Below are 69,519 nucleotides of genomic sequence, written 5' to 3'. Positions count from 1 at the left end.
TACGAAGAGAGTTTCAACAAGGACTGACGTATGCTTTGATGAGAAAGTAAAATGAAAATTAAGAAGTTTGCCTTACAAATGTGAACAATTTTTTCTCTTGATCTTTATGAAAGCCATTTTTATTGCTTGCTCATGTCCTCCAAGCTTCAAATTTGAAAAGAAATACGATTGATTTTATAAGTTTTAATTTAGTGTTTTTTTTAACATTTAATATACTTTTTCTAATTTTAGTCTTAATTTTTTTTTTTTTGTTATAATCTCTCTTATCACATTTTTTCATTTTTTCTTATTTATTACAAAGACATGTTTAGAAAGAAAAATATATTTCTCACTTATTTATTATTTTTAATTAATTTTATCTAATTGTTTATTATTTATAAATTAGTTATTTAAAACTTATAATAAAAACCAAAAAAAGTAATCCCTTGTAGTTAATGTGACTATAGATATAATAAATATCTTAAATTTATATATATATATATATATATATATTTTTCACAAACATAGCATTGATGAAATCTAATAAAATTATAGGAGCTCAATAAGAAATTAAAAAGAAAACAAAAAACAGGAACTCTAAAATAAGCAAGAGAAGAGCTTGAAACGATACAACTCGAACCATGAATCTACTAAATAGAAAGTGATCAGGAGCAAAGGGTGAGGCGACCGCATGCAAAGGAAGCACCAAGGGCACTTGCAAACCATCTTGAAGGCTTGAACGACCATAAAGGCCTTGAAAATCCTGAAGGATGAGAAGCCAACTACAAGAGCATAACTCTAGAACTGGGAAAATGGTACAACGACCATAGGAAGCGAGTGATGCATCTGTTTTCGCAGCAACACAATCCAAGAACCATCCCAAAAGCTTCTTGAAGATACTCATAATCGGAAGTCCTTACACCAACCAAAAATTAGCAGCACTATAAGATGGACCTCTCGGTGGCCGCAAAAAAAATAGAAGCTCCGCACGAACCCAGTACAAGCCAAGCAGCCCTAACATCCCTGTTCTTGTTAGACTGTTCTAAGAGTAAATGAGCATCCCCTAAAAAGCAAAACTTGCACTTTCGCTTGAAGGCTTAAATAGACTTTTCATGAAGAACGGCAAATTAAAAAATAACAAAATAAGGGAATGAAAAAATCGGCATGAATCGTTTCCCGTCGCAAACTATTCAATAATTCAGTAAATTTAAAATGATACAAAGAAAAACACACCTCTCTATAAACAAGTGTTTTCTTTTTTGATAAAAAATTTAGGTTTTAAATCATCTAAGCATTAGTTCTTGACTTGTCAAAGCCTACCAAATAGTATAGGTTGCACCGCAAAAACATGGCCACTCTAAATAGACATTAGCCAATACTTCCTTTTTGTTTTGAAGGGTAATGCATTGTTAGAGATATTCCGGGGAACTAGTATCAAAGTAAACATAATCTACGCAATTTATGAGTATTAGCATATATATATATATATATATATTCATATGTTTGTGTATGTGTGCACACGTCGGTCGAAACTGGGAGCTTAGTATCTTACCCAAATGGCAAAGACGCTCCTCAAGTATAGGGGAGGTAACTAGCCCTCTAATTCTAATTTAAAAAAAAAACGAAAAATAATATGTAGAGGATTGATAATAATTAATAATACTGATATATTGACATTAAATAAAATTTTGGAATCCTTAAATACACAATGTCAATAAAATTTTGGAATCCTTAAATACACAATGGGACACGTGAGAAGCCTTTACAATAAATTTGTAACTTTGAGAAAGTAAAAAACCCTGTCCATTTAAAAATGATCAACGGTGAACCAATCATTTGATTCATCTTCTGAATCCTTCCCCTTCAAATGCACAGCCTTCTGCTGGCGTCCTCCTCCTCCTCTCTCAGAATTCTCAGATAACTTATCCCAATCACTGCATACATCACGTGATGAAACCCTTATTAGGTCACGTGCCTCCCTAGAGCCTGATAATCTCTCACAATCAGAAATAACACTTTTATCATCATCTTCATCTTGTAGGTCACTGAATGACACATCCTCTTCCTCTTGCTTGAATTTTGCAAGGGAATTGCCAATATCTGTATCTTCAAACCATCTTGCAGAACTACTCATCGTGTCATCATCAATTTCTAAACATTTCGTTGCACTTGTGATCTCACCCAAAATCAGGTTTTCATCAGACGAAATATTGTCTCTTTCTGTGAAAGAGTCGTTCCCAACGTCTTGATGTGGACTCAGATTCCTCAGGTTTTCGGAGTTTTCCGCCTGTAAAGTAGTCTTGTCTGCAAGTCTCTTCAGAAGCACACTTCGTGCTTCAAGAATCTGCACCAAAAAAAGAAGTGAGAGAGATGCAAATTAGTTAACTTAAAAAAGAACCTTTCTGCTGACAAATTTGAGAACCCTAAACACCAAGCGCAAGATAGTTATGCAAGAAATTATTTTCTCACGCTAGCCAGGTTGAACAGCATGGAAGTCTTAATCCACACAAAGTAGCTGGAGAGAACGCCAAAGGAAAATCAATAACATTCATTTAAACTGGAGGTGAATCTGATCGTAATCCAAGATATACAATTACAAAGATTCAAGAGTCAGAGATTCACTTCAAAAAGGCACAGAATAAATGAAATGCTTCACCGTTTCTCATTAGTCAATATAGTAACATTATGTTATCACCTCAGGTCCACTTAATAGTGCTTTGCATTCCAGTGGCACGGCAAGTATAAGCGTTATTAATGCCAACATTTAGAATAAGATATTTTTAAAGTAAAAATAAATATAACTATGTAATATAAAAATAATTGCATGCAAGTGGCATGGCTTAAAAAAAATTGCAAGAACAAAAGCCAGATTCTGGAAGCCAATTATCTAGACACAAATGAACAAAAATGCTAGACAAGCATATATCCAGACCTAGTGGTCCATGTAAACCAAAACGGATAGAGACATTATGTTGAGAAATGCTGCTTGCCTTGGCAGTTGATAGCAGCTCAAAATCACGCTGATTAAGTCTTGGAAGTAACAACAGAAAGTAGATCAACCAGAATTTCTCCACATTCATGTAGCTACAAAGTTTCAGTCTAAGTGCCACAAATTCAGGCACCAGTTGTTCTATAGTTAATGCATGTTGCCTCTGAGGATGGGACATACTGAAATCAGCTGGAACAAGTCAAATTTCCCATATCAGTGCCTATCAATGTCAATGCATTAAGTTGGAATAAAAAGGGCATTAACTTCTTTGCAGACTTTATATCATGAAGAAGCATACTGGCTTTTCTAACATGTTGAGGCAACTAAGGACACCCGCTCATTGGCTTGCCCTTTCAACACTAAAGAAAAGGCATTGTGCCTTGAGCTGCTACAAAAAGTACCTGACCTCTTGAATCAGGCATTTATAGTGCAATTGTCCATACTTTCAACAACAGGAGTCTTTCCTAATATATTATTTCCAGCATCAGTAAACGACAGCTCACTTTTTTTGTTTAAACCAGGCCTTTTTAAAGCAAGTTCTAGGCAACGAACCAAACTAAATACTCCACACTGTAGGTACTGGTTACCACATCGTCTGGTCGCTAGCATTTAACATTACCATCCATTTTGATCACCAGTTTCTTTACCAGTGAAAGGAGAGTTCAGTATAAATTTTCAGAGAGGAAAAAGGTACAAAGGATTTTGTTACCTATTCCTAACAAGTTGGATCAAATAACTTGTGTCCAAGTGAAACACTAATCCAGGGCAGTAAACTTCTTACCAAACAACATAGTACCATAAGCTGTGCCGATATTGTCTATTTGTAATTTCAATATTTGCATTCTGTAGGAGCAAAGAAGAACTTATCGTAGAAACAATCATAATGAAATAAGCCAATTAGCCGCATGATCAAAATAGTGACAGGGGGGCAATATGGGAAGAACTAAGAACAGCTTATGAAGTGTCGTAATATACAAAGAGTTCATGTTTAAGACTCGGGAACTACGAATTGAGGATAATAATCCAACCCAGTAATAGGAACGATCTTGCGAGGATATCAAATCATCAATTCACTGACAATCAAATAATATAAATCGTACTCTAATAGAATGATCATCTCGACTACAGTAACTCCCGCCGGTCAAAAGGAATCAATTGGAAAGGAAAACGAGAAATCGAAGTCAGTTTCAATTACCATAATCAAGTGGCAGTGGAAAATCCGTCCAACAATCGGGCCGCTTAGAAATTTCCTTCACAAAACGAACGACCTCATCGTTCGTCCCAGGCACGCCACGACCTCCGTCTTGATCATCATCAACGACTTGACTTTCGAACTGCAACAACTGGGAGGCGAACTTGGAGATTCCACTCACCGCTTTATTACTGGAGAGACGGGAAATCGAGCTCTTAAAACTCCCACCGATCTCTACAAGATCATTCCGTATCCCAACAAGACCGCGCGACTCCGACTCCGACGAGCGAGTGGGTGTAGAAGACGGAGATGGAGCAAAGAAGTTGGCAAAGCCGCGAAGAATAACAGACATATCATCCTTAACGCCGGAAGCACCACCTTGGATATCACCGGAGGGAACCCCTTCCGGCGTAGACGACCGCATAACGGTGCGTTGAAGACGGAGCTGAGGAGATTCTAGGTCGTTGGATTTGATCCTACGATATTATCTAATCAACAGAAAGTCACAAATTAAATTTTATTTTTGTTGTTTTGGAAAATATAATATAAAATTAAATTAAATTGGAGGATTCTGAAATACAGAATATGAGGAAGAATTATAGAACCGAACAGAGGATCTTGACTGAACCCAAAATTCGTACGTTTCAATCTAACCATATTTTACCGAACTCCGAACCCACGCGCGTGTGTAGCAGCAAACAAACTGAATATTGGATAAGGCGCAACAAAAAAAAAAGAAGAAGAAGAAGAAGCAAAAGGTACTACTTCCTACCTCCAGTACTAATTATAAAAGCTAATTAATTAATTTGAGAAGATTAAAAAAATAAGTTAATTTAGTTATTTGTAATAGATAAGTGTTATCTTTCCTAAAATATCCTTACTAATCAAGTGTATTGGTTAGAATTATCTTTATTAGAAGAACTATCTTGGAAAAAAATGGATAAATATGAGAGATAAAGTGGATTGGGATTTTATATTTAGAACCAAAATAAAAGTCAAATAAGACCTTATATTAAGGACCGAAGGTAGTATTTAATATTTATATTTCTTTTGCGCTGTGAAAAACAAAGCTTCAAAATATTTTTCAAATTTTGTATCAAATTTTTTTTAATTTTTTTCCTCTTTTTATTTATTTATTAATTTTTTGTGATAAATCAGTATACCATTGTAAACAATCACACTGCATTCATAAGGAAGAGGAAACAGATTTAATTCTGTTTATGATTTCAAGTTGTTCATATTTGCTCTTCTGATTAAAAAAAAATTTGACAAAAATTATTATGAGGGGTATTATTTATAAATCATAATGAGTATGTTGTAATATCTTAACATTCTATGTGAGTAGGAACATTATTTATTGAGAATAAGAGTATTAGACTAAGATTTACCTTTTTGTTATGAAAAATGAGAAAAGTACAAAGATTGAGATGAGGGAGATGGAGAAAATAAGAGGAAATTGGAGGAGAAATTAAGGGGGAGTTCTCATTCACTTCATTGTCTCAAATGTGTGTACATCATCTCCTATTTATAGGACCCCAATATTAAAGACTAACCTAAAGAGTTACAAGTACATAAAGAAAGGAATTAAGCAACATAATTGTACAATTGGAGGTTATAGGAAATCAATACTTGAAACCCTTCAATTTAGGAGTTATAAGGTATAATGCTATTAACCATGAGAAGGAATCCCAAGGGGCTAAGGAGTTATGAACATCTACACAACATAATATTTACAACACTCCCCCTTGGATGTTCATAAACAAATATTGTGCCTCATTAAAACCTTACTAGGAAAAATCCAGTGGGACAAAATCCTAGTGAAGGAAAAAGAGTACACAATATACATTGAAGCTGCTTCGTTAAAAAACCTTAATAGAAAAACCCCGTGGGACAAAATCTTGGCTAAGGAAAAGAGTACAACATGATCTTTACTCCCTCTAATGACAATATCACTTTTACTCCCCCAGTCAACAGCATTACTCTCTATCATTTTATCATAATAGAGTATATTAATTTCTTAAGTGTTCAATGCCTTTTCAAGCATATCTTCTTTTTAGTTGAACTATGCATAGTACGTCGTCATCAAATTATATTGAAATGTATTCCTCTAACATATCTTCTAGATATGTGGAATTATCAATATATTCTTTACTTGCACTGAGAAAACTGCAAAGAAAGTTTATTCTGAAAAATACTATAATATATCTTGTATCGACATAATTAATTTAATTTGAATAAAATGATATCATGTAATAGTTTCATAGAACTACATATCCAATCTCAGTTTCCTTATTCACATGCATACCGACAGAAACTTATCTTTACCATAATATTGACAATATATGTAAATATTATTATAGAATAAATATATGGGACTTCTAATCTATTTAGTTGAATATATTTTGCAAACAAAATTATCATAACAAAATTAATCATTTTGCAATCATTGATGCATTCAATAACTTGATCTTCGGGTCAAGTAAGATACGAAATTATTTATTTTCTAATACATTTTTCTAAGCCAAATATGTATACTCAGATTATCTTATTCAACATAATATTTTAAGCATTGGATGATTTTCTTCTATATAAATGCTTCTGACATTTTAAATCCCTCAAGAATTCTCATGTAAACTTCATTATTTAGTGAGCCACATGTATAGGCTATAACGATATCTGACAGATGCATATTTCATTTTTCATATACTGCCAAGCTAGTAATATATGCAAAAATTATTGCATCCATCACAAAATATTATGCCTAATCATAATCACTGGACCTTTGTGAAATTCTTTATTTTCACAAAAATATTCATATGTCACATAATAACCTTGTATTTGATGTGTTTGGACTGCAGGTCCATAATTTTCACATATTAAAATAATAATTATATTTTCATTGCATCTTTTCTCCTTTCCTTTTGCTTTTGGCCAAATTTCTACTTTCATATAAGATCCTCTTTAAAATCACGTGATATTATTATCAAAAACGTTGTCGACAACTTTATCTTTTTGGTTCCATTTTTTCTCTTATGACATAACTTATTGAGATCTCTTCATTACTTTTTAGGTACCTGAACCTCTTATGGGGCTCTTTTTTTTCAACTAGTTATGTCTCAGTACTCTTCTAGAGCACATGCCTCCTTAATATGACTTTTAAATTTCATGCTCCTTTTTGTTCAATACAATTATATTGGAACCGATTAATCTCTCATCCTTCAGGCATGTCTCACTTTTATTTATACTAATTGGAGCATTTTCAGCTGGAATATGAGATTTAGTAATACTCATTTAGGTCAGTAATAGCATCTGGCACATATTTTGTAATATTTCATGGATGCATTCTTTGATGAACTTCTGGTTCATACTATCATATATCTGAGGATCTATACTTGATAATAATAATGCATTCTATATTTTATCTTTTCCAGTTACTCAAGTTCTCCCCCTTATGTTGGGAAAATTTTGTCGAATGACAATCAATTAATCATGCAGTATGAGTCTCCTCAATTCATTTGCTTCTTTTAGAAACATCCCTTTTGTTTCTTTTAGATACAAATAAGAAGAAGGAGGTTCTTACCCAACATTCATTCCAATTTTTTATATCCATCTATATGTATATTGTGGTGGATCAATAGACATAAGCATTGCACATTCAAACTTTTAAGATGGAAAGTATTTGGCTCCTGACCAAAAGCCAATTTCATTGAGAGAATTTTATTGGCTTGATTTGCATAAATGTTGCAACATATCAAACTAAACAAGCCAACCCTGAGATGAAGATCTTGTTCTCAAAAGTATTGATCTAGCTATTCATGGAGGCTAATAATTCTGCCAGATCGTTCTGTTAAGTAGACTTTTTAATTATTTTTCTAACAAATGCATGTTGATCACTGAAATTCTAGGATATAAATTCACAATCTTTTTCAATAAAAATTTTCTGGATCTCATAGTCTGGAACTTGTGCACTCAACGTAATGATTACTGAAATAATTTTGCAAACTTCAGGTTGCAAAATTAATAATAATACATGTAACCATCTTATAGATGCATCTATCAAATTTATTAAATACTTGTATGGTTTGCATGCTATTGGTATGGGTTTATATATCTGAATTTGATATATTTCCAGAAATGTAGAGATCCATTTTACATCATAACTAGTGATATCAATGTAATCAATTTTTCATTGAGAATAAGCAGCATATGAATTCTTGGATCATATAATATGTTGGCTATTCATGAAGAATCTTCTGGTTCTTCAATGAATGTCGATATATAATCATCAATAATTTGTTACATCATATATATTATTTATGATAATCAGACAAGCCACCTCAACTATACATTAATTAGACGAGTAAACTTCTGGTTTACTATAACAAGTTTCAAGTAAAACTCTATCCAACATCAACTCACACTTATATTTCAACAGTCTCCCCCTCAAGTGCGAGCCATAAAACATGTTTTCCTTATTCATGTATTTCAAAAACATGACTAGCATATAATAGGCTAATAACCTCTATTACTTGGAAGTCCAAGTACTTCCTAGTTCATATATAATTATGGATTTTAATTCGATTAGGCTATTACTTTTCAGACTCTTTCGAAACCGAAGTTCTAATGTAGATCAATGGGTCATATTTTTTTACCATTAATTCTTTATCTGCCCATAAAGAAAAATATGTATTAGTTCTTCAGGAACTATATTAATATTTTTACACATAATTCTTCAGGAACTAAGTAATTTGAGAAGAATAAGGAGACAAATTCATCTTAATAATATCGTAATACATAATAATAAATAGTTATAAGTATCATAAGTTTAACTGGTAATATATATAGAATTTACCCATACTGCAAAGATGATTTTGTCCAACCAATCAAAATTAATATCAACTATTTATAATAAATTTTCTCATAAAGTTAAATAAATTTCTATTTTCTCAATTCAAATGTGACATAAATATATGATTTTTTCTCTCAAATGTCACAGCAAAAACTAATTTAATTGTAGATATACAATTTTCTTTTATACTTTTTCAAAATATATGAACTTAAAGAATTAAATAATGTTTGAATTAATCCAATAATCATAATTTTTTAAACTATAATTATCATCTGCACATGCTTAATTTATTCTCATAAACAAACTCATATAATTAAAGAGAACGCAAATATAGAATATCTTTTAAAATAAACTTTCTGAGAATAAAGTGTAAAATTGAACTTATCGTCAAAACTTCTTAACATTAATATATATTATTTATTTAATTTGTAATACTCAAAACATATCTTTTAAAAAATTACATACACATTGTATGAATACTTAACTTTTCTTTCTCACCGAATTTCTTATTTAGTTAAACTCAAAACAATTTCAAATGCTCACAATAAAATTTATTGTCAATAAATCACAATAAATCATTCAAATTAAGATCATACAAATAGCATATAAATAAACAAAATACGAACAATATATCATCTCTTTAATTTGTGCACGAATAGCACAATAAAGTACCAATATCATAATATGACCATTTTTTTGCTATTCTATTGATATGAAAATAAATTATATTCACAATTCATATTCATAAATATGCAAGTAAATTGGCACCATAAATTAACATTTCAAAGTGACCAATAACTACTTTTAATGTTTATCAATATCTTAATATCAAATACTTATAATAATATATTTCTACCAATAAATCACAAGAAATTTAAAATAATATTATATAACCTTCTGGATATAGCCTTCTGGGCTAATGATTATATTTTTCAACTTTGACTAATTTGAACATATTTCTCTATAAGATATTACCTTGGGCATTATAACTACATTTTTATACTTTTCATAATATCTCTTGATCTTTTGATTTCATAACCAATTTTAACATTTACTTTCAATAGATTGGTACATATATTTGTCTATATGACTTCTGATCATATTATGATATTTACTCATAATTGTTTTTTACTATAGAGGTATCAATATCTCCTCAATTATGGTTTAATAGCTAAAATCAAATATTATTGCCCTTTAATTATTAATTCCAACAGTACAATGTGGGCATGCTCTTTATCACTCTCATAGACATATTCCTTACTTTCAGTAGCACATAATCAATTTATTCAAATATTAGTCTTCAGGACTATAGTAAAAATCTTTCAAATAAACTCTTTTATGCCATTTGATGTTTGAACTATTAGCCTTCAGGGCTTTGATACTTGTCACAATGTAGCCTTCAGGGCTTCAATACTTGTCACCATGTAGCTTTTAGGGCTTTGATATTTGTCACTATCAAATCATCAAAGTGCCATAGATTTTTCTTGTCATTCCATTTAAAAGTATCCATAGTGTTCTTTCACAAAAGAACAATTGCAAAAGTGATATGACTTTGGTCATCTAATCACATATGGCTTCTAGCCATTTAATAAAATTAAATAAATAATATTGTAATGAAATAAATTAAATAAATTAAAATTCATAATCAAATATAAATAACATTATATAATCATATATATATAATACTGCGATAGATATAAAATGACATAATATAAACCAAACAGATATATGTAAACAAACAATAGAACAAGAAGTATGGAAAAATAAATAAAAGAAATAACACAATATCACAATGGGGAGATAATAGAATTAAAATGTATAAAAAGAATAAATTAATAAATAACATAAAAGAACAACATAATATATAGCAAATATATAGAAAATTAAAATTAGACGTGATAATAAGATAAAAAGAATAATTGGGTAAGGAGATGTTAGTAGAAAGTATTATCATATACTATAAGAATATATTAATTTACAAAAGGCTTATACCTCAAATCTTCAGAGCAAACTCGTGCTGATAACGTGTTATGAAAAATGAGAAAAGTACAAAGATTGAGATGAGGGAGATGGAGAGAATAAGAGGAAATTGGAGGAGAAATTAAGGGGGAGTTCTCATTCACTTCATTGTCTCAAATGTGTGTACATCATCTCCTATTTATAGGACCCCAATATTAAAGACTAACATAAAGAGTTACAAGTACATAAAGAAAGGAATTAAGCAACATAATTGTACAATTGGAGGTTATAGGAAATCAATACTTGAAACCCTTCAATTTAGGAGTTATAAGGTATAATGCCATTAACCATGAGAAGGAATCCCAAGGGGCTAAGGAGTTATGAACATCCACACAACATAATATTTACAACACTTTTTTTTTTTTTTTACCATTTTTCAAAGTAATTGTTAACGTTAATTAAACTACACTTCTCATCATTTTTAAAATGTTGCAGTTTATCTTAAACTAACTCATCCGAGTTCAATTGGATATGTGTTGGCTTATTCTTTAAGTTCTCTGATATGTAAGAGGTCCGCCTGATTTTTAGCAATTATATAATAAGTGTGGATTCCAATTAGGTAATCATACAATTACTAAAAATCATATATATAATATACTATCATTAGAGATTCAAAGATTTATCATATTTTATTTATTAAAGTTTAATCACAAAGTTATATAGAATGTTATATATACTTCTTTGTTTATAGTATCATGACTAATACTATCTCCGGTCCTTAATAGTTAAGACCTTATTTGATTTTTATTTTGGTTCTAAATATAAGACTCCAATATATTTTATCTCTTATATTTATTTATTTTTTTCCACCATAGTCTTTCTAATAATAATAATTGTAGCCAATAAACTTAGTTGGCAAGGATATTTTAAGAAAAACAATATATATTTATTACAAATAACTAACTTAAGTTATTTTCTTAATCTACTCAAATTAGTCAGTTAGCTTTTATATTTAGGACCAGAGGTAGTATATGCTTTTAAAGTATTTATATATTTATTGTTTGTATCTTTTATAGTTATAAATTTGAGTGATTATGTATTGATTTATATATAAGAAAGCCCACCTAAATCTATCCAATATATTCAGCTAAAAAAAAATCCATCCAATATATATGCATGGTTTGCTTTTGGGGAATTTTGTTTTTTCAAAAGAAATCCGAAGTAAATACAATATACATGAAACTATTAGAAGGAAAGTATAAAAAATGTTCATCACAAATCTTTTTTGGTTATTGAAAAATCATATTTGCTATTTATTTTTGAAATAATTAATTTGTCAATCATTATAATTTCACTTGATTTTTAACCGAGTCCTATAAGTCCCCTCCCCCTTTTTATTATATGAAGGGACCCATATTATAATTGAGGAAACCACAAAACCTAGTTAAAAAAGAAAAAAAGAAAACCATAAAAGCTTCATTTTTTGAAACTATAGAACTTTACATATTAATTTTTCTTTTATTTTTTGCAAGAATTTCTATAGTTTTTTAATACCATTATTTTTAGCAAAAGAATGTTGTTAGGTGAGATTAGTGCGGTTAACAGCTAAAAGCAGTTAGAACATAAGAGTTGTGGGGCAAATATCTAGCCTCACTTTTTCATTAAAGGGAATCACTTGGACAGTTGGACTTGGATAGAGCATTCTTTGCGATGGTCTTATTAGGTGGTAAAATAATTTCAAATCAAATCCAAATTAATACTCCCTCAGGTACTTTTTATAAAATTTTATTAAATAAATTATACGGTTTTAAAAAACAGTTAACATTAATTAAAAGTAATAAATATGTAAAAATTAGACCTCATTTTTTTTATTTGTGTTCTTATGTAATGAGGGAACAAATTAGAGAAGTAGCGAGGTCAACGATGAAAGGGAATAAAATGAGGAAAAAACGAGGAAAGAACATAGAAAAATTAATTAGAGATAAAATTAGTAAAAAAATATTTAATATTCAGACAATCATTAGTATTATCTTATAAAAAAACCAAATCAATTCAAATTTTAAAATCTTGTTAATAGTACCGAAGGGAGTAATATTGAACACCATATAGTTGTACTAAAAGAATGAGCAACAAAATAAAATTACATGTATAATTCATACCTTAAGATGACATTCATTAAATCTAGAAAAAGGTACGAGGTCTATAAAACAAGAAAAATCAACAAAAAGTTCCATTAGCGGACGAGCAACGTAAATGTTGTTGTCACTTACTCCTTAAACTTGTCATTAACTTGTTATGGAGCATTTTAATAATTACATTCTTTCTTGAAATCACCTAGCGATTTCCCTTTTGATCTCCATACAAACACACCATATCCATTCAGTTTGTTGAATAACGAGAATCCAAATTGTGCGCAGAGGCTTGAAAAAACTCCTGCTTTTCACTTGCAGCAAAGGAAGTAGGGACCGAGTAGGAAGAAGTCCATAAAAATAATTTATTTATTTCTTCTTCAAAAAAATATTACAATTTCAATATCACAAGTGAACCACAAAATTTGATTGAATGAACATTACTGACATTGGCTCCTAACACCCAGCCCCAGTAATCTTTCAAAATTGGTGGCATCTCTCTCTCTCTCTCATTCATCAAGATCTCTTCACAGTGGCTGTAGCAAAAAATGGATGGTGACTGAACTCAAAAGAAATCTTGAGTGATGGATCAATGGCTCCTAGCCTGCAAATGACATTTAAAGCCACACTGTTATGCTCTGCTACTTGCTCTACTCTGCGCAGCTCACTCATTTTATCAGGGTCATTGGAAAAACAGCTCTTGGCATCTTTGGAAATTTTCTGGGCTTCCTTGAAGTAATCGCACATGACTAGGTTCTGAAAAACAAGATTTATGAATATGACAATTGAGCCTCTTGTCCATGGGGACTTAAACATCTAATGATGATTACTGGTTAAGCACCTATGAATACTTACCGAGAAATTAACATGCATTGTTGATTCCTTAAAGGATCTGTATGAGACGTGATCAGGGAGACAAGCTTTCCGTAGAAGCTCAAATTGCTGAATGAATATCTGGACAAAAGGGTAACAAATGATTAAATTGTAAATGGCAGATGTAGCTTGAGACATGGGCCATTTAGGGTGAGTATCATTCGTAAGAGTTTACCCCAACAGAAACATGTTAGTTTTCCTTCTTTCTTTCTTTCTCTTGTTTTTTTTCTCCAGGTCGACAATCACATTGGGTTTGATTGAACTTGCCTCACATAGACCCGATAAATCACATAGACCCGATAAAAACTAGGACTACAACCCCAAATTAACATAAATGCATTTGCTTCTTTTTCCTTGTTTTTTTGAATAAATAAAATTTAGGTGAGTTGGTCCCAAAGACTTGCCAAGGTCAGGACAAGCCTCACAACTCAGAGAACACTTACAAAAATATTTACATATTGCCCACAAATGAAGTCTTCACATAGGTAGTGGGATTTCTACCCACATCCTCGTGAGATATTGGTCAAATTCTTCCCAACTGATCCAATCTTTGTTAAGGTTTGCTTGGTTTTTCAATAAAAGAATTTGGGTGAGTTAGATCCTACAGGTTAACTAAAATCATAACAAGCTTCACTGTTCAAATAGCATCTACAAAAGCATATAGGTATATTTGCGTTTAATTACACGCATGTTTATCAAATTATCCCAATAGATGTGGAACTTAGTCGATCCAACATATCTTCTAGCCACTTTATACACAGCGGCTAGACAACAGAGAAAATTATCTAAATGCAATTGGACGCATGATCATTTTAACTTTCTTCTAAAATCATAGTAATCTTGAGGAGAATGAATCCATAAATAAGCTTCAGATACATAGACTATGAAGTTTTACCAGTCCTAAAAAGGCTTGGCAAAGTTTAAACTAGGGTTGTTTAAACAACTGATCAGTGTCAATGGAAGAAATGAAAACCCTTACCTCATGTTCTGTATTAAAAGGGCTCTGTGGTACTGTCAAAATGCGCTCATTCTTCAAGGCAGCAAGCATCTAGGAAATAAACAAAAGAAACTACTTACAAAACTGGAGCCCAAAATAAAAGGGGGATTTTTTTTCGTTGTTTTGGTTTTTTTTTTTGGGGGGGGGGGGGTTCATACTGTTAAATGTATCTTCATGCCCACAAAGTAAATACAAGACGTTATCAGACCAAACGTCTCCCCCTGATGTTTAGGAAACGAATGAATGACTTTGAGGAAGTTAAGGAAATGAATGACTGAGACAAAAACATGTATAGGCTTCATTTTTGACAACCGAAAGAATGAGATTACCATGCATAATCCTTCAGCTAGATATATTTGGCCCTGAAGAAACAAGACAGCTCCTGGCATCTGATAATCCCGGCCTGCATCCTTGAAAGAATCCCTTTTCTTCTTAGCCTTCTTTTTGGCTGATCAAGACAAAGCATAACAGCATACGAAGTCAGAGCCTCGAGGGAATTCAATAGTTCTTACTTCTGTGTGCACAATTACAAGGACACTGAATTATACATTGCTAAACTTTTCAAGTTGGAAGCACACATGTTAATACAGCGTATTTTAATAACTTAGATGAAGTACATACCAGTACCACTATTCATCACGACCCTAAGATGTGTCTTCTCCGCAAGCTTGATCAGAACTGTATATATATACCAGTATACCATGCAATAATCATGTACAGAGTAGAGCTCCAATTCAAAACCCAAAATAAGAAAACGGTATGCTATCCAGTAAGTTTGCTCTTCAACCCACATGAGGATCTGTTGGAATATTTTGAAACATAACTGCAGGAGCAGAGCAATGCTATAAATTGGCAACTGAATAAATTATAGTTCAGCCATAGTAGCTAGTTAGACGATCAACAAATACTACTAAAAGAAAATAGTTTTGCGAAAAGGTTAAGGTGCAAATTTGTTCTAGAAGTTTTCACTCAGGAGCACGGGACGCCCAAAAGGATTTTGCAGTACAAATTTGCCTTGGAAGTTTAAAATCGCAGCAAAATTGCCCTCCAACCATTAAAAAACCAACATTGGCCGTTAATATTTTTAACGGTAGGGGTATTATTGCCACGATTTTAAGCTTTCCGAGCAAATTTACTCCAAAAAAAAACTTCTAGACGCCCAACACTTCTACGTGAAAACTTATAGGGCAAATTTATACCTTAAACCTTGTTGAAATGTTAGTGGAAACAAGTTAAGGTTGAGAGAGTTTGATATAACTTCTCAGGGCAACCAATAGCTATTTTTTCTATGGGCATTACTCCCACGTAGGTATTTGATAAACTCAAGAAAGTTCTTGTCACTCAGTAAAGAAACACACCTCATCATAGGAGGGGTTTGCAGCTTCTCCAAACTCCTTTTTAAAAGCCAACTCCAGCTGTAAAGGAGGAATGTAAGATGAGATGTGCTTAAATGGGCGTTCACAAAATCATAACATACGGAAATGTAGTATGGAAGTTCAATCCAGAGAATAAGCAGACATATCACTATATGATTATCTTTATATGCATTTTCTTTATCCTCGTGAAAGGAAATGGGATTCTGCAATCTCAAACTCACTATAGGTCAGCTAGGAAATAGATAAGATCAATTAAAAAGAATAAAAGATTCAGAATTCTATTTTCAATCCATTATCTGTACAGCTTGATCAATTAGAAATGTCAGAAGTAATTATGTGCAGAAAAGCTCTGTCGACCACTTTCAACGAACTATATCCATTTATACACCTTTAAAAAATAAGACAAATTCAAGGAGGTTTTACAGCATGCAGAAAACATGGGGCAGAGGGAAGCTTATCACAAAAGCCACATCTTTTCCTGAGGATGTACCTGAACATAGATGACACGCCAGTCTTGTAACATTTTCCCTAGCTTACGTCTTTGCCATGCAGCATTGGTACACAGGATTTTGAGCAAATTATTTACTAACTGCAAATGAGATATTGCATGGATTAGAGGAAAAGCTAAATGCAACAGGCTGTGAAAACACTAGCACCCTTTTTTAGTAGATATTCCAGATTGTTTACGTAACAAAGTAATAATACAAAGTGCTTTAGTCAACCCTTAATTGTGTTGGTTAATAACATGATATAAGCGTCTCATCCCCACGAGCATCATATCTATAGATTTTAGAACACATTTACCAAATAGAAGGGGTTAAAAAATTATTTTCAGGACAACATGCCAATTGGTTATGACTTCACTACCTGCCCAAGTTGTACCATGGATTCAGTTTTTTGAATGTCATGATCCTTCGTGACTTCAGGCAATCCAGCAGCTCTAGTAATCAAAGCAAACATTGGAATCCGTCCATAGAGCTTCCCATCTTGGACCAGCAGGAGCTGATGAAAAGTTAATCATTGCTTAAAGAACATACCAGATATCAAAATAAGAGTAGTAAGTGAAATCATTGTAACTTGCAAAATTTGTACCTTTACTAGCCTGTGCATAATGAAATGATAAACCAATAGAAAAGAACTCAAAAGAAGCTTGCATCAATATGCAAACCACAAGCACAAATTAGGTATAAAACAAAAACTGAGAGAACTTGGCGTCTCTAGCATCCCATATCAGGTTTTTTTAAAGCTACACATATTTTATTATGATTATATGTCACACAGTATCACATGGACTGTGGTGCTTTACCATGAAAAGTCAATTTTCCCTAATGCTCAGGTTAAGTCATGTAAGCTTCTGACAATGGTGATTCCAAAAATCAGGCTCCTCCAAAGCGTAGATGTCCTTTAATCATTATATTTTTTAAAACAGAATCGCATGAATAGCATATCTTATCCATGAAAAGTCAACTTCTTTAGTGTAATAACCACTGACGTAAGCTTCTACTGGGGATGATAACTTCAAAATATTCCATTTGACATGGTAAAAATAGTAATATTCTAATTGTTAAAGCATCTTATTCACATCTTATTCACTATAATGAAGGAAAGATACTTTTTTATCATTTTTTGTTCCTTTTAAGTACAGGGGGATAACTTCGATGTTCATCACAGACAACACACCCTTCCCTTCTTGAACATCTCGCAAAAGGCACAGATTGAAAAAAATTAGCTATATGGAAAAATATTTAAATAACTGGACTTCTTATCTAGACAGAAAATAAATGTTCTATAAGAATATAAGAAAAGAAACAATAATGAATTGAGGGGAACTTAAGAGCATTTAAATGGTCCACCTGAAGATGAGATCTAGCAACCAAATCAGGCTGAGACTTCTGGAATTTAATCACAAAGTGCAAAGCAGCCTCCAGTGACGGATCCAAAGAGTAGGAACATATAATGTCCAGATCTTGCAGAAGTTTCACAAAATACTGAACAGCCTGGCACAGAGAAACAAGAAGCATTACAGGAGAGACAGTCACATAGTAACAGTAAACTGTGAAGCAAATGTATGGTATGAATACTGGTATAAAACAAATTTTCGTGAAAAAATATAAGTACAGTACCATACTTTATCAAATTCATAAAGATTTTTTTTTTAATATCTAAAAACGTATTGCAATGTTTATTTCTAAATAATGTTTCACAATATAATATGTAATTTCAAAGTATATACTATACTATAGGCTTGACATTGCTCATGAATTTAGCATGTACATCCCATAATCCCAAGACAATAGTCCATTTTCACTGCTCATCTTCAGTGAATGGGAAGCAGTCTCACTTTATCCCATGAAAATTGGCTTCACTGAAAAGAATAGCAACAGAACTAAAGAAGAGGATGCCAGAGCCATTTGACCAGGAGCATCAAGAAATAGGACCAGTCAATTGGGCGAACATCAATCTCAGACATGACTTGAAATTTCAGAGGAGAAAAGGCCAGAAATTTCAAATCTAGACACTATAATGATGTGTTTTGCTCAGCAGAAAATGTCAATGTCCTAAATGATAGGTTTCAATAATTCAATCGGAGGTATCAGCTGAGTATCAAGCCATATATGTGGCTACGAGATCTGTATCTCTACCGTATTAATATTGGAATTTCTCTTGACAAAGCAATGACTTCAATACTCAAGGCTTTCTCAAGTATCAGTGCTTCTGACATAGTAACAACATAAGCACTCACCTTTTTCCAACTGAGAATTTTAATAGATCGGGGAGGAGTTGGGGCTGATGATCTGCAGTTTAAACTAGCATCAAATCCAATTGCTTGACAACCAGATGCAGTCGTGTCTTCTATGTTTTGTTCACACATTCCCTGAGCACTAGCCCTAAGAAACTCTGAGGATTTTAAAATGCACTCAAGCTCCGAAATGCATGAAGCTATGTGTTTCCTTGCCAACTCCAGTCCCCTCCCTTGTGGCCGTCTGATAGACATCAAAAGATGGTACAAATGCTGAAAGAAAATTAAACATTGCGGAAATTTCAGTCAAATAATGCTTGATTCATTGACAAGAAGATTGAAGGTGGATGAAAAAGATAGAAAATAAACAAATAACATCATTTAAGTCTAAGTCTAATATAGTTATGGTAATGTGACCACATTCTCAAGCCAGATGTGAACAACAAAGTTTATATATTAGCAGTATGTCAGCCTCAATTTTGACAGCTAATCTGTGCTAATAAAGATATATTTGAAGGGATGGATGCTGATTTTACATTTTTTTTTCCTCTTATCTTTGATGTGCACTAATGGACAAAATGGATACCAAAAATTATGTAAGCATAAAGACAACTCATTGCTGATGTGTTGACAAGTTTTCTGTGTGCTGATTGACCAAATGGATTGCAAAAATTGTGAGCATAAAGACAACTCATTTCTGATATGTGGACAAGTTATCACAAACAAAACGAGAATGTAGTTTTATATAATCTGCATGACTTATAAAAGAATATACATAGGATAAGACCTTACGAAAACGTAATCGGCATAACAATGCTTTGCAGTAGCCTTCTTCTAGATCAGGATTATTTTGAAGCGGCTCCGTATCTGCAATGGAATAGCTCAAAACTCAATTAAAAGCATAAATTTAACATAACATACGCCTACTTAAAAGAAGCAATAATAGAATAATCAAGGATTAAGGTAGATCCCGTACCCGGAAGTATTTTCTTACATGTATCTAACACCCCAAAGTATTTTGTGGTGCATCCAACACCGCGAAATATTTTTTAGACACGTCCAGCACCTTGAAATATTGTTTCTTTGTTTTCTTTTTTGCCTTGGTGCTAATGCACAAAAAACTATTTTTGGACGCTAGACACATCTGAAAAAAATACTTTGAGGTGCTAGACGCATCAAAAAATATTTCATGGTGCTAGACACACCTAAAAAATATTTCAGGATACTGGATGTACCAAAAAATAATTTAGGGTGTTGAATGCATCTGATAAAATACTTCAGGGTGGTGAATGCATTTTAACCCAATATAATCAATTAGTTGCAGGAGAGGAACTTCTGTGTTCCATCCATTTATAAACAACAGAGCAATCCTGTTATGTAATTATAATTATAAATAAGAAAACACTTAAATATGATATAAATAGGGTTTAAATAAATATTATTAGGAGTTACATAGTATTTAATTATATTAGTAGGATTTGGATAGATTAGGATATCTAGATAATATTCAGATGATATTAGGATATTTACTTAGATTTATATCTATTAGGGCTTTTGCTTATAAATAAGTATTACCCATTCCTTGTAACTCAGTTTTTTGTAATGTGATTAGAAATTATTCAGTTTCTCTTGATCCTCTACTCTTCTCTATTTCTATTACTCTTTTTCCTTTCTCTTTCCTCTCTCTCTCTCTGTCCCTTATTTCTTTACTTTTCATAACAAATCCTCAGAGCAAAGAGACAGAAAATGGAATAAGCATTCTGGGAATAAAGTAAGGAATAATATATCACTGTGTATAGTTATTTATAAGTACATTAGCATTATCAACAATCAAGGGTTATAGGTATCTGGTGATTCAGGTTAAGATTGCTTATTGCTTGTAATTTATCAGAATCAGCATCAAATTAATATTAAAAGGAGTTCCAGTGTTCCCCTTTCTCTCACTGAACAATAAAGAAAAAAAGGAAGGAGGGAAAAAATTGCTTTATAACCCTGAGTCAGTCACTAATCAATTACCATATTGCTTATAGAGGATGGAAACACCCTTTTTTGGATGATAGAGTATGGAAACACTTGAATCAACAGAAAAGATGAATAATGGAAGGAAAGAAACAACAGATTACAGTATTGCTAAAGATGTAAGCAAATCTCTGCCCCAAAAAACTCTGAAGGAGTATATTTATCTATCTAACCAAGCTCTTTCCTCTCTGTAACCGGCTCTGATACCATGTCAACAAAAGATGACAGAGTCCTTCTATTGTATTTAGAATGAAGCAATTATATGGATCTTTGGATAAGTAAGGCTACTCTTAGAAAATCAGAAAATCACAATAAAGGACATAAAAGACTAATAAAATGACTAAAAAGTTTAAATTTTCTACAATTCTAGCGCTTCCAATATTTCTAACGATTTACAGAAAAGATCATAAATATACAATATGACAGAGTATATGTTATGACCCTCTACTATAACAAGACTTCAACCAGAGATAGATAACAAAGACAGGGAATAATTGAATCAGAACACAATATTCCTGCATAATTAACTCGATTGCAAGGGGCAGGATGATTTAAGACATAACTCACTCTCTTACACAATGAACAAGTGACTAACAGTTACGAACTCACAAGAAACATAACACAGAACAAAACACAATGACATTACAGACTCTCTAAAACAGAATAGGGTTGCCAATCTTGCGAGAGGTTGGCACTCTCCAACCCAAGGGCTAAAACCACACTTCAAAATTCTCCAGACCTGCTGCTGAACCAAAAGGGACGATTTATAGACCCCAAAAAGTGACTTTCACACTCCCCAAATTAAACCTCTCAGAGCCTTTGACCATAGTCAACCAACAACTTCCCTATTTTTATATTTCTTTCTAAAAGTGAAAGTTCTGACCGACAAAAGCATTTTTTCCCTTTCTGTATTTTCCTAATTTTCTAAAAGTAATCCTAACAGTATATAGGGCATAACTTATAAGGCCTGCTACAACCAGTACTGAGAACTTTCAACAGAATAATGGTAGTTATGGGCTTCAACATGAAACTACCTTCTAATACTCTTCGTTTAGATGATGATTTACATGCACGCAGTTGGCGTGATATTGATTCCTCAACAGCATTTAGCATCGATAAGCACTTCTCATCTCCATCTACACTCAGAGGAAGGCCATATGCCATGGTAAATAGATCCTCTTCCTGAAACAGATAAATATCACCATTTTTTTATTTAGTGAGAGATTTTTGGTAGGAGCACAAAATTCTACTTAAAGGACTAAAGGAGATAAACAAATATTGACATATATCACCATACTTCCATCTGACACATAAAATATGACAAATATGCTGAAAAGACGCACAAATAGACCAATAAGCAACTGTGAATTTGATAAAGGAAAGCCACATGCATCGTAAATCCACATCATTACTACATAAACAAACTTAATCCATGATGTGATATTAATAATGACATCAACAGAATTCCAGCATTCTATTTACTCGTTTCATGCCATATTCTTCAGTTAATGGCAAATCAATAATGCATAATCACACACTTCAAAAGAACACAATTTTATTTAAATAATTACAACTACTAACAAAATTAAGGACGGAAAATCACACGGCATATTATAATGCATAACAGCATAAGAGATTGAAAAAAAAAAAAAGAAGATCTGCTGGAGTACTTTACTTCATGTGTGCGTGCATCTGAGACAACTGAAAGAACTGCTTTGCAGGTTGCACGAATGACTCTACAATATGAGTGCAACAGGGCATGCGATGATGTTCTGTCAGGCTGTAGGAGATAGAGGCAAGAATAAACAGTTTGAGCCAATGAATGACCCTTGTGCCATGTTGCCTGCCATGTGAAATAATCACTAAGATAATAAGAAAGGAAAGTGTAATGCATGTACTGAAACCAGAGACAACAAATGCACACAGTTTTGCATGTCACTTGAACATTTTTTATTGGTACAATTTTAGTTGAATTAATTTTAGTTCCCATACTCAACTAAAATTTTAAGCTTCATCACACAAATACTCTACAAGATTTATAAAATAGAAGTATCCTGGAAAGAGAGTATATTATTTACATACTCTATGCACTAAAGTGGTGCAAATGTGATTTATATAATAGAAGTATCCTGGACAAAGCGTATATTATTTCCATACTCTAAGCACTAAAGCAGCGCAAATGCCGTTATATGACCAGGAGGGGAAAACAGCATTTATACAGAGCAACAGATTATGATCACACTCATCAGCCATGCATGATATGTGAGTGTTTCTGTAAGTTATCATATGGAAGGCATGTGTATGAAAATTAAATTACCTCACATGCCAGAAGATGGTCCATAATGTCAATTGTGCATCGAATATCAGTTGTCTTATCAACATTAACAGGAACTGGAGCAGCTCCATTCTCGATGGCTTCCTCAAGAGAGTAGTATCTACAAACAATACCTGAATCCATCTTTGGGTCCATTATCTATCAAAAATAGAAAGTTTAAAAAAAAATGTAAGCAAGACTAATTGTATGAGTGACTACTGCTGAATAACCACTGAAAATGATTCTCATATTGGACAAATTCTCTGCATGTCGCTAGTGCATTGTTTGTGTGGCAAGGCATGCTCATTATCTCCATTTCAAAGTGGTAAAGCCAAATGATTTTTGTTTGTGACTAATTCATATAAGAAACCAGCGACATTCTACATTTCTATTATCATAAAAAGGGGCATAATACTGCTACCAGAGCCCACTGATATTGCAATCAGCAAGATGTAAAAATACCTCCAACGCTGACATTGCAGCAAATAGATTGAAATTATCCCCGTGAATCAGCTCTCCCTCCTGAAGATCTGTAGCCAACTACATGAAATAAAGTTCGAAAAGAAGAAACTAACATAGCCTCAAAGTATGGCGACCATTCAAATTAGGAAATCCAAGGCGGAAAATTATTCCAAAATTTACCAACCAACATATTAATAGGGAAGGAGGGAGTGAAGTTTAATCACCTTTTTTTTTTTTTGCCAACTAAGTTTAGTCACTTATTAAATAAACAAGACCTCATTGTTAAATAAACAATCTCTCGCCTTTTAGGAAAAAATGAAATGTTTAGTGTTAGTTTACAATTCATGTGCATGAAATGAGAAAGTGGGAAACTGCTTTAGAGAAGGGGAAAAAACAACAAAATTTTATAATGATCAAATAGTAAACTCATGATTGCATATTTCGCATTTGTATTGAGCAGCAACATATAAAAGACCGAGAAAATTAACCAAGTATTAGAATCTGTAAATCTATATACAATCTAAAAACTCCATCAACCCACACGTGACTCATTTTCAAACGCCATGTCTCACATAAAAAACCCTTCGATCAACTGATCCTACTATGTCTGAGATCAAAAGGGAAACAAACAAACTTGATCCTACTATGTCCACTTAATTTGACTAGATTTCTCCGCCAAAACCAAAGGCACCTGAAGCTAATTTTGATTTCCTTGTTCAAGCGGGAAGAGGAAAACCAGTCGATAAGACTCACAGGTAACAAGAACACAAACGGGGGGGGAAAAAAAAAAGGACCTTGGCAAGCGGCTTGAAGGAGGGGCGACACATCGGCCCAAACAGAGTTGTCGCCGGAGGGAATGGAGGTGCGACCAGGCATGGCAACACCGAAGGCTGCTTCGTCTGTAGGCTTCTGAGCCATACGTTGAAGCTTCCTCGGAGTTTATTATATTATGTTCTCCGCCACCTACGTTTCGAGGTCTTGTCAGTGTAACACAGACCTCCTGAGTCTCTTCAGGCTCGGGTCGCCAGGTCAAGTTCAGTGAGGAACATGGCAGAGCCAGCGCCTCAGTCTAAGGGGGTTTAGGGTACAACGGGGTCGGGTGATGGGTCGGGTCAATGGATCCACTTTTCTTTTTCCCTAATATAATTTTTTTGTCTTGAAATTTGAGTCTATTTTTATTTTAGTCCTCCAATTTCAACTTCATTACTTTAATCATTAAAATTTAGTATATTTTAAAATGTTAATCTATATGTATCAGTATTAAAATGTAATGAGGTACCATAAATGATATTAAAATGATAATATGAATTTACTAAATAATACCTAGATAAATCTTATGTGGATCACAAAACGATTATATAGAAAGAATAAATTCTCAAAACATAAAAAACTCCTCAATTAAATAACAAGGGAAAAAAAAAGGCTGCATAGCTGCATTTCGAGGACTAAATCTTTTTTTCTTTTCTCTATTATTCACACAAGACTTAGTTAACGCTATTTATAACACTTAAATAGATTTTAACTATGCTATGTTTTCAGTACTAACATTTTAGGATAGATTAAATTCTAAGAACTTAGATCATAGATTTGAAATTTGAAAGACGAATTCCAAAATAAACCAAAATTTTATGGACAAAAAATTATATTAACTTTTTTATTTTTTATTATTGAAATAGTTTTATTCCCAATTTTCGATGCATTCATTAAATTAAATATTGAAAAATATTGACTTAATAATTTTATATTAAATAGTAGTGTCTAGAATATGTAAAATAGAATTGTGTAATCGCTGGCAAAAAAAAATTGTATAATCAACTACAAATAATTATGATAATCAAAGTATAACTACTTATATTTTTATTTCTTACGTGATGCATGAAAATATTTTTATAGTTCTGAAAATATAAATAAATAATAACTGTTTGTATGAAAAATAGAAAGGAACTTCTTTATTTTAGATTTATTACTCATTTATAATAAAATGTAACAACAATTTATTTTATTCCATAAATGTTTATACCTACAATTTAAAAATCTAAAACACAAGTTTTATTTTATAACTTATTTTTATACTATGTGAACAATTTGTTTTACTTTTAAATTCGTTATATCGTTCATATATACTTAGTCTCGATTATTACTAATCTTAAAAAATAAAGAAAAATACATTATATTTTCTCTTATTTTTAATATAAAAACTACTTAATTAATTTGAACAAATTAAAAAAATTAAACAAATAAATTATTATAACATATGTGCGACATAATACTCCTAAAACACTCAAGTATAAGAAATAAGAAATAAAATTGATTCAAATTTTATATTTCTAAATAAATACAACATCTGACTAGCTCTTAGAAGCTAGAAGGAGCATTGTATTAGGTTTAAAATTTCAGAATATAAAATATAATAGATTGAGAACAGCAGCTATAGAAGCCAGACGTAACGATGGAATAGACCTGGGGGCAATTTATTCATTATGTAATTTTTTTCAAATGAGTCATTATGTGTTAGGTAAAATTAATGAATTTTTTTTCCAATTTTAATATTCAAAAGAGTGTAGCATCATACAACATTTTATCCATCAAATTTTTTTTTGGATAGAATCTAAAGTATTCTCAAACCATTTTGAACTTGAAACTACTCTTTTTTTGTCCCGAAACATCAAGCTTTAAGCCCTCCCACAAACTGTAGCAATCTATCTATCAATTTTAACAAAACTAAATAATCATCATTTAAAAAATGGGATCATCAATCATCAATATAAAATATAAAATTTCTAGCAACCTCCATTACATATGCCATGTGAAGTTTGTTCATTCTTCCATTGTATAAGACCCACATCTAGCTAGTTATGACACAATTTGGAATTCAATAAAATAATAAAATCAAATCAAATCTAAGTCGGTTTTATATAACTATGGCACATCAATTAATCCACGTCGAGTTCTGATCGTTACCTTAAAATCTTCCTTTTTGCCAAAAGGATATTCATTAAAAGAAAAGATTATTAAATAAAACGGATAACGTAACTAACCAAATTAAGTCACCTTGATCAGTCGTCCCTTGTCTACTAGAAACAAAATACTCTTCCGGTCCTTAATATAAGACCCATTTAACTAATTTGATTAGATTAGGGAAGTTAGTTAAGTTAGTTAATTATAAGAAACGTGACATGTTTTTTCTAAAATACCATAATCATCCTTCTTAATACCCCCTCTTCCTCTTCTACTTGATTATAGTTGAGGAAGTATCTATAAAGGTAATTTAGAGAAAATTGATAAATATGAGAAATGGATTTTATATTTAGGACCAAAATCAACTCAATAATTACATCCTATATTAAGGACCGGAGGAGTAGCTAGATATAAGTGACAAAAGAGGGAATTGACTAAATAATTCCCAGCAGTGCTATTAATTTATTGCCAATATATTTGATATATTACTCCTTCTAATCTTAAATACTATGTTCAATCCTTAATATAAAATCTAGTTGATTAATTTGAAACGATTAAGAAAATTAGTTAAATAAGTTAATTATTTGTAATATATAGGTTTTGTCTTTTCCAAAATACCCTTATTAATCATGTGTATTAGCTAAAACTATCATTTGATAAACTTTTAACATGTACAATTACTACAAGAACTAATTTGAAAAAAAATAGATAAATATGAAGACTAAGTGAACAAAAAGTCTTATATTTAGAATCAAATTGAATGTCAAACTAACTCTTATATTAAAGACAGGAGGTAGTATTACAGCTTAATAACTAAAGAAAATTAATAAATGTTCTAGATCTTACGAGCATCCAAATCGGATCCCAAGTTTGTGGGTAATGAAGGCTATTTTATTAGTTTCAATTAAAACAAAGAAACTAGTCAATTAGCTGATGATTTAGATAGGAGTTGTGGACATTTACAGGTACAGAACAATTCCTCAGGGGCAAGAGAAAACCCCTCAAGGCTATTCACAATTTGGTTAACAAAATGGATCTCATGAAATTCAATAATGATTCTCAAATATGATGATCAGCAACAGTTTGAAGTTTATACATATCCCATTTGAGAGGGGTTTTGGCTGGATTTTTTTTTCTTTTTTTGGGGAAAAAAAGGTAAGTTGGGGCCAAAGGTTCATCAAGGTTAAAACATATTTTCAGGTTCAAAAAATACTTACAAGGACACTTGCAACTAGTAAAATCCTTATATCAGCAGGTGATTTTAAACTCGTGACTTGATAGATCAAATCTTAACTAGCTGTGCCAATCTTTGCTAGTAAATTGGTTAACTTATTGGGATATGAAATGTGTTTAGTCAACGCTGGCTGCTATTGCCTTGTTGAGTGAATTCATCAAAAGCTATGTTCTGTAGTTTCTAAACTCGATCGAAATAGTCCAGAGTAGAATAGCTATCTTCTGGGCAAAATTTTCTGTTATATTGATAGGCATGTCTTTGGTATTTAGCAATTCTAAAAATCTCTCGTCACTTAATATATATACTATCTCGGGATCTTTAATATAAGACTTAGTTGATTAATCTGGAAATATTAAAAAAATTAGTTAAGTTAGTTATTTGTAATAAATAAATGTTGTCTTTTCTAGAATACCCTTACTAATAATGTATATTAGTTAAATCTACCATTTGATGAAACCTTTAATACGTGCAACTACTGTAATCACCACTTAAAAAAATGGATAAATATAAAAGATAAAATGAATTAGGATCATATATTTGGGACTAAATTAAAATTTAAATTAGCTATTATATTAAGGATTGAAGGCAATGTGTGTGTGTGTGTATAGAACCCTTGTTGAGGTTATGAAGAGGGTTAAAGTATAAATTTATCTCAAAAATTTTTATTCAGAAGCGCTGAGTACCTAAAAATTTTTTTGGATACAAATTCGTTTTAAAAACTTAAAATAATAGTAATGTTGCTCCTTAATATTAAAAAGCTAATGTTAACCGTTAAAATAGAAACATTGACCATAATATTTTTAATAATAGGAGGCAATGTTGTTACAATTTTAAATCTTTGGTGCTAATTTGCACCCAAAAGGACTTTTAGATGTCTAACAATCTTGAGTGAAAATTTTTAGGATAAACTTTTTTTTTACTAGCAATTTTTAGGATAAATTTACACTTTAACCCTTATAAAAACTATAATCATTTGCAGTTTATTGAGATGTGAATAGCATCGGCAACAGAAGGGATTCGGGGAAAATACAATGGAATTGTTTATTATAAGTTACTGACGAGCCGTACAATCATGCAACTTTTTTTTTCCGTCTAAAATAAAACTCCCAAACACTAAGTTAATGCCTAATTATTGCAAGAAAAGTAAATGTTAACACACATCAAAATATTGCATTGAATTGTACTAAAATAAATCCAAGGTAAATTGATTTTTCAAACTGAAACAGAACATATCTGTGTCAAATGTAAATCCACATTGAGCTAATACTATACAATCAATATCATTAGGTCCAAATCATATATGACTTCTTGTTAATTTGAACTTTTTTCCTAAGTCAAAGTTGAAGGATTAATTTGTTAATTTTAAAATCTATAAAACAAAATTTGTAACTAATTTTGATTTAAATTACGGCTGTCCTATTTTCATAAAAATGGCAATTTAATTAGCATTATTATATCAATATAACCTAGCAAATGTATGGAAATGTGTATTATTCATAAATCATGAATAATGTAACTTATTTTTAAAATTTATATATGCAAAGCACAAATGTTGAGATCCTCAAATAATATTAAAAATATGTTATTTAATTTCATTTAATAATCGTTGGCGAAAAAAAAAAAATCATGTCATAATCCCCTTCTCTATTGTACATGACAAGCAAGAAAATTATTTTTCTCAAAAAGCACGTCTCATGTCTCTTTATTTATCTTTTCTCATTTTACTCAATCATTTTGAAAAATCTTCATCAAAATAATAATTTAGCCCCAAAAAAAAAGTAATACACGTCACTCTCTTTTTTTTTTTGGCTATTACAAATGATTTGACCATACATTCTCGCAAATTGAACCCTCTATGCTGATAAGTGCATACATCTAAAAAGAAAGTAACATGAAATGACGCATCTTAAAATCTATCATTATATTTTTGAAAATATCTTTCTAGATGTACTATGAAGATACCTCCTTAATGAATATATAGAAGATTCATATATTGAATTTCTAGGCGCTCATCATGTCCAGCACGATGCCAGTAATGGCCCATGGCAAAGAAGTACAAGCATAATGCACAGCAGCATGATGAATACCAAGACAAGAATAGCCCTGCAAGAACACAAAGTTACAGTAATTAATCAGATAATGAAAAATGGACTGCATTAAATTATGAGAAAATTGTAATAAGGTCCCACCTAAGAGAATTAAATACAAAATGATATCTTAAAATCATCATCATCAAATTAATCTAAAATTTCAAGAGAACTCATTCTAAGAGATTCTATTTGTTTAATTACCAAATTGCTCTCATCTTTTTTTTTTTAAGTATGCATTGATAACTAAAAGTACAGTTATTAACAACTTAATGTGTGACGATTAACAACTATTACGACAGATATTGACAACTCATGCATTACTATTCTTTCAGTTATTAATATATATTTTTTTTAAAAAATAAGGATAATTTAGTAATTAAACAAATAAAATATTTTGCAATGAGGTCTTTTGAGACTTCAGAGTAATTTGATAATTACAAAAAAAAATTTATATTTATTTTTCTTGGGTGGAACTTTATTGCAATTTTCTGTTAAATTATTAACCGAAACACTAGTTTAAAAGAGTAATATTTAAATCAAAGAAGTAGTAACCCATTAGTAAATATAACATTCATGTATAAATCACATATATTGCAATTCTTCTAAGATTTTATCAGATCTAATAAAATCACAGATTTTTTTAATAAATTTTTTGTTTTATATTTTAAACCAATTGTACAACCAATTTAAAAAATACCAGACTTTTTAAACTGTTTTTTTTTACGCCAAACCTAACTCCCATTTAAAAGCCAAATTTCAATCTTTTTAAAAGACTTTTTTTTTCCTAATAGTAAAAATAGAGTTATCAATGTTGGCAATACCTGCAAAAATAATAAAAATATGGTTCGAGTTGTATCTAAGGACACTGTCCTTAAAATTATTCTGCCACATAGGTTAGAATGAAAGGCGGCACTCTTCAGAATTAAATGAACCTTTTCTGCATAGAGTAAGGTGATAGAACAACAGAAATTTAAAACTCACAGGAAGAGAGAGAAGATAAGAGCTCAGGAATAGAACTCAATACTCTTTGACCATGCACCACGTATTGCCTTTTATAGGCAGATAATGTGTGACCATTGGGTTGCCATATGGTGATTAAAGATGGTTTTAATGACAATTGAAAGGTTGGTTTTTAAACAATTAATTAAGTTGAATTAAAAGATTTTACCGCCATTGAATATGGTTTATGAAATGATAAAACCAACTAATTAAGACACATAAATGCTTCAACGGTCATCTCTAACAGTCAGTTTTTAAAACTCATCTTCTCAGTCATTTTATTAACTCAAGCTCACATCTTAATAAACACTAAGGTTTTCTCAATCTTAAGTAATATGGGACTTCTTTTGACACAATCACCCACTAAAACTCCAACAAATCAAAACACAAATATGACATGCTACTATTTTCTAAACTCAAATAAACATCATTTCAGATGCAACCAACTTGTCTAAAGCTTTTGACCAAACTCGTGAAGCGACCAGTTCCCTGGCATATAATTGGGCAACCCATGTTGAGTTTTAATACCATGGTTGTTAGCTAAGTCAAGGAACCCAATTTTTTTTTTTCCCGCAAAAGAAAAATGTCTAGACCGGCACACAAATTTAACTAATAATAAGCCATAATCCAAAATGGCATATAACTAAACTAGAATTTGGACCCTAATTAAGCTTTTCGCGAAGTTTGTTACAAAATTCTAGATAAATCATATTATCCATGACTAATGGTATAAAGATAAAGATTTAATTGGTGGGGAATGATTGAAAATCAAAGATAAATCAACAAGCAGGTGGAATAGTTGATGATGCAACTTCATTATATTGTTGGGCTAAATCAAAATATTATTATTTTTTTCATAGATATGAAGTAATTATAATATTAGAATTGCTTACTTAAGCCTGAAATTTCTCCACCAAAGAGTATTATTGTAACGACGAGACTGCCTTTTGAAACGAATGGCATTTCCTTGCATTGCTGAAGTTTTGTCAACAAGCAGAGCCAAACGGTCTCCTCTCTCCAATACTTTCTCTATGTTGTCGATCATAACACTTCGTACCTATATAGTGTAATCACTTACATCACATTAATTAACAACTTTATTATTTAATTTTCACAAACCATATATATATCATAGGCTAAAGCTCAAGTTTGAGATGAACTGTGATGAGAACTTAAGTCCCCTCTGCTTATTGAGAATCAAAAGTAAGAATTGTGATGGAGATTGAAAAAACCCATTAAAAACGTGTGGCATTCTCTAATCCCACATGTTGCAGGGGTTTGTTCAATTTTAAGTAACAATCAATCTCTCATGCTAAATATCTTTTAATGGCTTTTCTTATTTCAATTTTAAGCTTTACCTCTCATTTTTAATACTTCATACCAGACCCGCTTTTCACATGATATTAGTCAAGTGGGAGGAGAGTTCCGCCTGACAAGAGGGTCGGAAAGAGTAAGTGAGGTCCTACATGTTGTTCGACTTTCAAGTCGTCTGATGGGTCCATATCAAAATGTGTAATTTATTCGCAACTTATGAATAATGTGAAATGTTATAAGGCCAGTTTTAGTGGGAATTGAAGGGAAATACTTACTTGAGTCATCTCGCCCTTGAGACGATTTAACCTATCAGCATTAGGGTCAGTGGAATAGTAATCCATTCGCTGGGCGAGGGCTCTGCAGAATTCATCGTTCATGGCGTAAGCTGGAGCTGATAGAATGGCCCTCCCATATGTCTTCACAAACTTCTTGTGAATATCTTCCAGAAATGCAAATGGAATCCTTCCTGCTTCAAACGGATTTGTCAGTCAAAAGTTAAAAAAAGAAAAAGAAAAAAAAAGAAAGAACAAATATTCGTAAGAGTCCAATTTATAGTGTAGTTCATTAAAATTTCATCCGAGGCACAATACCCGCGTTATTTATACAAGAATAATACTATCTTCAGTACTAAATATAGAAGTTAGTTGAAGATTCAACTTGGTTCTAAATATAAGACCCTAATCTATTTTGCTTCCCATATTTATGATTTTCCTCAAAGTAGTGTGCATGATGATTACACATGTTAAAAGGTCTCCATTCCAATGCAAATGATCAATAAGAATATTTTAAGAAAAATAACACCTATCTATTATAAATAACTAATCAATAACACATATTTATTACAAATAATTAACTAAACTAATTTTCTTAATATTCTCCAATTATTATTTTTTTGGCCCAGAATTAATATTTACCAATTAGTTATTTTGGCCCAGAATTAATATTTACCAATTAGTTATTTAGGTTTTATAGGAAGTACAAGAGCTAGTATGAGGACAGTTGTTTTAAGCCAAAATCTAGGGAATAAACCATAATTGAAGAAAAGTTCAAAAAGTAAAAAAGTTATATTATCCCAAAACAAAAGGAAATCAAAGAAGGGGACATTAAGCTTACTTCCAAAAGCGTCATCGGCCATGCAAAGCACAACGAGGCCATCGGTTCTTTTAACATGAAAAACGTATCGATCATGCGAATACGAGACATTACTATCTTCATTATCATTATTTTTATTTTTATTATGAATCTTATCCAATATCTGTTTGGCTATGACGCTGGCATTGCTCTGAGGAGACGCACTGAACTCAGCCAAAACGACGAGACCCCTCGCCACCATTCCATACAGTATCCCCATCTGATAATTCCTCTTCTGCTGCTTTCTTCAACCGCGAGGGAGTCGTCGTCGTTCGTGAATTTCAACGAGCACGACGACGTCCTCCTCGACGAAGACAAAGGAATAATGATGATTGGGAGTCCCATTTTGATTTGGGTGTTCTGTTTTTGGGAAGTACGGCAGAGAAGGATTAACGAAACCCAATGATCTTTTTGGCTTCTTAGCTTGGTTCTTTCTTTTGTTAGGCTCTACGGATATAGAAAATCCCAGCAAAACCAACTATTATATAGCAAATGGAAAATGGATGGACAACATCTAGGATAAATTAACGATACTACGTCTGGTCCTTAATATAAAAAATAGTTTGACTTTTAATTTAATTCTAAATATAAGATCTCAATTCACTTTGTCTTTTATATTTATCTATTTTTTTTCAAAGTACTCTTTATAGTAGTTGTACATGTTAAAATATCATTTGCTAATACACATGATTAGCAAGGGTATTAATATCTATTGATTAAAAATAACTAACCCGACTAATTTTTTTAATCTATACATATTAGTTAATTAGCTCTTATATTGAGGATTGAAGGCATTATATATGATCACAATATATATAGTTATAATTTCAAAACTGTTGGGTTTTAGGTGAGCGCGCAATGGAACGATAATGAAAATTTTTGCCAAAACCTTCCAAAGGATCCATCAGCTTTTGCTTAAATTTGAGCGCAAGATCTATCCAATCTCTAAGTTTTCGTTTGGTGGCACAAATCATTGCTTTTTGAACAAACACCCTACCGGTATCCACACAAATGGATCCCAAACCACAACTAGATCTTGCTATCCAGGAAGGCAACACTAATTTTCCTAAATTAAATAATAAATTATATGCGAATTTTATATATTAAAGATATAAAATTCATCCACGACCACCATAGAAGAGAAATAGTATAATGTCTACATCACGTTTCACTATATATTAAAGAAACATGCAAACAATATAATAAATAAATATGCAATAAAACTCGTTTCATTATGTTTTTTTGATACAACTGGTTTCATTAAGTTAAATAGTATAATGTCTACATCCTATTATTAGTTCAGGGCACAATCTCCAACAAAAACAATTAACAAAGATGTGGAGTTAGTAAACCCTAGGGCTGTTCACAGGACGGAACGGGACCGGGACGGACCCGTCCAGGTCCCGTCCTGATGAATAGTAACGGGACAAGAAATTTGTCCCGTGTCCCGTCCCGTCCCGATATTGTCCCGGTCCCGACCGGGACGGGATGGAACCGGGACATCCCGGTACCTTTCTTTTTTTTTTGGAAAAACGCTGTGAGCTTCTGAGAAATATTGTGGGCCTTTTAAAAAAATGCTGTGGGCCTCTTAAAAATGCTGTGGGCCTTTTAATAGGAGGTTTTAAATGATCTGGGCCTTCAATAGGAGATATATTTCAGTAGTGTTTGTGACAGAGTTCATCTTTGTTCACAAAGAGAAGTTCTTCAAAATGATCATAAAGGTTCAATTAGCTTTCAAGAATTTATTGTAAAATTTTTGTACAGTTTTAATAGCATCATCTAGAAATCAAACACTGAATCTACAATTATATATATTAATATTACTACTTCACAAACCATCAACCGAATGATACATACAAATTATTAAAGAATTCAACAACCAGAAAAAATCAGAGAACTAGCGAATGAGGCAAATTAAATCGTGGGTTTTACTCATTTCACAAAAGATTTTCTTTTCTCTATGTCGTTTGTGAAGAATATCAGACAAATCCCAATCAGCCAAAGTCCATATTCATACAAAGAAAGCAGAAATCTCGTGCTGGATATTAAGATGAAATCAACAAGCATGGATGAAAACTCACAGGTATGAGAAACAGAGAAAGCAGCAATCGAATGGTTGGAGACGAGATGAGGCTAGTCTGCAATCTACCCGACGCCGACGATGGACTGGCGGCTGGAGAGAAGCTGCTAAGGTTGCGACTTCAATGGACTAGGGACCGTGACTCTGTGAGTGAAGAGCTGAAGCCGAGACAAGAGAGGCAGAGTGAGTATAGCCGAGTAGTTGACGGCCTCTTTCGCACTTCGCAGATCAGACAATAGCCGAGAGCGGAGACTGAGACTCTGAGAGGTGACTGCCGACTGGTGAGAGTGCGAGACACCGGACACGGTTCATTGCTCCATCGGCCGTCGCTGTCTGAAATCCGAAGGGAACGAAAGTGAAGGCAGAGACTGGAGAGACCGAGAGAGGCAGAGATGGTCGGGTTAGATACTCAGAAATCAGAATGACAGAATCTCAGATGGTTTGGGGGGGGCTTAGGGCTTCCGCCTTCCGGTTCATATTTTATTTTTTTTTAACTTTTTAACATATAATATATAAATATAATATAAGATATTTAAAAAAAAAAATATCGGGACGGGACCGGGACGGGACGACCCCGTCCCGGTCCTATTTTTGTCCCATCCCGGTTTGTCCCATTCCAAAAAATTTCGGGACGGATCCGTCCCGTTTCAATAAGACCGGGACCGGGACGGGTCAAGTATGAACACCCCTAGTAAACCCCAATATTTTTTTTCCCTTAATGCTAATTGCTCTGTGTGTGTGTGTGTGTGTGTGTTCGCATATTAAGATGTCCAAAATTTGTTCATTGTGATATTCTCTTGCCATATGAGCAAAGTGTGAAACACTGCCCACCCGGAATTGGTAGTGAAGGAGATTATTTTGGATCTCTTTCAATTCTCAACTATGGCTTAATTTCTCCTCGATCCACTTGGCAAGATGTGTCGTTTATGCTTAGGAATGGTTTCTAATGCGTTTTTCTTCTTGTAGCTCTCAATCCCTTAGTCTAACTTATGACTTTTATTGCCCCTCTCCGGGCAATTGGAACTCATTTTACGAGAAATTCCTCAACTAAACGAATTCGATTCCTATAACATGTGATAAAAGACATCTTATTAAGAGAAAAAACTCCTTGAACTTATAAATTCCACAACACTTATAAAATTCATCAGTGTGGGACACATAACAAGGTGGTTAATAATAGTTTCATGAGAAAAAAATTCAACAAAAAGTCAAAAACCGTGTTCTCTTTAGTGAACTGAGCTATGGAAACTGAGAGAGAATAACAATGATGTATAATTGGAGTAGTATCTTTTATGCCATAAATATATGTATTCACTTGTACATGTGCATATTGCCCCAAAACAAAAGATCTCTAAGTCCGTTGTTGATAACCCTCATTCCTCATGAATATAAATAAGTTAATTAAGGTGTAAATTTGCTCTAGAAAGTATGCTACAAATTTATGTGTGCCCTTGTATATGTGCGTGTTGCCTCAAAACAAAAGGATCTATGAGTCCGTTGTTGATGACACACATTCCTAGTAAATATAAATGAGTTAAGGTATAAATTTACTTCAAAAATTTTCATTTAGAAGTAAAATAATATTGGCCTAAAAGTTTTTTTGGGTTTACGGTTTTCCCGAAAGTGTTAATATTAATGGAGCAATGTTGTCCTTCACAGTTAAAAATGTCAATAGCCATCAATGTCAACATTTTAGGGCTAATTTTAATAACAGAGTGAGATAAGATTGCTATGTTTGAGGACTTTCTGAGTGACATTTGTAACACCTCACATAATTATATCAATATATTCGATAAAATATTTAATTTAAAAGTCCATACATATTTTTAATACTGCAAATAAGTCAAAATTTCAAAACATTTCTAACATAACTTAACAACATAAACTATTGAAGTCTTATAGTCATGGCAAATAAAAATATAACATAGCATGTGCTTGAGAAGCACAAAAGCCTTCACGGCTCACTCCGCTGGTGCCTTCCCTTGATTCCTACTAGATCCTTCGCCTGAAAATTGTTAATATAGGGGGTGAGATCAAACGTCTCAGTAACTACTGAAATTCTAACCTATACAAGCAAATCATATATGATAAACCAAAAATCTGTTTATTGGTCTGTATATATGTATACATTAAAAATCACAGATTTGATACATTCAATTCAATTTCATTTTTCTTTTTCAATATATCCAAAAATAATGCAATATGCTGCCTCCCTTATATCACCGTCCACCCTTATACCGCTGACTGGAGCCATAGGCTAACACATAGTCCGATAGGAACTAATCCATTTTACTGAATTATTCCAAGCTCACCGATACAAGAGATATATCCGGCCAAAGATATAGAGCTCAAGCTCGGACTATGGCTCCCCTCCTTTGTGAATAGGGAGGTGTCACATGTCCCACAGCTCCAATGAATTCCCGGCCAAAGGAAAACATGGAAGAAGGGGCCCTGACAAGTGCCATCCACTGTGCACCGAGTGATGGCATACCACGTGGTAATTTTATATCCATACAATCTCCTTCTATCCTTAGCCCAACAATGCATGTCAGATGCCAATAATATTACATCATAAATACGTCAGCAAATATATTAAAAATAAGATAGCAATAAAACTTATATACCACTTAATAACAACTCATGACAATTCCATAGCCATCAATATATTTAAATATTAATAATAATTAATAGCAATAAATCTTAACAAAATCAAATAACATTCCAAAACATTTATTTGAAAAATCACAATATTATATTTCAATATATAAAAATATAGTAAATTCATAATACAATCATACACAATTCACATGTACAAGAAAGAATTTTCAGAGTTACCTGGTATTCTTTAGCTTACAAATATTCACACAAAGATTACTCCAAAATTCTCAAGTCTACAAGATTGCACATAAATATTTATTAATATAAACTCAAAACTATTCCAAAGCTACTCTAAAATTCTAAGACTACCCTCTAAATCAAAATTACATAAATATATTAACTCTCCCAAATCTAGGCATTTATAATAGATATTATTTTGAAAAATAATTTACATATAAGGCTATTTAAATTTAACAAAAGTATATATATATTTTTAATTATAAACAAACTGTCGTTTTATTTAATTTCACAAAATTCTCAATTTATAATTTTTCAAGCCTTCAAAAATTATTTCAAAAATATATATTTAACTTATTCAATATTTAAACCGATTAAAACCTCAATAATATATTAAATAACTCAAATAAATTATTTAACTCAAATTTAATCGGTAAAAACATATTACAAGTCTAAATAACAAACTTTTCAACTAAAATCTTAGTTTAAAATTCTCAAAATAATCATTAAACAAAAATAAACCGATTAAAATTCCTTAATAATGGATCTTTAAATTTCTACGGTCATATATTGTCAAAACTCTATATTTACTCTATACCCAAACAGTAAAATTTTCTCTAAACATTATAATGATTAATAATTTAAAGTTCTAAATATATAGGAAATACTCATAAAGAAAATATGGTAAAAAGAAGTATATTTATGTACCTAAATGATCCCCAAAACTTGTCAGGTGCTCTGCAACTTAGCTTTCTCTCTCTTTCCCTCTTTGCTTCTCACTCTCTTCTCTCTTCCTTTGATCTCTCTTCCTCCTCCGTCTCCTCTCCCCCTCTTTTAAACTCACTCCTCCCAACTTCCAACTATCCCTCCTCCCATTTTCTTCATTCATTTATTGTTTTTCTCCAAATTCTTCCTTCATCCGTTCCTTTTCTTTCTTTTTCTTGCTCCATTTAATACTCCTCCCTTCTTTTCAACTTACATCACTCCCTTCCCCCATCTTTTCCCTTCTTAGTAAACCCCCCCCCAATTTTCAACTCTCCGTGGAAAAGGGGGGTTGTTTTTTTTTATAATAAAATATTATATATATATTTTGATTTGCAATTTTTTTTTAAAAAAAAGTATGTTACAACATTAAACCAAAAAAACAAAATTTTAGGGGCAGCATTAGTCCTAAGCAAAAACTTTCATAACAAACTTGCACCTTAACCCAAATGTAAACTATATATGCATCTACTCCTTCAAAGTTCAAAATCCAAAGAATTAATGTGCGAGATTGTAGCCAGTTTCATGTAGAGACTATCTCTTGCAACTTAAGATGTATGTGCCAAAGCTTTGTAGAACCAAGAATTTGCAAATTCATGGTAGCCATACCCGGAGAGCATCATCCAAGGTATTCTTCATTCTTAATTAATCTTGTAGTTCTACAACAACCAGTCACGAAAAAGGAATTAATTCTCCCAAAGCGACTTCTTAACCAAAATGCTTCCATAACTACTTTTAACCACTCTTAAGCACTCACGGATCATATGTAATGTTGTTATTTTGATTTAGGCATAGCATCATCTTATTTTATTACTTTAATGGCTGAGCATTAGATAATGCTGGATTTCGTATGTATTAGAATAAAATTGCTTAGATGATTTTATAAACCTCCTTAACCGACTTATGGCTACTTCTTCCAGATTACATTATGTTTTTAAACCTGTTTAAGACGGGTTTATTATTCTATGCTTTGATCAGATTGCCAAGTACATACTAATGTACTCTTTCTACAATATATTACTTTTGATTCTAAATATAAGAGTCCATTAAAAATTCAATTTGGTCTTAAACATAAGACGTAATTCGTTTTGTGTCTCATATTTAATTTATTCTTTTTTTTTCCAAAGCAATCCCCATAATAATTACACACGTTAAAGAATTTTTATTCTAATACACATAATTAACAAAGATGTTTCAAAGAAAACAAACTTCTTTATTACAAATAATTAACTTAACTAATTTTTTTAGTACTCATAAATTAATTATCTGAGTCTTATATATTAAAGAGCGGAATTAGCAGAAGAGACTAGGTCTAATTTTTGCCAATGATTTTAATTTTAATTGTATTTTATTTTTAAATTTTTTGGGAGTCGCATCTATATTGTTCACGTGATATGCCTTGTAAAGTAATAATTTTGAGTAGCTTGGCATGTTTCGTTTGTTAGCTGCCACCATATTCTTTCACTTTGCATCGCTTTTTCTTGTGCGCTTTCGCTAGCTTCCGTAACAACTTCACTGTCCCACGGTTGGCTCCCTCGTGAACCCCCCCCCCCAAAAAAAACATTTAAAATAAAAATAATTTTATATTGGGATAATGACATATATAATCAAAAACACCGAAATATGAGAATTTTGAAATATCCCACAAAATAGTTTAATTCATATGAAATCCTTATCAGTTTTCTGAAATTATTTTTTTTAAAAGACCTAATCATTCTCATACACACACATAACTTTGGAGCTCCCATTGGCCTCAGCCATATTGTAGTGACCAAAACTCCTATGCCAGCCAAGCGTTGGTGCTTGGAGCAATTTTGGGCAAGAGTTGGTCAAGGTGGGATTTCACCCCATCGGAGTTTTTGTTGTTGTTAAGTACAAGTTTATTGGAGACAATTTTGTTTGAGGTATTATCGGGTACTAAATGTAGGTATACGTTCCAGCAGGGATTTCAATCTTGATTTGCTGTATTGTGTGCGATTCGCTCCTTTTGTTAGACTCCAACCTATTGGTCCCACCAGAGTTTTTATATTTGAGGGCAATTAGATCATTTTTAGAAGAATAATTTTAAGATAGTTCCTAAAGATTTTACAGGAATTAAAGCATTTTGAGGGACTATTTTAGAATTTTCATATTTTTGAGGTCCTTATACGTCTTTCTTCTTTTTATACTTGATATTAATGAGTAATATTTTGTTAATCTCACTGTTTTTATCTAAACATGTGAATATATTTTTTATATTTACAGAAATAATGTTTTGTCTAAGAAAGATTTATGAATAATTAAAAGCACAAAGATATGGCAATATGGCATGGGTTCCCAAGATTTCTTAAAAAATATGTGTGCAGGATGTTTCCAATTACATGGCCTTCCTCCACACACACGTATTTCAGTATTTGTATATGCAGCTTCCTAAAAATTAGCGTGTGGGTTAATTTAATTTTCTTTCTCAAAAATTAATTTATTTTTCTAATTTTACATAAAAGTAAACAAAATTTGAATATTTTGAGCTCTATTCAAATACACAAGATCCACTTTATTTCAATCTAATTTCATGAAATCTAATTTAATCTTTAAAATAATACTAGTATGTTTGTTTGGAATGACGATATGATCATTTAAAAATACCTTAATATAAGTAGCTCCAAACAAACCATTAGAGTGTTATATGTATTAGTTAAGCCTCACCTTATTATATCTATACGGCACAAAGGTATATATTATATGTGACTTCAGATTTCTTGCTCATCAAATGTCGTATTGTTAGGTAGTTTGAAATATACGTGTGAATGTGTATAAACTTTTAAAAAAAATTATTGAGCTGGGCATCACCACCAACATTTCAGTTCCCGACAATTGCTATATATCTCAGACACCCCCCTTCACTTAAATCCATATACAAACTTCCAGAGTAGTCTCTCACTCAAACTTCTCCTTCTCCTAATTCCACTCAGAGAGAGAGAGAGAGAGAGAGAGAGAGAGAGAGACCCATAGAAACACTATAATGGAGATCTCCGGCAAGATTTACGCTTCCCTCATTATCTGCATGCTCGTCATCTCCTCCTCTGTAACTCCATCTCTAAGCTGCACCTCCTGTAGGCACAAGCCTCCAAAGAAGCACAAGCCCAAGCCTAAGCTCCCACCGCCGCTGCTTCCTCCGGCGCCGCCTGCGGAGGCGACGTGCCCGGTGGACACGGTCAAGCTGGGGGCGTGCGTGGATCTGCTGGGAGGGATTGTCCACGTGGGAATAGGGGACCCAGTGGTGAACCAGTGCTGCCCGGTGATTCAAGGGCTGGTAGACCTGGAGGCCGCCGTGTGTCTGTGTACGACGCTGAAACTGAAGCTTCTGAATCTAAACATATATGTGCCTCTCGCTCTTCAGCTTCTCATCACTTGTGGCAAGATGCCTCCTCCTGGTTACACTTGCTCACTCTGATCTCCCCCCCTTTAAACGACGCCGTTTATCAGGTAAATCAGCTCTGTCTTCATTTCTTCTCTCTCTCTCTCTCTCTCTCAGGTTGAAGACTCCTCTGTGCTTGCATTCTCAAGCTTCTATTTTTATTTCTTTCACAAAATTGACACAAACGTAATTAATTAAGTTTTATATTTCATTTTTATAATTATCGTTTTTTATATTTTTTAAATAGGAAAAATGGGGAAAAGGTCTTTCCATACCAATAAAATTATTATTAAGGGAAACCTTTCCCCAATTTTCCCTTTTAAATATTCTACATATATATATATGGGAGAATCATATAAAAAGAAGTTTGAAATTATCAAATCTCAAATAAGTAATTCCTACCAAAATGTGTTGTTATTCTGTATTTGCAAATTAAGTGTTGCCAAAATGTGAAAATCCAACCTAATTTAAAATTTAGTAATTTCAAACTTCTTTTTATAGATTCTACATATATATATATATAGACATAAATGTAAAACTTGAAATTTTGTATTAATGAATTTTTTTTAGAAATTAAAAAAATTTGATAAGAATGTAAGTTACGCATGCATTCTAAACAAAAGAACAAAAGGCATATATTTTATTTTGTTGTATTATTATTTCGTTTTTTAAAATTATGTTCAATTATTTATATTTTTATTACTACCAATTATCTGAATTTTGTTATAATGGTTAGCTCAAGTTTCTGCTAGCAAATTATGAAAATATTCATGTGAGAAATTCGAATGTATTTTAAAACTTCCAAACATCTTTGATTTAGAATCTTGGATTGATATAAAAGTCACAACTTTATTTTCTTTTTGTTTACGCCTTCTTCCAAGGTTTAAGTCTCAGTTCCAAATTCCTACTAGTGAGTAGTGACAACTACTTTAAATATGATAGATAAAAGACGCCTGATCTAAAATTTTTAAAGAGCAAGTTCCATTGTTGGAAACAATTTTTTTTCTTTTTTTTTTCTAATTGGCATGGATATTAATTGTACATCCCTTCTAAAGATTTAGTTTATATATAAATAATTAAAAAAAATTTTGTCAAGAGAGGATTTATTTGCCTTAAAATCGTTAGTCATTTAATTTAACTTGTTTCCTACTTTCCTTAACAAATTTGAACAACAATATGTTGTTTTAGCTGAACAAATTTTAACAAAAATATGTTAGATACACACACAAAAATGTAACATGTCATTTTCAAGGGTCTAAGCCTCTAAAATATCCTCTTGGACCAAATATTAACACGGCGTTGATCACTTTTCCTTTTTTATATATATAGTCTAATTCTTTTTTTTGGGTCAGAATATAGTCTAATTCATTTTCGTTAGCAAAAAAAAAAAAAACAAAGAAGTCGAATTCATTTTCTTTTTTAATTGAACAATTTGTTTTCCACTTTATCTTACATTTTTCTTTGTGGGTACACTCATAAATGCACTTTCGCTCATAGAATATTACATGCTTATAATAATCTGATAACGACCTCACATGTATTATTGTTATACAAATCAGCTCGTGACTCAGAAATTTATTCTTGATTTTTTTTTACCTAAAAAGGAACTTGCCCTTGATATCAGTTAAATTGTAGTAGGCCCTTGAATCTTATTGCCTCATGTCCTAATTATAAAACCTTGTTTGTAATTTATAAATGAGATCTTATAATTATGATCAGAGGTAGTATTTGTAAGTTTTAAATTTGAAGAGGTGCGTAGTTCAATGTATAAGCTTCTATTTAAGTTTGTCTCAACGTTTAATTTTTATTTTATTTTATCCTGAATTATTTATTCTCTCTCATTTGTCACATTGCATCTCATTATATTTCTTTGTACATTTTCTTTCATCATTTTTCTCATTTATTATAATAATATATTTAAAAACAAAAATATATTTATTATCTATTTATTGTTTTTAACTAATTTTAACTGGTTATTCGTTATATCATAAATTAGTCATTATAAGTTAAAGAGATTATTAATAATATTTTGTCTCTTTTCTTTTCACATGTGGTTGTCTTGTTCCTCAGTGATTATGAATGCTTGGCATCCCTGACAAAGAGTGTGTGTGTACAATATATATATATATATATCTATATATGTATATATAAAATATAGAGCGCAACATGATTGATTCTTATATACACGCACATATCATAATGCCTTTAACTAAATAGTAAGAATACAGAATAGTGCACCCGTGAACTCCAAGCCCTTGTCTTATTCAATCCAAGAATGCATGTGTTGATGTGCGAATTGGCTTCGTGCTTATCACTTTAATTTGAACTCCTTGACATTATTATAATTGAATCCCTAAATTTAATAGTATCTTACCACTTTTACAAATTTTAATAGTTGTTTATTTCAAAAAAGGTATACAGCTTAAACTAAAATTAATTTTTTAAGTTGACCTTTTTTTAAAAAATTACTATTTAAAAATTATAGATTTAAATCTTAAAATCTAGATAATCTAAATTATTATAGGTAAAGTACTCTCGAATGTCATGATATTATTTACCCATTCTATTCAGCATCTTAATCTTATTTATGATGCATCTATTATTCTCATATTATTTTTCTAATGCTTTCACCATTTTAATTTTTTTTTATAATGTATTCTGTACCTTAAGCTATAAATAAAATTAAGGGTGTTAAATGTAACTTGAAAATAATATCAGAAAGTGTTGGATGAAAAAAAAAATCCTTCTTGTTAGATACATTAGTTTTGAATAATAAAACAGTGGATCCAATTATTGTTTAGGCATTTCGAAATTCGGATTTCTTGTTGACTATTACTGACACCATAATCTGCCAATGCTTTGCAGCTGCCTCCATGGTCTCTTATGGGGTATCAACAGAATCCGCATGAAACGACGTCGCTACCAATTCCCTCGCTTCTCTCTTCTATCGTATGTTGGAGTACGGAATTGCTGATGTTTAGCTATTATTATTAATCATTTAATTAAATTTTGTAAACATTTCGTTTTCAGCTAGTGTGAATTTTATGTTGCATCAATTTTTGAAAAAATGAATCATACTGTTTATGACTCATGAATAGTATGGTTGATAGAATTTATATTTCTTTTTCCCCCTTTTTTAGAGTGAAATTTTGATTGATTGTGACGGATAATAGATAATACATGTAATTCATTGGATTGATATTGTGAGTGCAGTTTTTTTTTTCTTTTAATTTTTGTAACCATTTTTTTCTAATAAGCCCAAAACCTGTCTAATTCTCTAAAAACGATTTACAACTCAAATACATGGCAGCTTAATTTTGGTCTAACTCATCTCAATGAAAATGATTTTTATATCCAAAGTGAATTACTAACAAGTTTGGTTGATAATCCAACCAATTGGATCCACTTCATGAATCATTGATTATTTGCTTCCCTCTTTTTGTCCATGAGTATGTGAAACTTTTAGGATGTAAATGTTAAGTTCTATAAACAAGTAGTCCTCAATTAAACGATAATCATAATAACACTACTTTTAATTTTTAATATAAGAACTAGTTTAACATTTAATTTGATTTTAAATATAAGATTCTAATTCACTTTGTTTATCATATTTATTAATTTTTTAAGGTAGTCTTTGTAATAATCCTACATGTTAAATGTTTTATTAAATAAAAGTTTCAAGTAATACACATGATTAGTAAGGTTATTTTAGATAAGGCAACATATATTTGTTATAAATAAGTAATTTAACTAACTTTTTTAATTATTTAAATTAATCAATTAACTTTTATATTTAAAAAATATACATGTTAATAAATAGAAATTATGGGGAGAGGGAGGGCCCCCGGCTTCGGTATTTCGGTGGGCTCACACGAGCTCTGAGAGCGTTGTATTCTGATCAGAACAAGACAGTGATGGTGAGAGTCACGAGCGAGTTCGTTCACGACCTTGTCCCACTCCAAGTTACTCTTGTTTGTTTATTTTGGATATCTTTAAAAAAAAATTCTACCAAACAAAATTCTTCTCAAAGATTGGGTGTTAAATATTACTAAAAAAAATTAATAGCAGAGTATTAGATACACGGAAAAAAATGTGAAGTGTTAGATGCATCATACAAAAAATCATGGTATTGGATGTACTTAACAAATAGGAAAAATTAATTTTTTAGTTTTTAAAGTTTTGACTTGCTTAAAATTTAGTCACTCAATTATGACTTGTTATGACTCGATCCCTAAAAGTTTAACTTGTTTAAAACTCAGTTCCTCATCTTTTTTATTTTTAATAATTTTGTCGTTACATCTATAACCCATGCCAAGTCATCACTGAGCCATCCTATATGGAAAAAATACAGTTACAAATTCTTTTGTGGCTTTCCAGCTCCGCTGTCCATGTGAATTTGACAAAACAATTGGAAAAAAAATAAAAAGAAAGCTTCAGATTTACCACAAACTCAGACTGGAGATAAAGTATGAACGGAGACCTCACTCTCCCTCACTTGACTCCTTTCCTCTCCTCGGCAATCATGATAAATCTGAAGCTTTATTCTTTTTTCAATTGTACATTTTGTCAAATTCACATGGAGAGCGGAACTGGAAAGCCGCAAAAAAAATTTGTAACTGTATTTTTTTTCATGTAGGATGGCTTAGTGATGACTTGGCATGGGTTATAGATGATAAGGACAAAATTATTAAAAATAAAAAAGATGAAGGATTGAGTTTTAAGCAAGTTCAACTTTTAAGGATTGAGTCATAACGAGTTATAGTTAAGCGACTAAGTTTTAAGCAAATCAAAACTTTGAAGACTAAAATATTAATTTTTTCTAAAAAATAAGATCACGGTGTTAGATATATATATATATATTTACATTTTATTTTTTATAGTATACAATTATGTAAGATAAGTTAAGTTAGACCCACGCTGAGTTAAATTAAATATCTTATATTCATTTATTGTTGCAAATATGTAAATATAGAATTGAGTAAAATACACTAATTATCTTTCTATTTTATTTCAATTACAGAAACATTCTTTTGTTTTGAAAACGTATATAAATATCTTTTACAATTAAAATATATGTTACATAAATATCTCTCTTATATTTAAAATTCCATTTCCATCCATTCAAACCGTTAGTTGACCATTAAATTTGACTTTAAATTATTTTTTTAATCAAAATGACCCTTTTTAACTTAATAATTATTTAGACATTTATATGTTCTAAAAAATATTTTTTATAAAATAAAAAAATAATTCCAATACATATATTTTTAAAATTTTTAATATGTTATACATTTCTTTATCTAAATCATAAAATTTTATAATTTTAATATTTTGTCACATTTATTAGAAATTATTTACTTTAATTTCTTTTAAATTGTAAAAACATATTTCAAATACATAGTTTTTGTTTATCATAAAATTTAAATGATATAAGTTTGAAAGATTTTATAAATTATTTAAATTTATAATTCAAAGCTTTTAAACACATCTTTGTTACAAAAATTTATAAACATATTTAGTAAAGTATATATATTTAATGAAAAAATTAGTTAAGTTTTTAATTAAATCTTTTATGTTTGTCTTAATTGAATGAAATTCATGTAACTTAAAAATATAATTTAGGAATTTACTAGAATGAAGGGTAAAATAATAAATAAAATTTATTTTAATGTAAATTTCAGTTAAAAATAATATTTTTGGAATATTCCTAATAATGTTAACTAGTTAGACAAAACTGTATATTTTTAAAATAGAAGGGAGATCTGAGTAATTGATGCAAACTAGAAGGGTAGTCAGAGTATTTTACAATATATAATTATGTATAAATTACACATGATATTTTCGCATGTATCACTTTTTCTAAAAAAATTTCTTTAAATATATTATCCATTTGTTTCTTTATAAAAAATAAAAATCAAACTTCTTTACCAAAATTATTATTATTAAAAATAAAATTTTGAAAAGACTTTATATAAGTATTGAAAGTACAAAAAAATATTCATTATTTTCTAAATTTAATGATATGTTATTAGAATTTTTCAAGTCAGATTATGATGGTTTGAATAAAAAATTTAATAATGTCATTTTCAAATTCTAAGAACAACTGATGTCTTAAGAAATAATTAAGAAATTAATTTTCTGTAAATGTTTAGGACTTCACAAGTAAATTTTTTATAATACCTTTCCAAAGGAAAATTGGCTCTTATATGTGTTTTTGTGATTACATAGGAAGGTTAGGACGTAATTCAAGTGGATCATTGAGACATTGACAATGACGTGTTTATTTGAAGGAATATTTTTAGTTCGTGCTTAATAAATGGAAAATTATTATAATAAAAAAGATGTACACCTAAATGATCTAATAGCCCCAGACGACTCAGATTTATTGAAGGTGTATACGACTTTTCAATTTGATATGTTGAGAGAATGTTGGGTTAAGGAGCACTCTAAAATACTATCCTAGATCCTAATTATAAAACTTTGTTTGTAATCTACAAACAATGTTTTATAATTAGGACGGGATAGTATTTTGTGGTATGTGTGGTATGGAATATTTGTTCAGATGCATCTAGTATTTTAAACTTTAGAAGCAATTGTGCTTTTTAAATATTATTTTATGAGTAATTTTAACTTTGTCATTAACTCCTGAAAATGTTCATTAAATGAATGTATATCAAGCACCATAAAATATTATTTTCAGTATTTTTTGGGCACTGGACCCACTTGAAAAATATTTAAGCTGTTCGATGAACTAGTAGAACTGAATGTACCTAAAAAATACTACAAAATACTAGATGTACTATACAGCTTTAGTATTGAACGTTTCTGGCGAAATATTTTATTAAAAAACTTATGTCTGATAAGGACTGAATTTATAAATTTTGTATTTTTAAGGAGCTAAATGTGTAAATTTATTTTAAAAGTCCATTGCCCTTCTCTGCAAAAAGTTACAATACGTTATCACAAAAAAAAAAAAAGTTACAATATGTAACTTAATTTCATGATGTCACTTTTTTTTTTCCCCGTGAAAGTATAGTGAGCTAAGTCTCTTTTAATTAAGGCTAGGTTAAGACATACATCAAAAGTCAAAAAAGGATTATAGAGGTATTTACAGATTTTTCTTTATCATAGCCAAAAAGCGAGATTTGATATCAAAATCTTGTGAGTTATAAATGAACTCTACCAAATAGATCAACTTTTGTTAGTATAATCAACCCCCTATGTGTCATGTTTAACAGTGCCACAATGAAACTTCACAAGTAGCATTTGGTTCTTAAAATCGTACACTCACTGTTTGTTCACAAAAGATTCACGTTTACAGACACTCGCCAATTGGCCAAGAGACATAAATATGCTCTATAAATCTATTACGAAAATGCAACAGTCTTCTGAAAATGAAGTTCAACCAATGCCAAGATGAGGGAAATGGAATTCACAGAGAAATCAATAAAGTAACAGAAATTAAAGAAATATAAGTTGGACTCACAAGTCTAACCCACTAAATAACAAGATTTTGTCTTTGATAGTTGAGCTCATAATAAATTTATATATTCAGGAAATAAAAGATTTTACTAATTTAAGTTCTTAAATATCACTTTTTCTTTATTTATTATTTAATTTTCAAATTTATCAAAAAAATGTTATCAAGTATACATATAAGTATTTAATAATTTAAAGTAAAAGAATTCATCTCCAGCACGCAAGTCAAACTAGTCCATAACAAAATCTTTGAGAAGATTTTTCCAATGATTAGACAATATATAAAGAATTGATGCACACTCACATACATACTAGGAAAATTAAACCATATTTTTGTCTTTTACTACCTCCGGTCCTATTTGTAAGATTTTGTTTGTAGATTATAAATAATGCCTTGTAATTAGGACCGGAAGTAATTTTTTTTTTTAATCATTAAAGGAGTTGTCACTTTGCTGTAACCCACACATTCCCTCCAATAGCTACCTTCACTCTTTTGTGGCCTTGATTATATTTGTCATAGGAATTGAGATATTTCCAAGTAAATTTTATCATACTAAACAACTACACTGTCAGGGAAAAAAAACTTTTAACAGCAGTTATAAAGGGTTTTTCATGGCGGTTTTGGAGACGAGGTGGCAATAGTCAACGTGGAAAGGTAAAAAAAATATGGCGGTTGAAAACCAATTCAATAAATAAAAATTCTTAAAGCTAAAACTTCTGAATCCAAAACGGGAACACAAATGATATTCGTTGGCAATGAAATTTTAAACAACACTTTATCATCAATTAAAGTTCATGACAGAAAAAAAAATTCACAAAACACTAAACAGATTATTTATTACTAAATTCTCAAATTTATTACAAAAAATTACCAAAATTCGAAATCAATATCAAAAAATTATAAAAAAATAAAAAACGTCAAAAATAATCAACTTCAAACATTTAAACATGTTTCTAATACCGTATATAGGAAGGAATTGAGGTTTTCTCATACCAAATGCCACCAAGCAACACCTCAAGCACATAAAAAAGACAAAATCAGCAATGCAAGCCAACCACAATGTAAAACTAACAAACCCATTTGAAATACAACAGATTTTTATGGTCAAAACATTTAAGAAACCAAGAACAATTGAAAAGAATGAAAGAAGAGGAGACTCACTCAGTAAAGACGATTCAAATGCAAGAAGAAGGATGTTCAAATGGCGGCGGACGACACAGATGGTGGAAAAAAACCACAAGCTAAATGGAGGAGTTTAAATGGTGGGAAGGGGGGGAATGACCGGTAATGAAAGGTCGTTGGTGGTGGGACAGAGGGGGACCACAGTGCACTGAAACGAAATTATGAAAACGAAAGAAACTGAACCTACTGTAGGGTTATTTTAAAACTTTTCACGGCAATTATTTGGAAAACTGCCATGGAAAGTGTTTTTAATGGCGGCTATTTACCGTGGAAAATCAACCTCCACAACACTTATTTACAAAAATGCCACCGCCTTTTTTTTCAGTGCATTTTTTTCTTAACCGCTGTTATTTGGTGACGTTAAAAGTCTTTTTTGTAGTAGTGCTAGCATTTACTTTCTACGCAATGCGTGGTATGAATATACTATAATAAAGTCAATATTTGAAAATACATACAATTATGCAACAACTAATTACATTTAATACAAATGGTTGCAAGAAATGTAGGGCTAATAACTTAATTATCCTCCAATAAAATGAAACATCATGAAACAACACATGCTTACCTCTAATATGTACTTTTAAGCTGTAAAATGCAATTCTCATGGTGTTTTTAATATCAATAGTTTCATTTTATTTCAGTAATCATCACCAAAAAAATCGGAAGAAATGTATAATCAACGTCACTCTTCATCTACAAACAATAAAAATTTGCCAACTAAGATAAATTTAGGGTTAAGGTTCTTAATTGCCCCGGAAGTTTTCCCCGAGGAGCACTCAGCACCCGAAAGTTTTTGTTTGTTCTTAAATATCCCGGAAGTAATTTATCGTAGCAATTATGCCCCGAGTTAATGTTCAGGCAAACGGACATTTGTAAATGACACGGTGTCGAGAAGATGGACGACACGTTGGTGAATGAGATGGTGACGTGGCACTGTTGTGTCGACAAAATAAAAGTTGATGCCGAAGGTCAATGTTGTCATCGAAGGTCGCTTTTGTTGTCGACATTGAGAGCTAGGGCAAAGCAAAACGAGGTGGGGCGCATGTGAAGTCTGAGAAGAGGACAGAGCAGAGATTCGACCGGATTGAAAAGGTATGGAATATTAGATCCTCGTCATTAGGTTCTTATTTTCAAATCCAGTGTGGCAAAGTAATTTTCTTTTTTTAAATTAGTTTAGGGTTGAGGTGAGATGACAAGGAGGGGTGGTAGTGGTCCCGGTGGTGGTCCCAGTAGTTCACTACCAGGAGGTAGCGAAGAATAGGGGGATCCGTACAGTATCGTGGGTGAATTTGAGAGGGCTTTAAAGACAATTGATGAAACGAAGAAATGTTTAGGGGGTTCTGTGAATGATGATAGAGACAGGGTTACTGAGAGTGAATAGTCACAAACCAACACTCAATAGTCTGATACGAACAGAAGACCACGTGGTGGAAGGGCTTTCTATAAGAGTCGTGTTGATAGTGGAATGGGAGTCCAGATTGATGAGGAAACTGGATGAACTGTCTACAATGTATGTGATCATTTAATCTGTTTTCATAATCCTTTTTCATTCCATGTTTTCAGAATCTAACTATATTGTTAATGTCATTATGCAGCGTGGCTTGAATTCACAAGTTGTCCTTGATGAGGGAGAAGAATACATAGAGCACCATGCAGACATAGAAACAAGGTTTCCCATCCCAAATGAGCTTTCAATAAGGATCTCTCAGAGCAATTTCATAAACTTTTGTCCGATAAGGTTATCGATAAATGGTATTTATCGATAAGAACTTCGATAAATAAAAGAAACAATTCAAGTCCTCATTTATCGATTTGTTAATCGATAAATACCCTTATCGACTAATCAATATTGATCAATATAAATAGCTTTGTGTCTTTACTGTCGCACATCCCACGTATCCTTTGTGTCTTTTACTGTCGCACATCACACGCATCCTTTGTTAACACCATTCTAACTCAAAGCTTATTTTCAACTATATTCTTGAATATATATTAGAGAAATGATCTTCTCGAATACGTATTTGAGAACTGGTCTTCTTGAATACATATTCGAGAACTGATCTTTGATCTTCTCTACTCTGTCCTCTTCTCAGACTTCACATGAGCCCCACCTCGCTTTGCTTTGCCCTAGCTCTCAATGCCGACAACAAAAGCGACCTTCGATGACAACATTGACCTTCGGCATTAACTTTTATTTTGTCGACACAACAGTGCCACGTCACCATCTCATTCACCAATGTGTCGTCCATCTTCTCGACACCGTGTCATTTACAGACGTCCGTTTGCTTGAACGTTAACTCGGGGCATAATTGCTACGATAAATTACTTCCAGGATATTTAAGAACAAACAAAAACTTCCGGGTGCTGAGTGCTCCTCGGGGAGAACTTCCGGGGCAATTAAGAACCTTAACCCATAAATTTATATTTCCTGCACTTAAGAATTATACGTCTAGTGGAAATGTAATTAGGCAGACAAATTGGTTTACAAAATTAATATCAGTGGAAGATGATGAGACAAAATTAACACGCACATTCCCTCCAATTGCTACCTTCGCTCTTTTCTGGCCCTGACTATATTTGTCATTGGAATTGAGATATTTCCCAGTAAATTTTATCATACTAAACAATTTATATTGATATACTATATCCTATCTTTAATATAAGAGCTAGTTGTTTGGCTTTTAATTTGATTCTAAGTGTAAGACTTCAATCTACTTTGTCTCTTATATTTATCTATTTTTCTTGAGATAGTCTTTGCAATAATTACATATATTAAATATTTCATCAAATAGTAGTTCTAACTAATAGATATATGATTAGCAAAGTATTTTAAGAAAGACAACACCTATTTATTACAAATAACTAATTTAACTAATTTTCTTTATCTACTCAAATTAGTCAATTAGCTCTTATATTAAATACTTGAGGTAGTAGTTTTTTTCTTTATACAATGCTGTTAAGAGGTTAATACAATAAACCATCACGCTTCACACAAATATATCAGTACACAATAAGTTGACATACTATATCATACAAATACTAATATTAAATAAAATTACTGCATCCAATCACCCAACCCGTCATTAGATTGAGGATAAGAATTACTGGAACTCTGATCTTCCTTGAAACTTTTTCCCTCTCACATTACACACTAATTTAATTTTAAGTGATTTTACCTTGTATACGCATGTGAAAGAGTTTTTTTTCCCCATAACATAAGTATTTGTTATAATGTTTTCTTAAAAGGGTTTTCCAAACAAGGTTTCAATTTCATCACAAAACGATGTCGCGCAAATTAAAGCAGAGGAGGGGCAGTGTATGAGATGGTTGTTAGGGGAGAGAAACCAGATGCCTTTTTCACACCCTCTCACATCACATTTCTCTTCATATTTCTTCTTTCTTCAGCTTTCGTCATCTTCTTTCCTTCTTCCATTTTCTCCATAGCTAACAAAAGAGAGCAAACTCACATGTGTGCCTTTCGTCTTCTTCTTTCCTTCTTCCATTTTCTCCATTATGCTATAGCCTACAAACTCACATGAGAAAATGGGAATGGACGTTTAATGGTAGCCCTCCTTTCATCCGTCCCCTTTACTTTCCCAGATTCCATTCACATGCGTCTTCTTTCCCTTTTGTGGGACTGACATTTACTTCTTTTTGTTTTTACGTACACATTTAATACTTTTCCACTCTCTCTCCTAACTTGGATTGTATCTCACATTTTTCACTTCCGTTATCAACAAGTCTTAACTAAATGGAGACTGTCAATCCGGTTCTGGGAAGCATCAACGTCATGCTACATGTGCCACAGAAAATTATTGATGGAGGCAAACAGTCCTATAAATACGGTCTCATAATCCAACACAGAAGTGGCTGCTAAAACAGAGCACCGGCTTGATAATTCTTTACTTCTGAGATTGTATTGAAGATATTGACACTATAAAGGGCTTTATCTGGAAGTTTTTTCATATAAGTTTCAGTTTGGCTACCATCAGTGAAGAAGCAAAGTGCATAGAGAATGAGAGAGAAGCATGTTATCGACATGGGGAGATGGAGATCATGAAGATTGTTGCAGCAACTGGAAAGGAGTTTATTGCTGTAATGAAACAGGTCACATTTAATTCCTTAATCTTCATGTTTTGTATGCTATTTATTTGAAAGGTAAAATTAATATTACTTCATTGATTAAATTTCATGATATGGAGTATTTGCATCTTGGTGACAATGAATTCTATTCAACTGAAATCCCAGAGTCCAGAGTCCTTTACAAAGTTAGGATATATCTCTCAATCTCTCTGTTTCTGGTTTTGTTGGCACTGTTCCTTAAGCTTTCAGACTTAGTCTATCTTGGTCTGCTTGCCACTAGATTGGTTAGAGATATCCCTTAGACAATTGGAATCTGCTCTTGCATGGGAAATAATTTAGGAGGGGTAATCACTTAATCTCATTTCAAAAAGCTCTCCAGTTTAAGGATTTTATCTTTGTCTCACATTCATTAAACCTGCAAATTAGCACTAGATGGATTGCCCCACTTAAGTTGCAATATTTGGACATAGCTTCTTGTATGGCGTGTCCTTTTTTCCTAATTGGCTTCATAATTCTAAGTGCAGGCTTTCAGGTTTCATATCAGGCTGGTTTTGGCTGCTAAGATAATATGTGACTTACATGAATAATTTCATACAAAATTTCGTTGGCGAAATTCCTAGTTTATCGCTCGAGTTTAATGATGGGCCACAAATAATTTTGACTCCAAATTAACTTTGAAGGAACAATTCGATTTTTTCAGAATTATCAACACTTCATCTTTCAAAAAATAAATCTCAAATTTGGTTCCACTTCTAAGTGGCCAAATTGAATTAAGATGCATGAAGGCTTTGGTATTTTAGACATATTTAGAAATTAATTAAAGGGGCATCTACTTATTGTCTTAACCATTTGAAATCATTAAAATCTTGTTGATTTGAACTCAACAATAACTAGTCATGAGTGATTTCGACCTCTATATGACAACTTGTGCATTTGGAAGTTACTGCTATTATATGTGTCTAAAAATAAGTTATCCGTGTAAACACTTTCATGGATTGGAGAAAACATGAGACACAGACAAATTCTAAGCTTAAGAATGAATAATTTATATGATAGAATACCTTTGCATCTTTGTCACTTCGCTTATATTCGATTCTTGGACCTATTTCGTAATAACTTATCCAATGAGGTAGGCTTGAGATACTCCATTAGTGACTATATATAAATGATATCTCAAATAAGCTAAGTTGATATGGTCATCATGTGCCAAATAGTAAAATTTTGAAGACATAATGGCATTTCATTGGACAAGTTATGATGAGATAGGTCCAAGAGCTAAATATATGCCAAGTGACAAAGATGCAAAGGTATTTTGCCATATAACTTATTCATCCTTAAGCTTAGAATATCTAATTGTCCAAAGTTTTCTCCAATCCATGAAGGTATTAACCCTGACAACTTATTCTCAAATATATCTACTAGTGATAACTAGAAGAAATTTACCAAAGAAGAAGGAAGTTCTCTAATTAAGCTGTTCTTTCCTAAGACTAAGTGCCTGTTTGGAATGGCGTTTAGACGGAAAAAAGCCACGTTTGAATCTTAAAAAGCTGCTTTTGCCTGTTCATCATGTTTGGAACAGCTTAAAGAAATAAGAGCTTTTACCCCAAATCGCACGATAAGGCAGAAGCTATTTTTTGATGCTTATGGCTTATGCTTATGGCTTATGCTTATGGCTTATGCAGTCTGATCGTGTCTCGAAAAGTGTGCGGGGCAACAAAAAGGGAGCATCACTCGCTGGTTTTGTTATTATTTATAATTTATAATTTATATTTTTTGCCAACATATTATTTATAATTTATAATATTTAATTATGTATTTTTAATTTTTGTAATTTTTTCAATTATACATTTTTATTTACAATTTTTTTATAAAATTTCTAATTATTAAAAATTAATTCACTCATTAAAATTACTTCTTCATATTAATTTAATTTAAATTCATTATATTATGTAAAATTATTTTAAATCATGTTTCATTATTTATTAAAACTCATATCCATTTTGGTAATTTTACAAATAAACTTATTTTTACTCAATTATAATCCGAACAACTTTTTACTAATCTCACTTTTACAAACTAACTTTTCTGAATTCTAATCCAAACACAATTCAGCTTATCCAATTTAGCTTTTACCCAATTTCACTTTTTCATAAGCCAAATTGACAATAAACTACTTTTCCAATCGCTAATCCAAACGGACCCTAAAGCTTCCAAATTTACAAGTTTGTCCTATAAAGGTCGGTATCACTATTGAGAAGTTATTGTCACTCGAATCAACAAACTCGAACAAGTTCAAATGGGTCTAATTAACAATCAGGGAGATGCACCTCCAACCAATTGCTTGATATGTCTAAAATGCCAAAGCCTTCATTATCTTCAATGTGGCCACATAGAAGTGGGACTAAATTTGAGAATTGATTTTATGAAAGATAAAATGCAGGTATTTACAACAAAAAACGATGGAACCACACCTTCAAAGTTTTTGAAGTCAAAATTATTCGTTCACTACTAAACTTCAATGATAAATTTGGAATTTTACCAACAAAATTGTTATATGAGACATTCACGTTAGCCACATCTTTCATTATTGGCCAAAACCATTCTGGTATGAAAACTAAAAGCCCACAGTTAGAGATACCTAATCTTTCCGACTGTTTTTCTTTTTTAAATTATTGAGCCAATTAGGAATACAAGGACCCAACCTAAAGCTATTTCCAAACCTTGCAACTCAAACAGGGCAATCCATTTGGTGCTAATTTGATGGGCTAACGAATTGCCAGACAATGATAAAACCTTCAAGTTGGAGATCATTTTAACATGAGATTCAGTCATTACACCTCCCAAATTATTCCTAAACAGAGTAAGATAATTCTATTTAGATATTAATCGGTGCTTTTAGGCATTTCTCCTTTTAATTGATTATTAGAGAGATCTAAAATCTCAAAAAAGGGAAAAATAGAAAGATTAGTTGACATGCCCTTTATTTGATTGTGTAATAACTACAATGATTGTAATGACTATTGCAGCAGGAAGTGTTTTGAATGAAACTTGGAACCTCCCCAGTAAAGTTATTTTGTGAAAGATCTAAGCTCTTCAAAGTGTATAATTGTGATGTTTGTATTTCACCTTGCAGACTATTTTCTAGAGATCAAGGGCTTTAGGAGAGTTCATTGTGTTTCCAAAACTTTCTAGAATGAGACTTTCTAGCAAGTTATTAGGAAGTTGAATGTCATGAAGATTAAAGGTGAAGTTAGAAATCCAGTGGAATATAGATAATGATGTCAACAAATTGAAAGACAAAACAAACTGAACAAGAGAAGTGAGATTGGGATTGAAAGATGTAGAAATAAGATTATCATCCCAAAGACTACAATTTATTAAGTACTTCTAGATTGGACTTGAAGTTCAATGGACTTAATGACATCTGGTTATTGTTAGAGAGGTTAAGGATGATGAGGGATGAAAGTTGAAAATGGGAAAATAGAAAATGAAGATTAGAAGTTGAAAGATTACAATCACTTAGATATATAGCTCTTGAGGGTTAGAGCTCAAATTGAAGGGCCATTGAAAGGAAGTTGAGTTCAAGTTATTTTTAGAGAGATCAAGGATAACAGTAGATGAGGAATAGTTTGAAGGATAAGCAGTCAAAGGAGGATTATGAGTATAAGAAATGCCACATCGTGTTAGTCGCAAAACTCTATGTTTTGACATATCACCACTAAATTGTAGCCAAAAATGAGAATAGCCAACATCACTCACTAAACTCAAGTCAAGACTAGATAGTGAAGAAAGCTTAGATAGACACTTTGAATCATAATTATTCTCATCATCTAACATGAGATTAGAATTAAAACCGAGATATAATGTTTGCAACATGGATAGATTCCGAAGCCAGAAAGGGATCACTTCGCTAAGAAGATTACTTCCAAGATAGAGATGTTGTAACTTTGAAAGGTGTCCAATTGTCCAAGGCATATCTTTGACCAATCTATTATCATTCAGATCAAGATACACTAAATTTGAAAGCTTTCTCAATTGATAAGGAATAGTACCAAAAAAGCTAGACATAGGACACTATGGACTTGTGAATTGCATGATATGTAATACTTGGATCTCAGTGACAATGATTTCTATCCAAATGAAATCCTAAACTGCATAGAGTCCTTTACTAAAATATCTCGATCTCCACATTTCTAATTTTCTTTGTACTATTCCTTATCAATTGGGAAAGCTTTCAAATTTAGTATATATTGATACGAGTGATAATAGATTGATTGGAGATATTCCTGGACAATTGGAAACCTTTCAAAGTTGCAATATCTCTATCTTGGAAGTAATCATCTTGGTGGAATGGTCCCTTTCCAGCTTGGGAATTTGTCCATGTTGCAAACAGCACATCTTGGTTTTAATTCTAATCTCATGTTAGATGATGAGAACAATCATGATTCAAAGTGTCTATCTAAGCTTTCTTCACTATCAAGTCTTGACTTGAGTTTAGTGAGTGATGTTGGCTATTCTCATCTTTGGCTACAATTTATTGGTGGTATGTCAAAACATCGAGTTTTGCGACTAACAAGATATGGCATTTCTTACACCCATAATCCTTCTGTGACTGCTTATCCTTCAAACTATTCCTCATCTATTGTTATCCTTGATCTCTCTAAAAATAACTTGAACTTAACTTCATTTCAATGGCCCTTCAATTCGAGCTCTAACCTTCAAGAGCTATATGTACGTGATTGTGATCTTTCAACTTCTAATCTTCATTTTCTATTTTCCCATTTTCAACTTTCATGCTTCATCATCCTTACCTCTCTAACAATAACCAGATGTCACTAAGGCCATTAAACTTCAGCTCCAATCTACAGGTACTTAATAAATTGTAGTCTTTTATATGATAATTAATCTTATTTCTACATCTTTCAATCCCAATCTCACTTCTCTTGTCCAGCTTGTTTTGTCTTTTAATTTGTTGACATTATTATCCATATTCCACTGGATTTCTAACTTCACCTTTAATCTTCATGACATTCAACTTCCTAATAACTTGCTAGAAAGTCCCATTCTAGAAGGTTTTGGAAACATAATGAACTCTCTCGAAGCCATTGATCTCTCCAAAAATAAGTTGCAAGGTGATATACTAACATCACTATAATGCACTTTGAGGAGCTTAGATCTTTTATAGAATAACTTTAGTGGGGAGATTCTAGGTCCATTCAAAACACTTCCTGTGCATGAGTCATGCACAGCGATCGTTGTATTTATTAGACAATCAAATAAAAGGCATGTCAACAAATCCTTTTGTTTCCCCCTTTTGGAGTTTTTAGATCCCTCTAATAATAAGTTAAAGGGAGAAATGTCTAAAAGCATGGGATTTCCATCTCATAATAACTTATCAAATGAGGAAGGCTTGGGATATTCAATTATTGACTATATAAGAACGATAACTTGCATAGCTAAGTTATATGGTCATCATGTGCCAAAACGGTAAAATTTTGAAGACATGTGGGAATTTCATTGGATGATTTATTATGAGATAGGTCAAAGAATAGAATATGTGATAAGTGACAAAGATGCATTTGTATTCTATCATATAAATTATTTATCCTCAAGCTTAGAATTTGCAACTGTCCAAGATTTTCTGCAACCCATGAAGGTATTTAATTATTCGAACAACTTATTCTCAGACATATCTGATAGCAATAACTGTGAACAATTTACCAAAAAATAAAGTCCTTTAATTAAGCTATTGTCTCCTAAAATCAAAGCCTCCAAATTCACAAGTTGTCCTATAGCTGTCGGCATCACCCCCCACAAGTTATACATATTGCTCAAATCAACAAGCTTTAACAATAAGTATCCAAGTTCTACTCAAGTTTGGGATGGGCATCTGCTGTCGGATTTTGGGTCTTCCTTGGGCCATTGCTCTTCAATCACTCGGGGAGACAAACCTGTTATAGGTTTAGAAGAAGGGCTACAAACAAAGTTCAGATCTTGGTGGCCATTTATGTGGCAAGGTGCATCACCAATAAATATGCAATCACATAAAGTAATCATGTTTCTTTCTTGAGGCACTAAAAATATCTTCTGAGTGCTGAACGCACTATCATGTTTCTTTCATCAGGATATGTTACTTCTTTGGCTTGGTGTGTGTAGGATCATTCTTGATCGTTAATAATATAATACTCCCTCAGTCCTTAATATAGTTCCTAATTGTTGAGTTAATTTTGATCTTAAATATAATATCTATTTAATAGTTTATCAATTTTATTTAAATTACCCTTACTAATACTTCCTCAACCATAATTAAGTAGAAGATAGAAAAATGATATTAAGGAAGATGATTATGGTGTTTTAAAAAAAACATGTTATATTTCTTATAATTAATTAACTTATCTAATTTTCTTAATCTAATCAAATTAAATAGATCTTATATTAAAAATCGAAGAAGTATAGTGACACTTTCTATAATCTTCATTACTAGCATTCATTCGAATTATTTAAGTTTTTCGTTTATATACAAACTGGGGATAGGTGATAGCGTGGCGATTTGTATGATCTATCAGTTCCGTTATATGATTTCCATTAGATAAAAAGAGAAATCGAATGCACTATGTAGGTTAAAAAAAATAGATAATTCAGATGTAACATTTTATAAAACTTTCATTAAAATATTTTATAAATTAAAATTTTGCACACTACATGTGTGAATTATCTAGATTAAATTTGGAAAAATATCAATTAAATCCAATTGAAGTCCTAAAATCCAAATTAAGACCTGCATTTTTAACAAATTTCTAATCAGGTTAAAATGCGTAATTAAGGATTACTCAACTTTGTTAAAAGGCTGAAATACTCATTTATTATTAAAATTAATGTTGTTTAAGAAAAACCCAACAAATCTAACAGTGAAAACATGGCATTATATAATAATTATTTATTAAAAAAACGTTTTACGTCATAAATTTCCAATCTAAGATCTACATATCTTAATTAGTGGCTAATATTAATTTGAAGGTATTTAATTTTCTCTCCTTATGATCATTCTTCTTCCATTAGGGTTAAAGAGAAATGGTTAGAACTTGCCCCTCAATGTTATTGGGAGTCCACTAAAAGTTGAGAATCCAAAGATTCAATAGACAATTAACTAAAGTAACCTGTTGATTACAAGTATGCTTAAGGCAGCAGATATGAAATTTGTCAAATATTTATGTGTGAAAGAAAATTAAACATTGTACCAAAATATGGTACTTCTGGACCAAGTAGTTCTTCATCACACTTTTAAGGTCTGAATGGAACTTTGTCTTTCTCTAAAGAACTTACAACCACTGGAGTACATACTGGATGTGATTTATCTATATAAAAACACTTCAAAACCATTCTTGTATAGGTTCTCTCCAAAAAAAAAAAAAAAGAAATCTCATTTCTTAAATATTAAATTTGTCATTCAAGACAAAATTTGTTCTTCCCAAGTCCTTCATTTTGAACTCTTTTTTTAAGCAATCCATGACTTTTGTAAGCTTTTCATGAGTCCCAATAATATTCATGCTATCAACATAAACAGCAATTATAACAAACTTATTTCTAAATATTTTCATAAAAATTCATAGGTAAATTGGATCATTCTTATATCCTGCATCTAACAGATATTTGTTTAAACGGTTATACCACATAAGCTATGATTGCTTTAATCATTACAAAGATTTATTTAACTTAGTTGAATATTGCTCTTGACAATAATCATAACATTCTTAATAAAACATTTTCTTGATAGCCAATTTTTTTAATAAATACCAGCCACTTGTTATAATTATTATATTAATTGTTATGACTAAAAATATTTTAATAACATAAATATTATAAATAATAATTAAATATTTTTGTAACTTATCGTGTTTTATATTTTAACATCATTATTACTTATCCCGAAGTGTTTCGATTTTAGAGAATTGTTAAATAAAGTTAACAAAATAAATACTTACATTTTTATCCTTTGATTAGTATTCATCTTATATTTTTAAATTTTTATTCATTTTGAAAAAATTATAATTAAATCTAAAAAAAATTATATGAGGATGCTCCAAAGTTTGATTAAAATAAAGAATCTAAATCTATTTTGTAAGAGGTTGAACTTTTTTTTGGAAGGGAAATGAACCGAGAAGACCATTAAGAGATTGGAAGGAGATGTGGTTTCTTTTCTTTTTTTTTAACTGAGATTATTTTAGTACTTTCACTAAAAATATTGTGGGTTTTACTATCAAAAGTGGTTTTAAATTTTCTCAAAGAATTTAATATAAATGTAAAAGAAACCTTAGGTCGACTGTTAAATTTGATAATATAGAATGGAAGATAAATACAAGGGTTAAAGGTCAAAAATACTCATAAAAATATATCAAAAGTTCACCCAACATTATAAACTTTCTTTGGATTCAAATCTATCAATCGAAGTTTAAAAAGAAGTCAATAATTCCAACACTGTTAACGTCTGTTTTTTTAGCAGTGGGACCCATATTTTTTTAATGAAAATACCAAAAGACCCCCAATGAAAAAAAGTTAAAGGTCAAAAATACTCATGAACTTATACCAAAGGTTCACCAAACCTATATAATTTTTGATAAAAGTATAAAAATACCCAAATTTTGAAGGGTTATTGCATTAGAGTGTGTTAGAAATTATTAATTATAATAAATTTTTATTTCCCAATCTTTATAATTAAAAAAGATTATAATTTTTTTTGATAAATTTTTTCTTAATCAACAATTTTTTTCTTTTTTTATAAAAATCAATCAATTGTAATAGTTACTATATTAATTGTTATGGCTCAAAATATTTTAATAGGATAAATGTTATGCATACTAATTAAATATCTTTTTGTAACTTATCATGTTTTATATTTTAACATCATTATTGCTTATCTCATAGTGGTTTCAGAGAATTGTTAAATTAAGCTAGCAAAATAAATATTCACATTTTATTTCCTTGATTAGTATTCATTTGATATTTTCATATTTTTTATTCAATTTAAAAAAAATTGCTTAATTCTAGAAAAAAAAATTAAATGAGGGTACTCTAAAGTTTAATTGAAATAAAGAATATGAATCCATCTTGCAAGAGGGTAAGCTTTTTTCTTAAAAAGGAGATGAGCCAAAAGGACCATTGACAGGTCAAAGGGAGATGGTGGCTTCTTTTTTTCTTACTAGGAATATTTTGGTAATTTTATTAAAAAATAGTGGGTTCCATTATCAAAAGTAGCTTTAAATTATCTTAAAAAATTAAATATAAATGAAAAAATAATTCAGATTAAATGTTAAATTTGACAACATAGACTAGAGGATAAACATAACTCCATATAATGTTGATACAGGCAGCTTATTTTCAAAAGATACCTATAATGTTTGTTAAAAGAGAAGATTGGGAATATAAATAACTAATATTTAAAGAGCAATTCAATTTAATCTTAAATTTTTTCCATGAGTTATTTTAATTATAAAAATTTATTATAATTAATAATCTTTAACACACTCTAATGTGATAGCCTATTAAGATTGGGGGTATTTTCATACTTTCACTAAAAATTATACAATATTTGGTGAACTTTCAATGCGAGGTGTTTTTGAACCTTAAACTTTTTGTTTTAATTAGGGGTATTTTAGTAATTTTGTTCCAAAAATCGTGGGTCCTACTGCTTAACAAATGGATGTTAACAGCATTGGTATTATTGGCCTCTTTTTAAACTTCGATTGGTAGGTTTGAACCCAGAGAAAGTTCATGGTGTTGGGTGAATTTTTGGTATATTTTCATAGGTATTGTTTACTCTTAACCCTAAATACAATTCCATGGGTTGTTGATACAAGCAACTTAGTTTTAAAAAATACCCATAATATAATATCTACTAAAAAGAAGATTGGGAATATTAATTACTTATCGTTGAAGGTTAAACGTTTTTACCCAAGTTATTTTAATCATAAAATTTTTTATAACTAATAATTTCTAGCACACTTTAATGCAATAGCCCTTCAAGTTTTGGGTATTTTGGTACTTTCATAAACATTATATGGCATTTGGTGAATTTTTTGTATAAGTTCATGGGTATTTTTTGACCCTTAGCTTTCTTCTAATTAGGGGTATTTTGGTGCTTTCATTAAAAAAAAAATATGGGTCCCATAATCAAAAAAGGATGTTAGTTCATTTTAATGGTGCTGACATTATTGAACTCTTTTTAAACTTGAATTAATACTGGGTAAATTTTTGACATATTTTGTAAGTATTTTTTACTCCTAATCATAATTATATATTGATAATACAGTTCATTTGGCCGAAAAAATGATTTTTTTGATAACAATGTGGAAGCCTATAGGTCAACTATTTTTACTTTGTCATTTTAATATCTTATTGTCTATGCAAAAGTCTTGTTGAAATAACATGTCATGTGAGATAACTTTTTCTTTTTTTATTACAGAAGTCTTTAAGTCAACCTTCAAGTACAGCCCCATAATTTTGGGCCAAAAAAAAAAACCCCACAATTACATCATAAACAAGCTATCAGTAAGCACCCTAAAACTTGTCATTATTGATATAGATTGTCGAAAAGTATCCATATTTTTTTTTAACTGAGATTATTTTAGTATTTTCATTAAAAATATTATGGGTTTCACTACCAAAAGTGATTTTAAATTTTCTCAAAGAATTTAATATAAAGTAAAAGAAATTCTAGATTGACTGTTACATTTGATGATATAGACTGGAGGATAAATACAATTCCATAGGTTGTTGATACAAACAACTTATTTTTAAAAAATATCCACAATATAGTATCTATTAAAAAAGGATTGGGGATATTAATTACTTATTGTTGAAGCTTAAACTTTTTTACCCAAGTTATTTTAATTATAAAATTTTTTTATAACTAATAATTTCTAACATACTCTAATGCAATAGCCCTTTAAGATTTGTGGTATTTTCATAAAAATTATATGGTATTTAGTGAATTTTTAGTATAAGTTCATGGGTATTTTTGACCTTTAGCTTTTTTTTTAATTAGAGGTGTTTTGGTACTTTCATTAAAAAAGTCATGGGTCCCACAACCAAGAAAATGGATGTTAGTCATTTTAACGGTGCTGGCGTTATTGAGCTCTTTTTAAATTTGGATTGGTAGATTTGAATCTAAAAAAAGTTTATAGTACTGGATAAACTTTTAGTATACTTTTATAGGTATTTTTAACCCTTAACTCATAATTATCTATTGATAATACATTTCATTTGGCCCAAAACATAATTTTTTTGATAACAATCTGAAAGCCTATGCAGTTAGAGTCATTGGTCAACTATTTTTACTTTGTCGTTTTAATATCTCAACGTCTATGCAAAAGTACTGTTGAAATAGCATATAGGGGACAATCTCTTTTTTTCTTGATTATAGCTAGAAGTCTTCAATTCAACCTTTAAGTATAGCCCCACAATTTCTGACTCCAAAAAAAAAAAAACGCCACAATTACCCCGTAAAGAAACTATCAGTAAGCGTCCAAAAACTTGCCATTATTGATATAGATGTGAAAAAGTATCTGTATTTTTTTTAACTGAGATTATTTCAGTACTTTCAAAAATATTGTGGGTTTCACTACCATAACTGATTTTAAATTTTCTCAAAGAATTTGATAGAAACATAAAAGAAATTTTAGGTCGACTTTTAAATTTGATAATAGAGAGTGAAGAATAAATCATATTCTATAGGTTGTTGGTACAAACAACTTATTTTTAAAAAATATTCATAATATAATATCTACTAAAAAATAGTGGGGATATTAATTACTTATCGTTGAAGCTTAAATTTTTTTTGCCCAAGTTATTTTAATTATAAAATTTTTTATAACTAATAATTTCTAACACACTCTAATGCAACAGCCCTTTAAGATTTGTGGTATTTTGGTACTTTCATAAAAATTATATGGCATTTGGTAAATTTTTTGTATAAGTTTATGGGTACTTTTTGACCCTTAACTTTTTTTTAATTAGGGGTATTTTAGTACTTTTATTAAAAAAAAGGATCCCACAAACGAAAAAACGGACGTTAGTTAATTTTAGCAGTGCTAGCATTATAAATAACTTTATTATATAAATTAATATAATGAACAAATAATTGTATTATATATACACAATATATTAAAGATGTAATATTTGATAAAAATTCAAAATTGACAAATGAATTTATTTTAACACCTCCATTTATGATTATTGACTAAACTAGTGTTGAAGAGAATTTTGAGTTTTAACAAGGATAGAATGAAATTTGATCAAGATATAGATTGATTTCGACATTCAATACAAAGACAAATGGCACATATATACAAAGGTTTTTAAGAAAAAAATTATGCAGCATACATGCGTAAATAGGAGAAGGGTGCTTACTTTAATTATTCAAATCATTTATTTTTTATATAGAACAATTAATTAGATTTTTCACTAACTATAAATGGTTTTCTCCAAATAAATAAAAAGCACATATACAATATAATGCAATATAATACATATATATAATTAAATTTTATCTATTCAACGTTATTTAAAAATAAATTATATTAGCAAAAAATTATTTACAATATAAAATTCTAAATTTGTTTCATGTAAAATTAATATTACATTTAAAATAATTTCTGAGTGAAATAAAATATTATAAAATAAACACCAATATAAATATTTAAAAACTATTTTTTCATATCAATAATTAAATTAAAATTATTATATAATTTATTTTTATTTTTAATAATATGATTGTTCGGAAAAAAAGAGAGAATATGACATATATTTAATTTTGTGTTGAAAGATTGCGATTTCTTTGGAGCTGAAGCTAAAGTGGCAAATACTCAGACTTGCACAGTCTACTTGAGGTGAGGGTTAGCTGTAATTGGAGCAATAGATATAGTGAACCCTCTGCACCTATTTAATATCTAAAAGCTCTAAAACGTTATGAAATTTATTGGCCAAAAAAAAAACGTTATGAAATTTCATTAAATCCTTTGGGCCAAAGCGAAATTAAAATTTTCTTATGTATCATCGTTAATTTCTTTATATTTTTTATAAAAGTAAAATTCCAAATAAAGATACTTAAATAGTCTAAATTTTTATTTGAATCATTAAATTTGTTAAGCTCCTAATCAAGTCACATGACTCAAAAAGAGATATTATAATTTTATGAAATGCCTCTAATATTATTTTCATTAGAAGCAAAAAAAAAATTCTAAATGAACATGTTCCATTTTACAATTAATATGTTTTAATTCTAAATTAATAATCTATTGCCTCCATAATATACTTGGAGTAAGTCTTTGAATAAAACTTATTAATCATAATAAAATCTTAAAAATTAATAAGTTTAACTATGCAGTTAACAAGTTTCAATTTTAAATTACTAGCTTTATGTCTCCAAAATACATTTGCAATAAATCTCTAAATAACACTTGATCATAATACAACTTTAAAAATTAATATATTTTATTTCATAATTATAATATTTTAATTCTAAATTCATAATTTTCTGTCACTATAACACTTGAAATAAATCTTTAAATAAAACTTGATCATAATATAACATTAAAAATTAACCTGTTCCATTTCACAGTTAATATATTCCAATTCTAAATTAATGACTTTATGTTTCCTTAACACACTTATGGTACTATGAACAAAATTTTATGACAATACAACTTTAAAAATCAATATTTTTTATTTCACAATTAACATGTTTCGGTTGCAAATTAATAACTTTATATTTCCATAACATAGTTATAGAATTGAGGAAGAAATATTTTAATATAAAAACTAACCTATCATTGCGTTCTTGATTGATTCTTCGACTTTGCAATGGTATACCCTAAATTTTCCTTGTTAAGAGCTCTTAGGCAATGCAAGAATGATAGAAAATCTTCATCTCTAAAGGTTTCTATGAAAGGGGTATTATAGTCATTTCATAAAATTTTAAAATCCCTCTTTTGGTTCATGTGACCTGATTAGCCTCACCGTAAAGAAGACGGAGGAAAGAAAAAAATGGAATCAGACAATGACCCAAATAAAAATTTGACTTATTTAAGCATCTTTTTTGG

General features: G+C 31.0%; 4 protein-coding genes across 5 annotated transcripts; 1 reads left to right on the top strand and 3 right to left on the bottom strand.

Moving 5' to 3' along the window:
* Positions 1-1,679: 1,679 nt before the first annotated feature.
* LOC114719460 (uncharacterized) lies at positions 1,680-4,584 on the bottom strand. Its single transcript, XM_028904972.1, has 3 exons — positions 4,164-4,584; positions 2,970-3,157; positions 1,680-2,323 (listed from the first exon to the last, which is right to left on the bottom strand). Exons 1-3 carry the CDS (start codon positions 4,582-4,584, stop codon positions 1,787-1,789), a joined length of 1,146 nt encoding a protein of 381 aa, XP_028760805.1. The 3' UTR covers positions 1,680-1,786.
* An 8,841-nt stretch (positions 4,585-13,425) lies between these two features.
* On the bottom strand, positions 13,426-24,909 carry LOC114719450 (N-alpha-acetyltransferase 35, NatC auxiliary subunit-like). 2 transcript variants are annotated; one of them, XM_028904954.1, is made up of 16 exons: positions 24,673-24,909; positions 23,879-23,946; positions 23,420-23,575; positions 22,778-22,945; positions 22,137-22,284; positions 19,871-19,950; positions 19,087-19,356; positions 18,197-18,340; positions 17,211-17,345; positions 16,834-16,932; positions 16,326-16,382; positions 15,589-15,790; positions 15,297-15,415; positions 14,950-15,018; positions 13,953-14,051; positions 13,426-13,853 (listed from the first exon to the last, which is right to left on the bottom strand). In XM_028904954.1, the coding sequence occupies exons 1-16, from the start codon at positions 24,794-24,796 to the stop codon at positions 13,614-13,616; spliced, it is 2,178 nt and encodes a 725-aa protein (XP_028760787.1). In that variant the 5' UTR covers positions 24,797-24,909; the 3' UTR covers positions 13,426-13,613. The 2 variants fall into 2 exon arrangements, with proteins under 2 accessions (XP_028760787.1, XP_028760788.1); XM_028904955.1 differs by having other exon boundaries at positions 23,879-23,956; positions 24,673-24,857.
* A 5,173-nt stretch (positions 24,910-30,082) lies between these two features.
* LOC114719459 (vesicle-associated membrane protein 711-like) lies at positions 30,083-33,824 on the bottom strand. The gene is made up of 4 exons (XM_028904971.1): positions 33,587-33,824; positions 32,749-32,939; positions 32,053-32,216; positions 30,083-30,173 (listed from the first exon to the last, which is right to left on the bottom strand). The coding sequence occupies exons 1-4, from the start codon at positions 33,822-33,824 to the stop codon at positions 30,083-30,085; spliced, it is 684 nt and encodes a 227-aa protein (XP_028760804.1).
* An 8,372-nt stretch (positions 33,825-42,196) lies between these two features.
* Positions 42,197-45,900, top strand: LOC114719429 (36.4 kDa proline-rich protein). Its single transcript, XM_028904931.1, has 2 exons — positions 42,197-42,746; positions 45,544-45,900. Exon 1 carries the CDS (start codon positions 42,283-42,285, stop codon positions 42,712-42,714), a length of 432 nt encoding a protein of 143 aa, XP_028760764.1. The 5' UTR covers positions 42,197-42,282; the 3' UTR covers positions 42,715-42,746; positions 45,544-45,900.
* The last annotated feature ends 23,619 nt before the right edge of the window (positions 45,901-69,519 follow it).

The sequence above is a fragment of the Neltuma alba genome, unplaced genomic scaffold (assembly GCF_004799145.2).
Source record: "Neltuma alba isolate B1F8T4 unplaced genomic scaffold, ASM479914v2 tig00011916_pilon, whole genome shotgun sequence".
Taxonomy (NCBI): Eukaryota; Viridiplantae; Streptophyta; class Magnoliopsida; order Fabales; family Fabaceae; genus Neltuma; species Neltuma alba.
Note: the sequence above shows the minus strand (reverse complement) of the source record. Positions and strands in the feature narration are given on the sequence as shown.

Coding starts and splice junctions, on each gene's coding strand:
- LOC114719460 (XM_028904972.1), bottom strand. CDS start 4,584: ATGCGGTCGTCTACGCCGGAAGGGGTTCCCTCCGGTGATATCCAAGGT. Junction 3,158..4,163: donor TCCACTGCCACTTGATTATG/GTAATTGAAACT, acceptor GACTTGTTCCAG/CTGATTTCAGTATGTCCCAT. Junction 2,324..2,969: donor AGCTGCTATCAACTGCCAAG/GCAAGCAGCATT, acceptor TTTTTGGTGCAG/ATTCTTGAAGCACGAAGTGT.
- LOC114719450 (XM_028904954.1), bottom strand. CDS start 24,796: ATGGCTCAGAAGCCTACAGACGAAGCAGCCTTCGGTGTTGCCATGCCT. Junction 19,951..22,136: donor TAAACGAAGAGTATTAGAAG/GTAGTTTCATGT, acceptor ATTCCATTGCAG/ATACGGAGCCGCTTCAAAAT. Junction 14,052..14,949: donor CTTTTAATACAGAACATGAG/GTAAGGGTTTTC, acceptor CCTTTTGTCCAG/ATATTCATTCAGCAATTTGA.
- LOC114719459 (XM_028904971.1), bottom strand. CDS start 33,824: ATGGGGATACTGTATGGAATGGTGGCGAGGGGTCTCGTCGTTTTGGCT. Junction 32,940..33,586: donor GGCCGATGACGCTTTTGGAA/GTAAGCTTAATG, acceptor CGTTTGAAGCAG/GAAGGATTCCATTTGCATTT. Junction 30,174..32,052: donor TGGAGAAATTTCAGGCTTAA/GTAAGCAATTCT, acceptor GTGTTCTTGCAG/GGCTATTCTTGTCTTGGTAT.
- LOC114719429 (XM_028904931.1), top strand. CDS start 42,283: ATGGAGATCTCCGGCAAGATTTACGCTTCCCTCATTATCTGCATGCTC.